This window comes from Medicago truncatula, chromosome 3, assembly GCF_003473485.1.
Source record: "Medicago truncatula cultivar Jemalong A17 chromosome 3, MtrunA17r5.0-ANR, whole genome shotgun sequence".
NCBI lineage: Eukaryota > Viridiplantae > Streptophyta > Magnoliopsida > Fabales > Fabaceae > Medicago > Medicago truncatula.
This window is the reverse complement of record NC_053044.1, coordinates 50,208,149-50,278,515: the sequence shown is the minus strand read 5'-3', so window position 1 is coordinate 50,278,515 and position 70,367 is coordinate 50,208,149. Positions and strand designations below refer to the sequence as shown.

Below are 70,367 nucleotides of genomic sequence, written 5' to 3'. Positions count from 1 at the left end.
CAAAAGACTTGATTACGTTAACAGCGATAATCTCTAGCTATTCTGAAAAAGGTGATATAGAGTCTGCAGTTGAGTGTTTTATCCAAACTATTCAGTTAGATATAAAACCAGATGCAGTTGCTTTGATTGGTGTACTTCATGGAATTACTAATCCTTCACATTTTGCTATTGGATGCACTTTCCACGGTTATGGTGTGAAGAGTGGGTTGTCTAATGATTGCTTGGTTGCAAATGGGCTAATAAGTTTGTATTCTAGATTTGACGAGATAGAAGCCGCTTTATCTCTGTTTTATGATATGAGAGAAAAACCACTGATCACATGGAATTCTATGATATCTGGCTGTGTGCAGGCTGGAAAGTCAAGTGATGCCATGGAGTTGTTCTCTGAAATGAGCATGTGTGGGAAAAAACCAGATGCCATTACTATCGCTAGTCTACTTTCTGGGTGTTGCCAGCTTGGTAACCTGCGGATTGGAGAGACGCTGCATAGTTACATTCTGAGGAACAATGTGAGAGTAGAAGATTTTATAGGAACTGCTCTGATAGACATGTATAGCAAGTGTGGAAGACTAGATTATGCTGAAAAGGTATTTTATAACATCAAGGATCCATGTTTGGCAACATGGAATGCCATCATATCAGGTTATAGTTTATATGGTCTTGAGCATACAGCTTTCGGTTGTTATTCTAAACTGCAAGAACAAGGGTTAAAACCGGATAAAATCACCTTCTTGGGAGTTTTGGCAGCATGCACGCATGGGGGACTTGTCTATTTAGGACTGGAATACTTCAATATCATGACTAAAGAGTATGGTTTGATGCCCAGTCTGCAACATTATGCATGCATAGTTGCTCTATTAGGTAAAGAAGGCTTGTTCAAGGAAGCAATTGAATTTATAAACAAAATGGAGATTCAGCCCGATTCTGCTGTCTGGGGAGCTTTGTTAAATGCTTGTTGCATCCAACGAGAGGTGAAGCTTGGGGAATGCTTGGCAAAAAAATTGTTTCTATTAAATCACAAAAATGGTGGATTTTATGTATTAATGTCAAATCTTTATGCCATTGTTGGGAGATGGGATGATGTAGCAAGGGTGAGGGAAATGATGAAAGATAGTGGAGGAGATGGATGTTCAGGTGTTAGTGTTATTGATGTGATTTCTGCTGATGACTCTAATAACAACAACAACTTAGGCCCAAGTGAAGTCTATTTGAATACAAGCATTTGGCAGCATTTGTGTCTATATTGACTTCATAATGCATAACCACCGGGATATATTTGATGTGTCTATTCATCATCAGAATAGAAGATTTGGATGCAAATAATCCTTGCCTAGAACGAATTTTAAGAGTTAGGGTAAAGCCCTCTTTGAAATATTTGATTTATTTAATTGTTTTAATAAGTTTAGAATATATTTATATGATTATGTGATTTATTAAGTGACTTATTTTATTATTTAATGGAATAGGTTTTGAAAATAAAATAAGATTAAAGTTGTGGGGGGCTGTTTTGGAAATTAGATGAGTAATATTTTGTTATGTTATATGCAGCGGCGAAGCTCGCAAAAAATTTATGCAGGGGCCAACTATAAAAAAGATTTTTTTTTTTAAACAAACATATTAAATTTAAGAATAAAATATATTTTTAGTCCTATAAATTATAATTTAGGGTTAAAAAAATTATTCAATTTTTGTCTTTGTTTTTTAATTTTTTTTTTTTAAAAAAAAGTGTTTTTAGTCTTGAATTTAATCTCTAACAAAAAATTAAGGATTAAAATTAACAAATTTTAGTCTTTTCAAATGTAAATAAATAGGTTATTTGCAAGAAACTCATTGTACATTTAATTTGTCTATGACTATTGTCTTGATCATTTTTATTGTTGAAAAAGGTTTCTTTATTGTTGTTATTGAGACGGAAAGTATCAAACCAATACAAACATAGCTATAAAGTGTGTGGTGCTGGTGGGCTGAGAGTGTGTGGGCCTACAATTGTATTACTTTATTTGTTAAATAAATAAAATATTGTTATTATTTATTATTTATCTCTTTTGGGTGTTAATCTTTCGATTCTTATACAACATTATCAAATAATTTGAAGTTCGACCGGAAGTTAAATAAAGATAGAAAAAATTATTTCATCTAAAATTAAACTTGGGGTAGCTAATTATATATTATTAGGGGTAGCTAAATATAAAAATATACCTACTCGCTCAGAATTTTTTTTTTTTTTGGGTAGCAAGGGCTACCCCTGCCTTGTACTACCATCCGCCCCTGGTTATATGTTGGTATTTATTAGTATAATATATATGTTATTTGGTTTAGAAATATATATGTTATTTGTTATAGAAATATATTTGTTATAGAGATATATTTGTTATTTGTTATAGAAATATTTTATATTATATATATATATATTAGAATAGAATATTGAGACTTGTATGGCATATTTGGAATTAAGAGAAAATAAGTAGGTTAATGATTTATATAAAAGGAGAGAGTTAGAATTAGAAAATAAGGATTACGTGCAAACTGCTTTTGGGAGAAAAAGGGAGAAAGTGAGAAACTAAGAGATGTGAGAAGTTAGAGAAAAACAAGAGAAGAGAAGAACCAAGAGGAAAGGCTGCCGATCGTTAATCTTAAGGTAAGGGTGGGACTAACATTCAATAATCTTGAGTCTATGATTCTGAAAATCGTATTTAACATGTTGTAGGTTTAGTTTTTGAGAATTTGAGAATTAGGGTTAAGAGTGATGATTGTGATGATTTTGAATGAAAGTGAAGTTGAATAATATAGGTTGCTTTTTCTGATTTTTCTTTTCATCTGTGCCCCGAATTTGAAATGAAAACTGGTATTGATTGCTACATAATTGGTCTTAGGTGTAAACACGGAAGTTGTAGGTATGGATGTTAGCTTTCTAATGTCGTTGGTCTGACGTCAAAACGATTTATAAAACTTGAGTTATCGTCAAATTACTGCACGTAGGTCACAATGAATTTTTATGAATTTCAGCACAACTTTGTCCGATTTTGAAATGAAAAGTGGTATTGATTGGTAAACAATTGGTCTTAGGTGTAAACACGAAAGTTGTAGGTATGGATGTTAGCTTTCTAATGCCGTTGGTTTGACTTCAAAAGGATTTATAGAACTTGAGTTATGGTCAAATTACTGCACGTAGGTCACAGTGAATAATTGAATATGATTGATGAATTAGTATATGTATGTATATGTTTGTGAATACGATATTGTCCATGATTGATGAAGTGTTATATGTATGTATGATGTTTTAAGATGTTGATGATTGAATAAGATGTGATACATTGTTTATGTGCATTACTTGAGATATTATTGAATATTTAAGATGTTGTTGAATTGCAATTGATATTTTTATGTCTTGTTGTTGATGTAATCTGCCTATGCTGCTATTGTTATTTAACTAAGTTGCATGAGTCAGTCTAAGTTGATTAAGATGTTGATAATGATGTTCCAAATTATTGGACTATTTAAGAGGTCGTTGAATTAAGATGTTTAAGAGGTCGAGTCCATGCATTAGCATTCAGCGATTGGGGCTTGATGCTCTGGAAGTATAATAATACTCAAATAGCGATTGGGGCTTGATGCTCCGGAAGTATAATAATACTCAAATAGCGATTGGGGCTTGATGCTCCGGAAGTATAATAATACTCAAATAGCGATTGAGACTTGATGCCCCGTATTGGTACCACATGCATATAAGAGGTCTAAGTTGCATAGTCGAGTTGAAGTTGTATTGTCGAGTCAAAGTCGTTGTTGATGAATTATCATCCATGAGTTGTTAAGTTGTTATTGAGTTATCTTCTATCCATGTGTAGTTAATGAAGTACTTATGAATAATTATGATTATGACATTGTTATGTTGTTTGTGATATTGATTATGATGATGTTTACGATGTGATGATTATGTTGTTATGATGCTTATGAAAATTGATTATGATATTGTTTATGATATTGATATGATGTTGATTATGATGATGTTATGATATTGTTATATGTGATGAATATGATGTTTATGTTGTTATAAGATGATGTTTATGATGTGATGATTATGTTGTTATATATGATGAATATGATGTTAATGATGATTAAAAGTTGATTGATGATTTAATGAAGTATTACATGAAGTATTATTATTGCTAAGTGATGAAGTTTAAGTTGTTAAATGTAATTGATGAATTATATGCTTAATATTATTATTTGTGAAATCTCACCCCTTCTAAATGTTGTCCACCATGGGTAACTTGCAGGTAACCAAAAATAATTGATGTCGTGTGAGCTTTCTTTCTCGTGTGTCTTAGGTGCTCTGATATGTAACGGGATGAGAACTTTGTCATTGCTTTTCTATTCCTTACGTATTGTTTTTGAAGATTTATGACTATGTTTTAGAGTGAATTTTTATGAGACAATTATGAAGAGGCCTTCGTGCCAAAGACTGTTTAGAAGTTGAAATAAATTCCGCTGCGAAGTTTTGAATATTTATGTTGATTGAACTTTGAAGAAAAATTAGTTAATTATTCCATGTATGATCTTTTAGAAGTGTAGCATCCGTTTATATGTGAATTACTCTGATTATCTTTATGAAATTTTTATCTTGGGAAAACGGTTGGCTAATGGTGTCTGGGTTGAACTGTACAAATAAAAATAAGATGGCAAGAAACAATGAAGAGAAAGTAGGCAAGCGTGGTCTTTGAAGTAAAGTGTTAATCCTACTCAAAAGTTACAGAGAGAAAGCTACTACTGTGGTAACACTTTCTTTATACGAGTACCATGATCTTAGGAAACACGCTGACGAGGAAGAAGAGCAAGCCAATATGTGGTTTGCGTGCAGCTGCTAATTCTGAAGTTGAGATAGATGAGGAGGATGTCAAAAAAAAAACAACAAGGCACCGTGGTAACGCTGAGCAATGAGAAGGAGGAAAAGTTGATAATAACACCACGAAAGCTAATTATCCATACCACTAGGACATCATGGCACTGGTTATTGTGAAACCACCGTGCAAACTACAATTGTTATTTTGCAACCTTCTTGTGGTTGTTTTGAGTTGATTCTTCAAACTATCCATTCATGGGTTTGAGATCAAGTCTGGTTTTAAACTCCACTTGATCTAAATAGACTTTTCTATAGGATGAAAAATAATTCTCTCAATTTATTTTCTCTCAAATTTTCTTTAGTTTTAAATCTCAATTTTTCATCAAGATCTTTTTTTCCTTTTTTTCAAATTCTCAAATCCTGCCCTCTTTATATTTTCAGGGTATATATCTTCCACATTATGTACATCAATTTCTTTTTGACAAACTTAACTCGACCTTTTAATATGAGAGGTTCCTAATCTTAAAGTTAGGTCCTAGATGTCCGCAGAGTAAAATAGAGTTTAAAGTTCCCAGAGCCAAAGGTCTTTAGATATTTTATCTACATAAGTAAAATCCATGAACTTATGTGAATCAATTTAACTAGATCAACTTTTGACATACTACATTCGTCCTAATTTATAAGTAAAAACCACTAATTCACATTTATTAAGAAAACTAACACTTAGTGATTTGAGGTATGATTTTTTGTGTTCTTCTCGGAATAAATTTCATGGAAAGATGTATAAATAATTCTATGGAGAAAATAAAAAGGAGAACAAATTAAATGCAACTTGCATTTAATTTTACATTGGAAAAGATGATTTGTTTAAAAAAACATAAAAATAGCATAAAAGTTGATCTTTTTTATTTATATTTTGAGACAAAGAAAATGAGATTTTTTTGCTTATATTTTAGGACGGAGGGAGTGCATATTTTATTTTGGTGATAAAAATCAGAGGAAGGAAAGTTTCTCATTCATAGATGGACTTAATTGACTAATACAATCAGTTAAGAAATAAAATCTTATAAAATAAAATTATGTGGATCAAGTAGAATAATACACGTTTTTTCACTTGGACCAATAACATTGTGTGGTCATTAACGGAACTTGAAGAAATGTGATAGGGCCATGTATTCTCCTGCACCACGGGCCATGGCTTCAGTTTGAAAAGAAGAACACAAATTTGTTTCATTAAAAGGCCCTCCAAACATAATACTACTAATAGAAATTAGGAAGTAGGGATGACAATTGGATCCAGATTTAATGGATGTCCGCAAAAAATATCCACAATGGGTAGGGTAAAACTCCGCTTTCTTGGATATGAACATGGGTCCGGGTAATACCCATAAATTGTTATGGATATGGGTACGGGTAAGGGTACTATACTACACAGCCCCGCAACCCCGCACATACATATTTATATAATATTTTAAATAATTATTTATTTTTGGTGTATAATTAATTTATTTATTTAGCTCTTTAAGCCTAAATTCAAATCTAAATAAAAAAAACTACTTATTAGAATAACAACTTCATCTTGCCGATGTACAATTGTTTAGGGATATTTTAGATGTTTTTTTATTGGACCATAGTTTTATTTCAATTGTGATGTTTTTATTCTTTTTTCATAGCTAAAGTGTGGGTAATAGGTGAGGGTATGAGCACTTAGGTACCCACAGGGTATGGAGAAGGGCACTAAAGTTGTTACCCACGAGAGTATGGACACGGGTATGTGTATTTCTTACAAATGTGGATATGGGGATGGGCATTATAGTACCCTATCCATTGGGTACCCATTGCCATCCCTATTAGGAAGGATTCCCTTCATTTAACCGGTTTATTGGTTAGTAATACAAACAGTGCTCTCATTGGCTTGATAATTTCCATTAAATATGGCATTGAAGCAACCACAGAAAGGTGGCTGGTTTTAAAGTTCTATATATGAAACCTCTACTAATAATCTTTTTGATATACTTCGATTAATGATAATTAAATGATTTGAAATGTATGAAAGGAAGAAGAAAAAGATTAAACATATTTGTGAATAGGGGAGAACATATTTGTAGAAGAACAGGGAACACAAGAAACAAAAAGGTTATTTGTGTGCATACGTTGTTTATCTAAGTCCCACATCGGCTGGTGCAATGGTTAAAGTAAGTTGGTAATGTTTTTTTTTTTTGAAGGAGTAAGTTGGTAATGTTTTAAAAAACAAAGACTTTGATCAATTATAAATTACGTAGCAATACGTAAGGTATAGTATAGTATGGTAAACGAATACTGATATTATTACATACTTCGGTAGTAGTGTGGTGGTATGATGCGATAACATGGAAACGGTGGCTATGTGAAAAAAAGTTTATCTTCATTCTTGGTCGCCTTTTCAGCTATTGTATCATCTAAAATGCTACTCCCTCCGTGTCTCGCAATAGATGATCCATTTAAAAATGTACAATTTTGATCTAATTTACTTTGACTCTCTTTTACTACTAATATACAAAGATAAATAATATCATATATAATGTCGTTAGATTTGTCTCGATTAGTATTTTCAAAATACCAAATTTTCATAATTTTTTCTAAAATCTTAGGGCACAAGTTAAGGAATTCACTTTCATTTAGTCTGACGAGACACAAACCTTATTAACTCTCAAAGCAATGCCATTGATGTGCACATAAGAGTAGTAGAACAAAGGGGCCAAAGGATGTCCAATGCTATACCAAAAGGAGAACTCACCAGAGCCTCCACGCCAATTGAACCCATTTTTGGGAGTATTTTTGGCTTTCATAACGGAATTCTAGGTAGGGGAACCAGGAATGACAATATCTTTGGCTTTTAGTTGACATTTGTTTGGGTCAAACAAATGCAAGTTTTTTTTTTTGTTTCCTTATAATTAACATACTGTAAAACTATACACTCCTTCCGACTCTTATTATAAAACACTAACAATTATATACACAGTGTTTTTTTTTTTTCACAAACTTAAATCGACTTTTAAACATAAAAGGCTCCTAATCTTAGAGTTAGTTCGTAGATATTCGCAAAATAAAATAGAGTTTAAAGTTCACAAAGTTAGAGGTCTTTACAAATTTTATCTATGAGATTCTCACGTTGGTAAGATAAATATAATTCATGAACTTATAAAATATGAGTCAACTTCTTACTAACTAGATGAACCTTTGACACATGTACTTCATTTTGATGATAAAAATCAAAGGACAAAATTTCTCAAACGTAGATAGACTTAATGTACTAATAAAATCTTATAAAATAACATTATGTGGATCAAGTAGAATAATACATGCTTTTTCAAAACTGGGTGAATTAACGGAACTTGAAGAAATGGATAGGCCATGTATTCTACTGCACCATGGGCCATGACTTCATTAAAAAGGTTTCTAAACATAATACTAATAGAAATTAGGTGGATTCTGTCCCCGTAAGCATAGCTCAATTGACAGAGACATTGCATAATTTATGTAGAGGTTGGGGTTTGAACCCCGAACACCCCACTTCTCCACATTTAAATGTGTGAGCTTCGACCACTAAACTACTAGACAAAAAAAAAAAAAATTAGGTGGATTCACTTCATTTAACCGGTTTACTGGTTAGTAATAATTACAAATAGTGCTCTCATTTGCTTGATAATTTCCACTAAATATGGTATTGAAGCAACCACAAAATGAGAAGGCAAGGCTAGTGGTTGGTTTTAAAGTTCTGTATATGATCCATGAAATCTATACTAAAATAATCCTTTTGATATGCTTTAGGTAATGATAATTTCAATGATTTGAAATGTATGAAAGGAAGAAGAAAAAGGTTAAACATATTTGTGAACTTGAAGAATTGTGACGACAATAAATTATTTGTAGAAGAACATGCGAACACAAGAAACAAAAAGGTTATTTGTGTGCATATGTTTGTCTAAGTCCCACATCAGCTGGTGCAATGGTTAAAGTAAGCTGGTAATGTTTTAAAAAGCTGCTCATGACTTCTTCGAATGGAAATTACGTAGCAACAGGTCTACTGATATTGGATATCAGTAATAGTTGCACGATAGGATGGTTGCAAGGTTTGTTAAATATGAAAGAGAATTTTATTTTTATTTTCAACTAATCTTCAACCAATTATCCGTTACCAGGATAAGAGATTTATGATGGTGAGAAATCAAGAGGAGAAATTAGTAAAACGTAGTCTCCGAATGAGTAGTTAATCAATCCTACTCAAAAATAAGGTTATATTTTCTTCACTTCATGGAATCTTCATCTCATCTTAGTAATGAAAAACATTATGTGACTTAAATGACTAATTTAAAATTAAAAAAATTTAAAAGACTATCTGATAAATACGTTAAAATTAAAGATCTTTAGATGCATCTGTCTAATAAATAAATCTTATGTTTATGGGTTAAATGATTTTTCCATCCATAAAAATATAGTGAATTTCGTGTTTTTGTCGTTCCAATTTTTGTTTGTTTTATTCTTTATCCTTAATGGTTTTATTTATGTTCATGTTAATATCAAATTTATGACATATTTTTATGTCTGAGATGTGTCTAAATTATGTTCAGCTTATGTTTAGTCCATATTATATTCATGAAGTGTCAAAAACATGTTAAAATTATGTTTATTTGGGACAAAAAATGAAACAGAATTCAAACAAGAAGAAAAAAATGTCTCTTTTTTAATTTACAGAGATTAAAATCAAAATTACACACAGATATGAAAAATTTATTGAACCTTATATTTAGTCTTATCCAAATGAAATCACAATATGTGAGTTTTATTAATAAGTTGTATGTATACAAAGTGGAATCAAGTTCCATTTCTCAACATGATCATTGAATTTCATTGGAGCATGCTCATGGTCAAAGATCATTGATCATCAAATTAATTATAATATGCTGAATGACCATTATTTTATTTTTGAGAAATGATATTTGTACAACCACATTTTACAATTTTTTTGACAATTTTCTCTCTCATATTCACATTATATTTTTTTATTTTATCTCTCTATTGCTTTGGTTTTCGTGTCAATATCCATTTTCTTTATAAATTTATAGTTGTCTCAAAAATTGTCACCAAAATGGTTGTTCAAATAATACATCTCTTTATTTTTACCTCTTTCTCTAATGTCTCATATGCTAACATGTGTTTTTAGGATATTGTTTAAACGACCAAAATAGATAATTGTAAATATAAATTGTGTATAGATCCCTTTATTAAATGTTTCAGACAATTTTTTTTTTTAAATTCTTTAAACGATTTCCCGAAAAACACTTGTTAATATGATCTCAATCTTTATGTTTGCTTCAATTGTAACCGTTAAATCGGCCCGACCATTGAAGCTAATGTTAATTGTTGGTGCTTAAAGTACTAAATTCAATTAGTACTTTTAAAAAAACAAATCATTGCACTACGCATAAAAAAAGGAAAAAATAAACCACAAAAAATTAAATTAGTTTAATATTTTTCCTCAATTATAACAAAGGAATATTCGCAAAGAATATTCACATTTTTAAGTTTAAAACATAACCCATTCATTTATCAAAAAGAGGTTTCTAAAAATTATATTTAATATCATTATCTCTTTATAAATTGTTTTTTTTATTTTCAATATTTTTCTCCTATGTAACCAAAATAAAATAAAATATTATCCTCCTACAAAAAATACTATCAATGTATTTTTAACACAAACTTATTTTAATAACGTGGTTGGATTCAAATAGTTAAAGAATTTTATTTAAAGATGTAACATTCAAGAGAATTTGAATTTAAATATAAATTAAATAATCTTTAATCAATTTACCCACTTCTCTATCGAATTATGGATCACTAAAATTGATTTCTTATAAATAACATCGTTTAAAACAAGAAAAAACAACTATTTTATAATTTGAATGTATACTAAATTACTAACTGTTTTAAAGAGATGGATTAAAATTAACTAAATTAAGATCAATTAACATTTTAATTAATAAATGTCAAGAGTGGAGTAAGCATTTCACTAATTTATAATCCATTATAATCCATGTGGCATTTAACTAAGTTCACCGTCCAATAAACCAACATCATCCACGTGCCTCACGCTGACAATGGGGTCCACACACAAACGGCTACATCTCAATCAATCCTATTCATAAACCCTAACCAAATCCAAATCGAAAAACACTCCAATTTCAAATTTCGAACTTGGCGCTCTCATTTTCTTCTTCTTAAGTCTCCGATCAAATCCTCACCGGAAAACCAAAAATGGGTGGCGCTCACAGCCGCGACGGTTTACTCGAAAGTTCCGATGAAGAATACGAAGAAAATGAAAACGAAGAAGCGAACTACGAAGATGCAAACGAAGGAGAAGATTCAGAGAAACGAGTGAAAACTCCGTCATCGGTAGATGAAGTTGAAGCCAAACTCAAAGCTCTTAAGCTCAAATACGCTGTTAAAAATCAAAACCCTAACGCCGTTAAGCTTTATCTTCACATCGGTGGTAATTCCCCCAACGCAAAATGGGTAATTTCTGAGAAATTTACTACTTACTCTTTTGTTAAAACTCGTTGTGTTGGTGGAAACAGCGATGATGATGAAGATGAAGAAGAAGATGGCGATGATGATGCTGATGAGGGTTTTTGGGTTTTGAAAATTGGTTCAAAAATTAGGTCAAAAGTTGGTGGTGAAATGCAATTGAAAACCCTAGCGGATCAGCGACGTGTGGATTTTATTGCGAAAGGTGTTTGGGCGATGAAATTCTTTACTGAACAGGATTTTGACGCGTTTTTGGTGAAGTTTCAGAATTGTACTTTTGAGAATACGCATGGGTATGAAGCTACTGATGAGAATAAGCTTAAGGTTTATGGTAAGGATTTTCTTGGGTGGGCGAAACCGGAAGTCGCTGATGAGTCTATGTGGGAAGATGCTGATGATAGCTTCTCGAAGAGTCCTGGTTCGGCCACGCCAGTGAGAGCGAGTCAGGATTTGAGGGAGGAATTTGAGGAAGCTGCAAATGGTGGGATTCAGAGCTTGGCGCTTGGTGCTCTGGATAACAGTTTCTTGGTTGGTGAAAATGGGATTCAGGTTGTGAAGAATTTTGCAACTGGGATTCATGGAAAAGGGGTTTTTGTTAACTTTGGTGGTGGTTCGTCCTCAACATCGAAGTTGGTGGATTGCACTCCCAAGAAAACGCTTCTCATGAAAGCCGAGACCAGCATGCTTCTGATGAGTCCATTGGGTGAAAACAAATTTCATTCAACAGGGCTTCACCAGTTTGATATTGAGACTGGTAAGGTTGTGACAGAATGGAGATTTGGTAAGGATGGTACTGAGATTACAATGAAAGATATCACCAATGATAGTAAAGGGGCTCAATTGGATCCATCGGGTTCAACTTTTCTTGGATTGGATGATAATAGGCTTTGTAGGTGGGATATGCGCGACCGTCATGGAATAGTTCAGGATCTTGCTGACTCTAACTCCAACATGAGTACACCTGTGTTGAATTGGGCACAGGGTCATCAGTTCTCCAGAGGGACAAACTTTCAGTGCTTTGCTACAACTGGTGATGGTTCTGTTGTTGTTGGTTCTTTGGATGGAAAGATTCGGCTGTATTCTATCAACTCTATGAGGCAGGCGAAAACCGCTTTTCCTGGACTTGGTTCACCTGTTACTAATGTGGATGTAACTTTTGATGGAAAGTGGATTGTGGGAACCACGGATACTTACTTGGTTGTTATCTGTACGGTGTTTACTGATAAAGATGGGAAAACTAAAAATGGTTTTGCTGGTAGAATGGGAAATAATATTGCTGCACCAAGGTTGCTCAAGCTCAACCCTCTTGATTCGCATCTTGCTGGAGTCAATAACAAATTCCAAAAAGCTCAGTTTTCGTGGGTGAGTATATCATTTCTGCATGCTTGTTTACTATTGTTTCTACCGTTGTCTTGTAAATTAAGAATGATGGTATCATCTATTGCTGTGAATTATCAACTGTTATCTTCTTTTTGTGTGTTAAGTGCTTGCCCGTTATCTAAAGAAAGTATCTTATGCTATAACATGTGTTTTCGGGCTACTGACTTTATGTGCTTCATTAACTGTGTTGCGATGCATAATACAAGGACAGATTACTGTAATATTACACAGTTGTCAGAACAATTAGTTTGTAATATGTTATTTGCAAATTGCTTTATGAGATGTTACCACATCAATAGCATTGCATTATATGAATACATTTACTATTGATAATATTGGGCAATGTTTTCTTGTATCGATTCAGTAAATGGATTCAAGCCTATGTTTTCACCTAATAACTTTACCTCTTATTTTCCATAACTTGCTGTATTGTTCTTAATTTCATTTTGCAAATTGAGGCATTGCTCTTGAATCTGTTAGCCAAAAATGCTATCATGCATTGATAGAACCGTACCAGAAATTGCATGATGTTTGAAATTATGTTCTGTATTGGTAACGGTATTAAGTTTGTGCAGAAAATAGTAGAAGCTGTCTGCTTGGCAACAGAATAGGAAGAAAATAGAAATATCCTAGAGTCTTGGAGAGGCATGGACTCCCCCATCAATTTCTTCACTCACTAATTTCCTGCTTCTCTTTTGTTTTTCCTCCTTCCCTTGCTTCCCACACCCCCTTTCTACCACCTTTAGGCTGTTACTCGAAGTCACCCTTCCAACCTTATTTTACACCCCTACCCTACCACACCCTCTTCTTTTCCTAAAATACAGTTTAGTCATCTTAAGGCGCACCCTAAACCTAACACATGCATTGAACTTTCTCTACTGACATCTTATTTGAATGGTCTTTCGACTTTCTTCTATATGTTTTTTTTTTTGTTGAAAAATTACACTTACACAAACTCTTCACTTCTGTTTAAATATATCCCTTACCAAGAGTCCAATCCGTAATCTTATCGGTTTTATAGTGAATGTAGTGTTTGCTGTTGCTGAAAACAGAGATGTTATAGTTTGGCATAGTGTTTTTTTTCCTGCAATTTGATTGGTCTGTTCTGTTTCCACATCTGCTGAAAAATGTGTTTTTTGTTTGCATCTTCTGTATTCTTGTGGAAATACATTTTATAATGATTTCAACTTCTTGGTAACTTAGGTGACAGAGAACGGGAAACAGGAGCGACATATAGTGGCTACTGTGGGAAAGTTCAGCGTGATATGGAACTTTCAACAGGTCAAAGATGGATCTCATGATTGTTACCGCAGCCAACAGGGTCTAAAGAGCTGCTACTGCTACAAGATAGTTCTCAGGGATGACTCCATCGTTGAAAGCCGGTTTATGCATGACAAGTTTGCAGTCACTGATTCTCCTGAGGCTCCATTGGTTATAGCTACCCCAATGAAAGTTAGCTCATTCAGCATGTCCAACAGGCGATGATAATTCGTGGCACAACTATCAATTAATTGTTAGCTATTGTAGCTTAATTAGTGACATTTTCAGATGTTTCATTTTAAAACTTCTCATTGTATGTACTATGTAGGATGTTTAAGGTGTAGTTGTTGATGGGGAACTCAAATCAGCTACCTACGGTTGTCAAATTGTACTAGTATATTTGGTTTTGTTGTAAGCTAACGCTTGTTGGTCCCAGAATTCTACCTTTTATAAAAATTACGTTTTACTTTTCTGAATTACTATGACCTTTTATAAAAATTACGTTTTACTTTTCTGAATTACTATGACCTTGTTTAACGCTATGATGGTTGGTACTGCCTTGCTTTCTATGTGCTTGCTTTCAAGTTACAATATGAATATGAATTTTAAAAGGTCCGCAAAAACTAAAAGGGATGTGGAGGCTTTAGAAGCGGACGTTTTTTATCCAACCATCTGATCTCATTGGATAAGTGGACCCATGATTACTCATGGTTTTTTTACTTGAACAAAAACAACATAATAATACGTATGTGGCTGTGAAAGAGTAGCAATTTTAAACAATTGATTTGTAGTCCTGGGATAGGAGCGGATAATTAGAGAACAATGGTTGCACTTGCAGCAATAGCAAGAAGCTTCCATTTCCAGCAACATTCTTTAATCAACAGCAATGTCATTGGTAAACCTTCAACAGCAGGACACCACTGGCTCAGGCCTGCTGCTGCAGGAACAGGAGTCACTCCACGTTGTAAACAAATTTGTGCAGCAGCACAACAGCGACCCACATGGCTCCCGGGACTTGATCCCCCAACTTATCTTGATGGAACGTAAGCCCTTACGCCTCTCTGTATTTTGACTCCTAAGTTCATCTTAAAATGCCAGTGTTAGTTTCTCTTTTCAAGTTATTGTAACGTTAAGGTTAACCTTTTCAGCCTGCCTGGAGATTTTGGGTTCGACCCACTTGGACTAGGAGAGGATCCTGAAAGCTTAAAGTGGTATGTGCAAGCAGAGTTGGTTCATTCTCGCTTTGCAATGCTTGGGGTCTTGGGAATTTTAGTCACAGATGTGAGTCACACAACTCTTAACATAATTTTTCACATTTCATAATTCCAGTAACGTTTTTTATATTGAAAGAAGCTTTACTATTAAAACACATGCGCCACATATATATTATCAAAGTTTTGAATAAAGGCCTGCAAAGCTACTACGATCTAAACTGCAACATAATGGTTTTTGATGTTGTCGAAACCACAATGTGACTGCGACTGAGGTTGGATCGGCCAAGTTTGGCCACGATTCTCTATCAAGGATAGCGAGACAGCTGTGACTGTATCACAACCGCTATTTATAATCATATATACGACGGGCATTTCATCCTAAACTTGTTATCAATCTATGCAGCTACTTCGTGTCGCAGGAGTTAATAGCATACCAATTTGGTTTGAAGCTGGTGCAGTAAAATACGAGTTTGCCAACACAGGGACGCTCGTTGTTGTTCAACTACTCTTGATGGGGTACGATTTTAGTCACAGGCTTCCAACTTCTGCTTGATGAGTTGAGCTTTCTATATTTTCGTTATCCTTACAGGACATGTGATTTATTTACTTTCACTTGCACAGGTATGCTGAAACAAGAAGGTATATGGATTTTGTCAGTCCTGGATCTCAAGCTAAAGAGGGTTCCTTCTTTGGATTGGAAGCTTCACTTGGAGGCTTAGAGCCAGGGTATTTCCATTTCCGATAACCGTACACACACTTGTGCACTTTTGAGCTGTGTTTTTCTTTTTTCTTCGTTATTCACAATTGTAAGCTAGTTAAGGTATATAATCTTGTTTCAACAAATAGGTACCCTGGGGGTCCTCTGCTAAATCCTCTTGGCTTAGCTAAAGACATTAAAAGTGCTCGCGAATGGAAGCTTAAAGAGATCAAGAATGGTATTTTTTTTCTCAGTTTTTCATTCTTTGTCTGTTAGTTCATAATACTCCAAAGCTTGTTTTCATAATTGCAAATATTCTTGTTACAGGGCGACTTGCAATGGTAGCAATACTTGGTATCTTTGTACAAGCTTCAGTGACTCATGTTGGACCAATTGATAACCTTGTTGAGCATCTCTCCAATCCATGGCATAAAACTATTATTCAGATCCTTGCAAGTTCTAGTTCTTAATTCTGACACAAGTACGTGTATTAGTCTTATGGAACTTGGACTGATCCATAAAACCAAATTCTTTCTTTAAGCTTTGGAAGGTGACTCAAATTCCGATCCCTAGAATGTTTTCCCCTTTTAAGTTTTCATTTACAGTTGATATATTAACTAAATAACAAACTTGTGTAACTAATAATTTTCCAACATCGTGATACTTACTTTTCACTGTGGATAAATCATAAATCAATGATACAAGGTTTGATGCCATATTAGTATAAGAATCAAAACGAAATACTTATATGCGAGTCAACAAAATGGCCATTTTCATATACGCTTTAATATCCCCATTCAACCGGTCTTTCTACTTTATTGAATACATGAATGAATATCTAGACTTATGCAATGCTTCAGGGTTAAAAAACTAGTCTTCAACTTCAGCGACATTGCTTGTTCCCCACCTGTGTGAAATCAACCATTTCTACCGAACTATTTTTCCTTATCGCTAGGATAAACATTCCTATAAGACTATTACTTTTCCCACTCTATGCCTTTCTTCGCGCGCCCTATTTTTTTTACCCCAAAATACCCCTAGTCCAGATTATATAATCCGGAACCATTCCGGAATATATAATTCGAATTGTTTTGTGGTTTTTGGCACTTCATCATGCTGATGGATCCGAATTATACAATCCGAACAATTTAGAGAATTTCAGGATTATAAAATCCAAAAGGTGTAAATCACCCGTTGAAAGTCAACAAAAGGGGTGGTGAATGGTGGTTCCGGATTATATAATACGGAATCTCATAAATCTGTCCGGAATTTGTAATCCGGAATGCATCAGTACAGAGGCCAGAAGCCATCTATTTTGGCGCAATTTGCTTGCTTCCAAACAGACATATCATGCCGCTTACATGTTCTAATAGTAAATCGAATTTATAATCATCAACAAAATATAATTTTGCAAACATAACATTAATCAAACATAATTAAAAATTATCCAACATTACATAACATTAAAAATTATCCAAATGTTACATCACCAAAAATTATCCAAGATGTTCAAACAATCCCTAATAACTGCACCCCCAGCACCTTTGCCACCACCTCTGCCACCCTCAGTAGCTCCCCGGTGACGGTAAACTTTCTCATCACAGCATAGATGTGGTCTCTGATGCGGCTCATCCTTCCGCTAAGCTGTAGGTACACAACATTCTATATAAAAATGGGGGGGTGAAGTTCCTTTTATACTTCGCAGTTGGCCGGATTTTACATTCCGAAACACGCATTCATGTTCCGAATTTTATAATCCAAAAGACATTTTCGTAATTTACATAGGGCGTGCGAGAAGGCCATAGGGTGGGAAAAGTAATTGTCTTCTTATAATGAAGTGTAAATTAATTAAGTTCATGAAAGTAGATGATCCGATTATTATATCGATTTTCCAAAAATTAGTGTTATTGCTAAATAAGGACAAGGAAATTCAAACAGAATAACGGATAAATCTGTCATTGAAAACTCATCAAAGCAGTATCATCAAATTATCCAAAACAGGAACCTTCCAGAAAACAGCTTTAAAAATTATCAAAAGAGATCCATGACTTCAGCCTTTATGTATATTCCATACATCAGAAGGTCCACAACTAGTGAATTGTGAATGGGGCACATACCATGCCATTCAAAGTGCTTCAAATCACAAACTTGGAATTTTTTTTCTTTCATTCAATCGCATCTCAAAACAAATCTTTACAGAAGCCGAGGTTCAATATATCTGAAGACTATACACAATATAAAATCATCTTATTTTCTCATTTCCCAACATAGACGAACTTATTTTTTAAGTTCTCACAAAACACTGAGCAGGAAACCGTATACCATCCATCAAGTGAGAGTATAATCCAATCAGTCAAACCATACACAAATCGATCACCGTGTACTGGCTCAGTACAGCTTTTGGTAATCCAGCATTGAGTCACTCAGATCTCCAAAAGGAAGAGAGGCAAGATAACTGCAGCATAACAACGCACATAATTTCAATTTGGGATTACCCTGACTTGTTTGAATGTGTTTTTCTTCTAGCAAAGAACATCATAACCCGTGGGAACAGCGATTTCTTCTTCTTTTTGCCATGTTTTGATTCCGGTGATGATCCACCTTCATCCTTTTCTGCATGCATATAAGTCTTCGGACTTGACAAATATTGTGCAGGATTAGTTGCATACTGGGACCGGTCAAAATTATTTGCTTCCTTACTCCCCTCAAAACTAGCCCTAGGGCTTTTATTCTGGTTAAGCACACCTTGGCCAGACTCACCAGCCTTTCTCCGTTGCTCATTTTCAGCTCTCCACCTTCTAAGTTCTTGTTCTACACCTAATTTACCTTCCTTTGCCTTCTCAGCTTTTTCCATTGCCATCTTCAAGGATTCCCTTCTAGCAGCTATCTCTCTATTCACTTCATCCAACTTCTCGAAGGATTTCAATTCAGACTCCTTAGCTACCTCAACTTCAGAATTAGCAGCTTCAATCCTTGTATTGGCTCGCTCTTCTGCCTCGTGAGCTCGTTTGCTCAGCTCATAGTACTCATCCAAAGAAAGTGTAACCCCGCTGGAAGGGTCCACTTCATTTTTGCTTCTATTTGCTTCACTCTCTTGCAATGCTTTAATTGCTGCTATTGCCAACTTCTCAGAAGCCTTTGCAGCCTCTATCTCCTTTTGAGCTGCAAGTAACCTGCTTTCCAAGGTACTTACTCCAGCCTTGGCTTGTTCTGCTTCTGCCTTTACTTTCTGCAGTTCTTCACGAGCTGCTTGAGCAAGCAAGTTGGCCTGATTAGCCTCTTCAGCTGTTAGTTGCAGCTTCTTTGGAAGTTCGGTCATTTGTTCTTTGGCTTCTTTCTCCTTCATTTGAACCAAAGCTATTTCTGATCTAGTCTTGTCCAATTCAGCTTCTAGAGATGCAACTGCAATGGAGGCCATTCCCTCTCTTTGCCTAATCGAGGCAAGAGATGATTTTTCTTGTTCCAGTTCTGATTTTAAAGATGTAGCAGCTAGCTTCAAGCAACTAACCTCAGCATTTGCTTTCTCTATGTTAAGTTTTACCTCCTCAAGTTCCTTTCTGGCTGATTCCACGGCTGCTTGTATATCTGTGTGTGTCTTCTTTTCTGGTTCTTCTTGGCCTCCTTGTGAGAGTTCATCATCACCTTCTTGCTTTAACTTTGATTCCATATAAACAGTTAATTTAGCTTTCAAATCAAGCAGCAAACCAGAGGCTGCTTCCAGTTTAGATTTGAGATCCTTTGCAGACAACATTTGCTCATTGATTCTCTGGAGCTCTTCTTCTGCCTGTTTAAGTTCCTTCTCCCAATTGAGTGAATCTTGATCTCTTGCCATGACTGTTCCTATTCTTTGTTCCTCTGCTTCCAAGTGTGCAGCATGAGCAGTCTCTAATGACTCTTTTGTGGCTATTAGTTCAATAGTTAAATCTTCCACTGACTTCTCTACTTCCTTGGATGCTGTAACTGCCTCCTCGGCTTTCTTAATAGCTTCATCTCTATCAGTCACTAAGGAAGCATATTCCTTACGCAATGCATCCAGCTCTTCTTTCACAGCTGCTAAATCTGTAATAGCTGCCGTATACCTAGCTTTAGCAACTTCCAGTTGTGCCTTGGCTGCAACGCTAGATTCGTCTGCAATACCTTGCTCCATCTCTTCCACTCTGAGCTTTGCAAGTTCCGAGTCCTGTCTTGCCTGTTGCTCTTCAGTTTGTGCTCTCTCTAGGTTAAGCTTTAACTCTTCTATAAGTCTCTTTGTGCTGTCCAGCTCCTTTAGTACTTGATTTTTCGTCTGTTCAGCCGTCTCTGCTTGTTTTCTGTATTCTGGTATCTCCTCATTTGCTTTATCAAGTTCCTGTTCTACTAGATTGCGCCTCTGTATATCCAGAAAGAAAAAAAAGAAGAAAAAAATATGAAGTTCACTACAGTTCCAACAGAAAATCAAGCAAGGTAAATGAAGAAACAATTGATCCTCAGTACAGCAGGAAGCAAAAAGAACATTTTATTACATCAGTAGGATCCATATTAGATGCAAAGTATCTGTAACCAATTCCCTAATTTGTTTCGGTCCACAAATGCATTGTAAGGCAAGGAAAAACCATAAATAGTTTCTTTGGGAAAAACCATACAATCATAGTTTCCTTGTATTTTACAATTAGTATCAGCAAAATAATTTTAGCATGTTCAACACTTAAAACCAAGGTAATCAAAACTGGACCGGACATTGAACCAGTGTAGGCACGGGTTCAAGATTCAAAGGTTGGACAGGGTTCGACCGGGGTCAGACCGTTTTCTCACATGTCTTCTCTTTCTTAATTTTAACAAATATATTGATATAATTATAAAATTTTGGCATAATCTAATTATTTTTTAATACTTATTCGTATATAAGAAGTATTGGTTTCTCGGCCAAAATCATAGTCCAACTTCCCAGGATATATAATAGTGGTAATTAGTAGTAACTTATTTTTGGGTATAGTGGATAGTACTGTGTATAATAATAAGTGTTTTTTTTTTTGAATGGCTGTATAATATTAAGTGTCCTTCTAGGGTCTAATGACTAATTACTACTAGTCGAACTTCCTAGGATATATGACTAATAACAGTAGAAATTTTGCTTTTAAATTTCTAACTCTACGTCTGTCATAGACTCATATGCATAGTCTTAGTCCTGTGCACGTCTTATTCTCCATTAAGTGTCTTTTTGTTAATACCCCCCACGTCTACCCTCCTCTTCTTCTCCCTTCTCCAGTGTATGCTTTGACTCATCCTACCAGCTCTTTCTCTTGATAAAGAAAACACTGAACTTTTCCTTTAAGAAGAAAACGCAGAACAAGCTGCGGAAGCTTCAAAATCCCTGTTTTAGTACATTTTTAGATAAAAAAAAACTGAGTGGTCCAACCTATGGATCTGTCCCAACCGCCAATTTTGCCCGGTTTTAGCGGCTTACTGCCCGGTTTAACAACAGAGAGGTTTTCAGTACCAAACAGACCAGACATAGGTCCAGTTCCCGGTTCAACCGGCTGGTCCGGTTTTCATTACCTTACTTAAAACGGATCATAGCATTAATAATTCCAACTTAATATGATGTAACACACATATTGACACTGATCTAATATCAGAAAATTACAGGTATTGTACTCTGATTTCATAGATTTGAAATATAGTATACAATTTGCTGCTTCTCCGGAAAATTGATAGAAAAATACTAGTAAAAGAAAAAGACAATTTGTATCTTGAGATTTAAAAGAAAATGCCAGGATAATTAATTTGACACGTCCAGCTTAAGCAAAGCCAATTTTGATTATATGCTACATAAATTGCGTTGAAGAACAGCAAATGCAGTGTTACTTCTCTGCTATATGTGTGCATGCAAGTAATGTGTGATTAGGCCTATAATATGACTTTGGTTGGCACATGATTTCACATAGTTATTATCATCGTCAGCATGCAAACAGCCACCAAAGCACGACTGCAACTTCCACAGATAATCAAATTGATACTGAAGACTACTGTTGTTCTTTTTTCCACCCCATAACAACATTTGCCTCTTGCCTATCCTTTAATAGATATTGTATAAGCTTTAAGAAGCAACCCCAATATTCAACCTAATTCTCTCCTTGAAAAGAAATAAGAGTAATAGGATTTGAAATTTTATGCAAGAAGTGTGAAGAAGGTAAATTCAAAATAATAGTCGCACATAAAAGATGAAGACAAATGCAAGATATATATACCTCCACAGTCTGGATTCGATGAGCCTTCCAATCCACAATTCCTCCAAACTTAGAAACAGCTTCCTTGACAGATTCAAATGGAGGTGTGGTATCAATAAGGCCTCTTTTTACATCAACCTGCTTGATTTGGGGGGGTGAGTCAACTGCTCCAGAAGACATCTTTACTTCATTAAGATCATTTAACAAATCTTTTGTTTCAGAAGAGGAAGCTGAAAGTCTAATCTCATTATCTGCAGCGACATTAGTAACATCAACCTGCAATTCATGCTGGTCAGAGATATCTTCTGTAGCACCTGGTTTAGAATCTTCAACCAAATTTAGCAGGTCACTTGTTTCTGCTGCATCCACTGTATCATTTGGAACTGAAGCTGAATTATCTACAGAAACATCCTCATCTTGTATTATAGTTTGACCATTAGAAACATTTGGCAACAATGATAATTCAGGGAGCTCATTTACTGTCAAGTGAGAGCCAGACTCCAATTCTCCATTACTAAGTGGAATTGGAAGTTCTGAGGAAGATTGATTATGTAGTGGGTTTACCACTTCGGTATTTTCTTCAGAGGGTTCCATCAATTGTGTCTCAGTAACTTTTGTAGAGCACTCAGAGTGTAGATTGTCTTCAACATGTTCTGCCAGTGGCGTCTCTTCAGAAATTTTTGAAGAGGATTCAGAGGGTAGCTTGTCTTCAACGTGTTCGGCCATATGTGTCTCTTCAGTAACTTTTGAAGAGGATTCAGAGGGTAGCTTGTCTTCAACGTGTTCGGCCATATGTGTCTCTTGTGTAACTTTTGAAGAGGATTCAGAGGGTAGCTTGTCTTCAACGTGTTCGGCCATATGTGTCTCTTGAGTAACTTTTGAAGAGGATTCAGAGGGTAACATGTCTTCAACATGTTCTGCTAGTGGGGTCTCTTCAGCAATTTTTGTAGAGGAGTCAGAGGGCAACTTGTCTTGAACATCCTCCATTATAAGGAGGGGTCGGGAGTGCTAACAGCAGCTAGACTCTAAAGAACAAATTAATAATGAAAATCAGTTGAATGTAAGATCAAAATCAAAACCAAAAGAAGTTTTATATCAATACTGAACAATTAATAATAAAAATCAATTGAATATATAATCAGAATTAAATTAAAATAACAATGTGCGAGATTTAAATTTAAGTGGGATGGCTTCTCCCAAGAACAAGAGAGAAATTGAGAATTAAATTGTATATACCAGTTAGGTATTTTTCTTTTCACAAACATTACCTGTCTTTGGCAGTTAGATTAAATTATTTCGAGGTGTAAGCCGATGGCCTGAAATAATGATGTTTCCAAAGTTTTCAGTGTCTGAATTTTCAGCATTTGCAGGACAGACCGAGACTTTTTTTTGCAGGGATAACTCTAATTTCACAAAGAGATAAACTCAAAACTGAATGTGAACGGTTAATGGTATGAAGCAGCGTTCTAAAGTTCATAGATAATCTGGGTTTTAAGGATCTCAGTGAGAACGCATCGCAACCACAATTGTGATCACAAGTAATTTTTCTCTGTAATTTTCTGCTATATCAATGATCACAACAAAACCACATCCGTGACGACAATTTAAAACCTTTGATAAATACAGAGATCTCGTTACAAAAGCTCTTTCCGCCTAAGTTCCAACTACAAGTAACTGCACTTCTCAGATTATTTAAGATCTTACAGTTCCTGATGATTGTATTCAACATCTATTCTCTCATAATCTATGAAGCACTATCACAGACCCAAACACAACACTGACACGTTGACACTGATAATAATTTGAGTAAATGACAAAATTGAATATAATCACAATTCACGTGTGTGAGTATCGTGCCGGTGTCGGATAAGTATTGTGCTACACAGCTCTTAATACACCTTTTCATATTTCAAGTAACAAAGACAATAACATACATAAGAAATCGATTGATAAATAAAAGGTGATAATTTAAATTTTATACAATAACAATAAGAAACAGAAAATAAACGGTGCATGTATCTATTTTGAAATCCAGATTAAACCTATAGCACTAACCTTTTTGTAAACAAAAACACCTTCAACCGTTGATGTTCGGAAAATACATGAGTGGAAGGAAACGGTATATAGAAGAACAAAAAACAAGCGATTTTAACAAATTCTGTTTCAATCAAAATCAAACTTCGCAAAGTACCTGATTAGGAAGTAATTAGGGATGAGATTAAGCGGAAAAATTGAAAGAGAGAATTTGAGTGATACTAATTATTAGAGGATGAAATTAAAGTGAGATTGTGGAAAAGTAAAAGGAGGTTGAAAAGAAAAGAAAAGAAGGAGCTAAAATTAGAACACAGAAAAACACGGAAGTGGACCCTACCTCAGATTAGATCCATCATCTCCTCCTTCTTTTTCTCAATCGAATCAAATCTCTATTCTATTCTATTTCCTTCAATCATGCACATTATTTTCATTTTATCTTTTTAGTTAATAATATTAACAATAATACAAATGTATTCTCAAAAATAGAAACAACATAAATATGAATATTTTTTATTTAAAAAGTATTAATACTAGTATGAATCTTTTTCCTGTGTGAACATTTTTGCTAAAAAAAGCATAATCCATGAGTATTTTTACTTAAACTCCTTTTCTACTTCTTCTTCCATTTTACTTTTGTGGTGCTAAGTTGTTTTCTTTTACCTTTTTTTAAAAGGAGTAGTTTCCTTTTGTCGTCTATATAGATTGAAATAATTCATTAAAATGATTGCTCATAATAATGTAAAATAAATATTGGTTCATTAAAAATATTTCCTCTAGCTTTAATTACAAAGATCTTTACAAAAAAAAATTATTCGTTCATAGATACAAAACTTTTTAAACAATTTTTTAAATGTGTTTATTAATTTTTTTCAAATGTTTCTCTGATTAATATTATCAATTTGTCTTGTAATATGAAAAATAACGTTAATTACATTTAAATACGAAAGGTAATTTAATCATACATATATACGACAAATTTATTATTTTAATAATTTTTCTTAATATTTGTAATTTTTGTTATATGTCCTTATAAAAAAACATTCTTTCTAAGAGATATAAAAAAACATGATATGTGCATAAAGTAGCTTGAGATATGTCTAGAAATTATAGCGAATTCCAAAAACCAGCTAGAGGTTCCCCACTCTTCTTTGATCCGTCTTAGGGCTGAGTAGCGGCCTCGACTCAATTAATAAAAATGTTGAAATTATTAGATAATTGAGGTTTAAACTCGGACTTGTCAACTTATACATGTGAACTTTAATGATTATTTATCATTTCTACTATTTAAAAAATAAAAAATAGCTTGAGAAGTTTCCCGTGTAAATGAGTACGTCCAGCCCATATGAGATCCATGATACTAACATTAGAACACTGTTGTTGATCAAGAAGACCTAACTCAATTGGCAAAATGCCGAAATTGTTAGATCGGATGTCATGACTGGGGTTTGAACCCGGTACCTCCACTTGTGTGTGTGAATTTATAATGGCTTTGCCATTTTCTCTGTCTATATAAAAAAAAAAAAAAAACATTGTTGTTGATTGATGGTGATTAATAGGACTATATAGGAGTACTAGTAAAGAATAATTAATTAGAGTTATTTAATCTTCAGATATCGAGTCATAATAACGGCATTAGTCAACAAAAAAGTCATAATAACGGCTTGGTTTATTTCCATTGTTGCATGTAAAGCTTTCCACGAGGGGTCAAGGCAAGGATCTGTCAATCTTTTATTTATTTATTTATTTATTTTTTTTATAGTTTAATGCTTATAGAAATCCTTCTACTAAAAGTGAATAATTTTTTTTTTGAAGAGAAGGTTAATAAATTGAATGTTTAGGCTATGAATTTGATCTATATCCCTGGACCCTTGTCCCGGAGACTTCTCTAATTTTTCTATTACTTTAGTTTTTTTTGGGTTATATTACTAAAGTTTTAAAAACATAAAAAAAGGTTAATTAAGTTTTTAGTTCCTATAAATATTCACAGTTTTGTTTTTAATCAGTACAAAATAAAATCACATTTTTTAGCCCCTGTGACATTTTCCTTAAGCATTTTATGGACTAAAAATGCTGATGGAAAATTTTATAGGGACTAAAAATGTTGATGGAAAATTTTATATGGACTAAAAAGTGTGATTTTATTTTGTATGGACTAAAAACAAAACTCTGAATATTTATAGGAAACATTTACTTAATTAACCCTAAAAAAATTGCTACCATGTGCTCTAAACACACATGTTAAAGTATCAAAGATAGAAATTATATATTAAAAATTATAAATTACTTTTTTTTTTCAAAATATATTTACTAATTATTGAACCTTAACATGTATGTCCTAAAAACACATGTTAGTATGACCCATACAAAAATGTTACATTAAATGTGTATAAATATTTTAAGGGAAATGTTAACCAGTACCCCGGAGCATTAGTTAAGGAAGCAAATATAGTAATTTTTGCATTAAAAGATGTGTAATCAATGCATTAAAAGCTTAAAAAGTGTCTTTTTTTATTAACAATTTCTTCTTTTGGCTTCCTTAACCAGTGCCCAGGGACACTGGTTAACATGACCCATATTTTAATACACCTTAAAACATTAAACATAATAAATAGAGAAAGAAAATGGAAAGGTTTGTGTCTTTGGTTCTCCCGTGGACAAAATTGATCATGACAAAATTGATTATGATAGAATTTATTTTGTCAGAATTGAGTTAAAATTTATGTTTAGATACAATAATGCATAATACATTAAATAGAATAGATGTTTTTTTTTTTTTTTTTATATCAAAATTGCTTCTGAATGTAAAATTTCTAAAATGGACATAGTTTTTTATTTTTTGGTCAAGTAGCCTAGTGGTTAGAGAAATCTACCTTAAAGATGAATAAGTGGGGTGTCCAGGGTTCGAATCCCGGCCCCTGCACATATTGTGCATTATCCCTCACCAAATGAGTTAAGCTCATGGGGACTAAAATGGACATACTTAAATTCAAATAAACGGACGTAGTTGAGTGTATACGTTCAATAATAAATGTAGATATATTATTTAACTTAAATAAATAAATTTTCTATGTATTAGTTTAAAAAATAATAAATACAATTTATATATTAATTTTCTATATATTTATTCATATAATTTATATTTTTTGACAATATATATTTAAGTTAAATAATATTAGAATTAATTTTTAAAAATAATAAAATATAACGTAAAAGAAAAATAAAAGGAAAAATACAATAAATCTCAACGAAAACACCGTGAAGAAAAACTCAAAGTTTGATAAATCATGATCGTAAATATTTTTTTGGGTTAATTTGGTTCATCAAATTAAATAAAAGCAACACTTTGGAAGGAAAGCGGTCGTGTTTATGTAAAAATAAAATAATGGAACGCTTGGATATGCCGCAAAAGGAAAGGACTAAGGAGAATTGATGAAGGGTGGCAAAGTAAAATAATAGATTGCAGCAACCAAAATATAAAATTTAATATAGAATTAATTTTTGTTTGTTTTCGCATCAGTCTCAGACCCATCAAAGGTGGACAACTAGTCTGACTCATGCGTAGATATGTACACACTGACCAAACGTTGTTCCTCCTGAGAATCAAACTCAATATTCCCCGGATACGTTTTTGAATAGAGCTCCTTGCCACTGCAGTCCAAGTAATTTGGTTAATATAGAATTAATTCTAGTTAACTCAAAAATTAGAAATTGTAACTTTCAACCATAATTGCTTTTTAAGATGATGATTGATTTTGAGAAGGTAAACCAAAATATTATAATCGATAGTTTTCTGTTTTAAGGCTACTAGAATTGCTTTTGATGGTGTAGGAGCTCAATCACAGGATTTCTCATCAGTTATTAAGTTGATGTGGGCCCCGTTGTCATGACTTGTAAATTGTGATTTTGAAGTGAATTTTAGAGAGGTGAGTTTTTGCATAGTCCAATTGTAAAATTTCTCTATATTAGACTTATATATCTTTACCAGCTGGAACCTGTAATTTCCTGGTTCAGTGGTATCTAACCGGTTATGTACATCAGTGTTTTTTTTTTTACACAAATGTCAACAAATAAAAAATGAACAAAATTCCTCTTTTAGAAGGAAAATATAACGTCAGTTTTCAAACTAAATAATTCTTTGTCAATAATATATATTTATATAAACTGTGAAAAAAATATTACTTTTTTTTGAAGGTGAGAAAAACACAAGAAGGGGGGTTGAACTGTGTTGATTTTTTCTTCTTTTTCTCCTAACTGAAAATACAAATCAGAAGCAGATAGAGTTCTACTTCTGAAGAGATGTTCAGACTAATTGCAGCGGATAAAACAGAGATAGAGAGAGAAGAAAGACACAAACAATTTATACAGGTTCCTTCCACAAACCGGAAGTCAGTCTTGTCCCCCTTGCACTTTCAAGGAGAGTTCACTATGTAATATCTGATTACAATTGATCACTACTAAACTTAGTAAGAGACTTCAAATGCTCAAGCACAACTGCAAGAGACTTTCTATGCTCCTGAACACAATCAAGAGACTTCTATTGCTCAAGCACAACTGCAAGAGACTTCTTAATTCAAACAGAATTACAAGAAAAATGTTTGAGGTTGAACACTTGATATACAATCAGTGGTGTTCACAATACAAATCAGATACAGACTCTAAAGACTCTAGAATTCTTAAGATATGAGCTTTGATAAGAAATTTTAAGTGAACTTTGAAGTGTAGAACAATTTCAGCAGAGTTTTGGCTTAGTTAATTCTTTGTATTGTTCTTCTGAAACTTTGAGTTTTCACTCATTTATATAGAGGTGTGAAAGAGACGTTGAATTGTCAGCACATTAAAAATAGAGCCGTTTGAAGCTTTTGATCAATCACCAATGATCCTTTGCCTGATATGGTTATTGTCATATGAAAGATCAATTTCAAATGTATTCCCTTTGAGAAGAAACATTGTTGCAGGCATAGCTGTTTTTCTTGTCTTGTAGCAGAGACAAAAACAAAGTAGTGGAGATAGTGGTTGTACACTTCGTACAAACGTACTATGTCAACGCTCTTTGAAGAATAAGTATCTAATGCCTTTCAAATTAGCCGTTGTAATACTTTTCCAGTCTTCTGCAATCTTAGACGAGTTTGAATCCTTTAAACAACTTTTGAAGCTTTAAGTTGCATCTCCTGATGAACTGCAGCTTCTTGTGATTCACAGCTTCTGATGAACTTGCTTCTGATGACGTCATCACTTCAGGAGCACTCTGTCTTCAGGAGCACTTTAACTTCAGGAGCAGTTTTCTTCAGACACTTTAAGCTTCCCTTTTTGTTGATGTATTTGCTCTTTATTTGTTCTTCTAAGATGTCAAATTTTTGTCTATAGTCCTGTACACTTGAACAAATATTAGCATATTCAATTGACAATTTTTAATACTTTGTTATCATCAAAACTCTTAAGGGTTATTATTGCTAAACACATTTTGTTCCAACATTTTTTTTCGCTGAAACATAAAATCCACATAAATTAATCCCCGTGAGCTTAGCTCAGTTGGTAGGGATATTGCATTTTATATGCAGGGGCCGGGGTTCGAACCCTGAACACTCCATTTCTCCACAATTAAATTGTGTGAGCTCTAGCCATTAGGCTACTTGACAAAAAAAAAATCCACATAAATTAGTTATACAATAGGTTTTTCGTCCCTAAAAATATAGTGAATTTTAATTTTAATTTCTAAAAGACAACAAAATATTTTTATCCTAACAAAAAGTTTTTTTTTTTGTTTTTAGGTCAATTTATGCTCATATTAATGTCAATATTATCACTCTTTTATGTTCAAGATGTATCCACGTATGTCTATTTATTATGTTCAACATTTGTATGTCCGTATTATGCTAAAGAAATGTCAAACACGTGTCAAGATTATATTTATGAAGGACAAATAAACAAAACGATTTTTTTTTTAGAATGAAAATATTTTGTTTTATTTTTTTTAGAATATTGCTTATATTTTTAGAGACAAAAAACTTATTTAACCCTTAATAATATTTATGAAAGACACCTAGAAAAATATTTATGAAAGATACAACAAACAATATTTTTTGTGTTAGCCCTTCAGTTCTTGGGGAAAGATGACTCTAATAATCCGAAGTTTAGACAAATGTAATTAAAGTCTGATATAAAATTGTTGATATACCCAGAAATCAAATTTAAATTCTTTTATTATTAACCACTTGAGTTCAATTACTTGATTTTTTCTTTCAACTCAAAATAATAAATAAAAGCTAACCGTGTTAGTATTGGAAAAGTCAAAACACATTTCAATAACCACAAATTCAATTATAAATGTGCGATATTTCAATTTTATATTTTTAAATCCATATAAATTGTGCGTTAAAACAAATGCATATAAATTTAGGTCACTTAATATTTAAACCTTACAAGTTACCTCTTTCAAAAACAAAAATAAAAAAACCTTACAAGTTACCGGTCAACAAGACAAAGCAATCCTAGCCATCCTTATTAATTTATATTAAATCAGTGGTTGAGTTTAGATGAGCCTAAGATGGGAAAATTTTACAATTTCCCCATGCTAAACGTCACCGTTTAGAGAAGGGATCATGAACAAGAAACAATTGGAATGGAACAGTTTGAAACGAGAAAAGGAGAATAACACGATTCAGTCGATTTTCCATCAACCTTTTTTTTTTTTGGGTAAATTTCGCCATCAACTTTAGTAGATTGTTCATACGAAACAGAGAAAAAAAATGTAGACATTTCATATCAACTAGTAGATCCAAAATAATTAAACCTTCCTGTCAAAAAAGATACTCCTAGTAGTAGTTATTAAACGGTAAATGTCTTTATCCTTCTTATATATTACCAGTCAAAATTAATGTGTTTTATTTGTTAAGATAAAATTAATTAAAACCTTTTTTTATTTATATTTTTAATGTTTTATATATTTACGGTAGTAAGTAAAATAATTTAGCCAATAATTAATTTTTAGACATTGAGTGTGTAGTAATAAAGTATAATGTGTTTATCCTCGTGAACTTACATGCAAGATCGGGGGTTGAAACTCTAGCCACCACAAAAAAAAGTATAATGTGTTTGGGTTGACTAACAAATGTTCGGTATATTAGACCTCTACAACATGACAAATCAAAGTTTAAATTTTGACCAACATAGATTATCCATATACATATTATCTCTTAGAAATCGTGATTAGGTCTAACATAATCCCACAAAACCGACTTGTAGGGTGAGGATTGCCCCCACTTATAGACAAATCATCTCTTATCCGATGTGAGACTCTTTAACACACTCTCTCACGCCCATGACTAGAGATAATAGCAGGTGGTCTAACATATCATGAACGACTCTGATATCATCTTAGAAATCGTGGTTATATCTAACACAACTCCATAAAACTGACCTATGGGGTGATGATTGCTCCACTTATAAACACATTGTCAGACCATCTCTTATCCGATGTAGGACTATTTAACTATATCCACATCGAATATGGTTACCTCTCATATGAAAGGGATATTGTGGAAAAAAAACATGGTTGCGTTGTTGATGTGGCTTAATGAAAACCACTTAGTAGCGGTTATGGAATCTAATTTGGGTTCCTTAATCACTTATTTTGATTAAACAACTAGTATTACGTAAATGGCCTCACACGTATACTTTTAATTATTTCTTGCAGTGCTTTTAGGGTCTATACGCTATTTTCATGCTAAGCTCATAATTACTTGATGAACCACTCTTAAATTTCCTTGCTATACTTATATCATCAGCCTAGCGAGTAAATGTCTACCTAAGTTGACAATGGTGTTTTATCTTTTTCGAAGGAAAATGTTGTTTTATCTTAATAAGTGTGACAGTGAGGCTGCACCAAAATTTGAAGATGGAAGCACGAAATTAAATCCACTTCTACTAATTAAGCCTCTTCACTTCAAATATAAAACCCCTTCAACACAAATGCTTTCAAGCCCAAGAAAATTATTCGCAATAGCATTGAAGAGCAATGTTGAACACATTTTCTTTCATGAAAATGTCGTTTTACAAAGAATTGTTCCTCCAAATTCTGTTGATTTTCTCTTTGATTGCTCTTAGTTCCCAAACTCGTTATCAAACAAAGAGTCATTATAATTTTGTTGTGAGTCCTATCAATTCGTGAGAATTACTTAATACCCTATAGCATTACTAGTAAAACATTATGTAGCATAGTAGCTTCCCTCAAATAAAAATGTAGCATAGCATGCAATAACCCTAATTTTCATTTTTTAAAATATTTCCGCAAACCTTGCCCTTTGAGTGGAGAGCTAGTTCTATGCGGCATTTTTTTCACCTTGAATTGTTGCATGAAAATAACTAGTATGTAATTGAAATACATTAGTATACTTTTTGTCACATATATACAATAGTATCTTAATTAATTAGATCGTATATTAACTTATTAATTTTGTTGCACAATTGGCAGGTGAAAGAAGCCCGTTACACAAGACTGTGTTGCACAAAAAACATATTAACTGTGAATGGACAATTTCCAGGGCCAACTATAAGAGTCCACAAGGGTGATACAATCTATGTTAATGTGTATAACAAGGGAAAATACAACATAACTATACATTGGTATTGTTATTTCAATTTTTTATGATACATGCAAAACACAACATCGTGTTTGAAAAACTAATGTATTAAACTCTTACCTATAATTGATTAATGAGCAGGCATGGAGTGAAGCAGCCTAGGAATCCATGGACAGATGGTCCTGAGTACATAACTCAGTGTCCAATTAAACCTGGAGGAAAATTCAGACAGAAAGTGATTTTTTCAGAAGAGGAAGGGACTTTATGGTGGCATGCTCATAGTGATTGGGCTAGAGCAACTGTCCATGGAGCTATCAATATATATCCTGGAATAAATAGTACTTATCCTTTTCCTAAACCTTATGGAGAGATACCCATCATATTTGGTATGAAAATCTTTTGATGTTGTCATTGATCATATGCATAAAATTACATATAAACTAGTGTACAATTTAAGAGAAAGGAGGAATAATAGTAAGATTTTATTTAATTTATACATATAGGTGAATGGTGGAAGAATGATGTCAACAAGGTATTGACAGAATCTCTTGAAAGTGGAGGAGCCCCAAACTCATCTGATGCTATCACTATAAATGGTCAACCAGGAGATTTGTATCTTTGCTCTAAATCAGGTAAATGCATCAAGATTTTCCTTTGGATAAATAACTAAATTATGATCAACTTGATAGTATATAACTCAATATAATTTCAAATTATAACATAATAGTATAAAATCATTTTACTTTTTTTTTTTTATTGATTATGTGACCATTAATTACTTTTAATCTTGATCATTTTATATTTATATTTTTATATTTATAAAAAAAAAACAATTATTATTCATCGACATTGTAAATAATTTATAAACATGTTCAATTTTGGGATGTCAATTTGTACTCATAAGTGATGGGGACTACATGTTTGGGCCCACGACGATGGGAGAGATAGTCCCTCCAATCAGGCCCCGCCTTGAGGGTGTGCAAGGTGCTTAACTAAGTCGGGCCTCCAAATGCTACGGACCTCTAACGAAAAATTAAATCTAATACCCACCCCCCACTTAAATAAAAAATATATATGTTATAACATTTTCTTTCTTTAGTACACGTTTGAGTTTTTTTCTAGACTCTAGTTCTCCTTTTTGTACATAAATCGGATCCTATCAAACCACCTCTAATTTGTATAATCACTTAATCAGTCAATTTGGAAAACTATTTCATTGCAAGAATCACAACAATCATTTTTTTCTTCGCATAAACCATTCACTTGACCCTTTTCCACAACAGAGGAGTGACAAATCCAAACGACACCGTTAGATAAATTTCACCTCTTTCACTTAATTTTTTTTAATTCCTTTCATGTTTAGAAGTTCTTCAGATTCTGGTTTTTTTTTTTTAATGAATTTAGATACATAAAAAAATTACGTTTTATTTTACTAGGGGCCTATTTTAAAGAGAGCCGAGCCTCCTATTTCACAGGGACGGACGGCCCTGCCTCCTATCATAGACATGTTCAATTTAGAGATGTCAATTTATACCCGTAAGTGAAGATCCGATGGGGGACTGCCTATTTAGGGCCGTTTCTATGGAGGAGAAAGTCCCTCCAACGGTAGTTTGTGGTAGTGAATGGGGATCATATCACCTGCGCCCCCGCTGAGACCCTCTGAGTAGTTTATTTAAGTGGGTGAATGATTAACTCATTAGTTAGGTGTATAAATATTGAAAGAAAAAAAAAACAAGAAAAGTGTTTTTACTCTCTCTTCCTCTATTATTTATGGAGCATTGCTCTACGCACAAAAATATACGAAATTTAGCGGATCATGTATTTACGCTTCATTTTATTTATTTATTAAACAATTTTATGTACGTACTAATACCTGATAGTGAGGCAGATAGAGTATATTACTATATAGATACTTAAGAAAATATTTATTAAACAATTATTTGTGTACATTATCGGTATATAGATCTTATTAAACTCCAAAAATACTATCAATAATAAATACATTGCTTCAAGTAAAATTGCACTCAAATTCCTTAAATAATGTCTCCGACTTTAAACCTTGTGAATGAGAAAAATGTGATCGGGATAGAAGATCCTATAAAAGATGGTCATCACCGAAGATTAATCATAAAAAAAACTAACAGTTAACATAATTACCCGACAAAAGAAATATAAAAATAACCGTTAACAATTAACTCCTGAAGAAATATATCTCATGTTTCAAACAATATTTTTGTATAATATTGATTTGATGTTTAGCTCTAACCTCTAAAGTTGGATTTTCTTTTCTTTTTCAGAAACATTCAAGCTAAGAGTAGAACAGGGAAGGACATATCTTCTACGTGTTGTTAATGCTGCAATGAATCTCATTCTCTTTTTCTCAATTTCTAAACATAAACTCACTGTTGTTGGTGCTGATGCTATGTACACAAAACCAATGACGAGAGATTACATTTGCATATCACCAGGACAAACAATGGATGTATTGTTACATGCCAACCAAGAACCTAGTCACTACTATATGGCTGCAAGAGCATATTCAAGTGCAGCAGGATTAGAGTTTGATAATACCACAGCCACTGGTATAGTACAATACAGTTGGAGTCATACACCACTTTCAACTCCTTCATTACCTCATCTTCCAAACTATAATGACACACAAGCAGCTTTTGACTTCATCAGAAGCATTAGAGGCTTACCTAAGAAATACCCCCATGAAGTCCCAACAAAAATCACCACTCATGTGATAACCACAGTTTCTATCAACACCTTTCCATGTCCGAATGGCCGCCAAACCTGTGAAGGCCCAAATGGAACCATTTTATCATCTAGCATGAACAACATAAGTTTTCAAACCCCTAATAAATTTGACATATTAGAAGCCTATTACTATCATATCAACGGGGTATTCAGCAAGGGATTTCCAAGTTTTCCACCTTTAATATTTAACTTCACTGCAGATAGTTTCCCTTTGACCTTGAATACACCAAAAAGAGGAACTAAAGTGAAAGTACTAAAATATGGCTCAACAGTGGAACTTGTTTTCCAGGGGACAAATTTGGTAGGAGGAGGGTTAGACCATCCCATGCATCTCCATGGATTTAGTTTCTATGTCGTCGGATACGGGTTTGGTAATTTCAATAAAAGTAAGCATCCCATGAATTACAATCTCATTGATCCTCCACTTTTGAATACCCTTATGGTGCCTAAAAGTGGATGGGCTGCCGTTAGGTTTCTGGCCTCCAACCCAGGTATGTGCTCTGATGAACTTATACACAGTAAACATCTTTGTTTTTTCTTTAAGGTAACGTGATCTTTAAGTCACCCTAAGTTTCTTGTAAAAAGAATCATAACAAATCATATTCTATTGTAAATAGCATTGCATATATACCCCTTATATTTAACTTTTTTTTTTTTCTTTCCATTTTTCTTAGTTCAAAACTCATTGTTGCACAAACTATATAACTTTTTTATGTATAAATCTGTTCATTCAATTACAGGAGTATGGTTCCTGCACTGTCATCTAGAACGCCACCTCACTTGGGGCATGGAGACAGTGTTTATTGTGAAGAATGGCAAATCCTTGAATGAAACATTACCTCCTCCGCCACCGGACATGCCCCTATGTTGATTAATCTTTTAGACTTTTCTTATGTATGCTGTGACATCATTTCACTTAATTAGTAGCTAAATAAATTACAATTTTATATATGTAATTCAATAGTTTTTAATTTCAGTCATTTAATTTTACTTCTAGATTGTTGAGTGTGTGCTTCTAGAATGCTGAGTTGGCAAGGTTGTTATTGGATTCCCTTGGTAGTTGTAATGATTGGAGAATTGTTGTAACCAACTTTGCTACAAATAGTCTTGATGATCAATGAAAGAAATTAAACGGTATCCTATCTAATTTCAATCAAAATTATTTCTCACTTTACAACTCTGATTTTCAAGTACACTTGAACCTTTTCCTTCAAGTAGTATTCAAAAGCTACAACTCCTAGCAAGGTTTTGGTTATCACTAGAATCTTTCTTAAGAATCCAAAAATTCATCTCATATATACGAAAGTAAATTTGAATTATGAACAAATGTCTAATTGATAGCATCAACTTTATCTCTTTATTTTGATTTTATATTTTAATAAAAAATAATTAAGTTTACTAACTCATGAAATTTCAAAATTATTAAGTGAGTTTTAAATAGTGCCTAAACTGAAAACTTTGTAATTGGACCCATAACTGAATTACATACCTTAATTATATCCATCCATTGTAAATCCTTAAAGCAGTATCTGCATGAGAAGGAATTTCAATTGAATTGAGAAGAAAAGAAAAGAATCTAATGCAAGGGAGAGGTCATGACATCTCAACAATAACATCCAATTTGCTCAAGAAAACCACATAAAACTATTACTATGGTTAGATTGAGTTTGCTCCCAGAGAATTAAGCATTAATTTCTTGTATATGTTGAAAGTGGCTTTTTCCAGGGGGTATAAAAATCAAATCGTTCCATCATGAACTCGTTGGAGAAAAAGAGAGAATCATCAGGATCCAAATTATTTCATAGACTAGTATTAGTATAACCAATACGCAAACTTTACTATTACTACCTCCATGTTTTTTTCCAGTACATTTTTTTTTTTTTTAAAATATCAACTAAGAATTTGGAATTTCTTTCTAATTCTATGTAAGTTGAATCTCAAATTGATCATTTTGATTATTTCAAATTATGCAGATTGGTTCTTATATGTTTTAAAATTTACACATTGACTCATATTTTTTATTAAAACTTTACAATTTATTCCCTATATTTTTTGAAATTTAAAAGTGGTCCCTACAAAGTTTCAATAAATTACAAATTTGCCCATATAAATTTTCAAAAATAAAAAACTGTAGAATTTATTTATTTATTTTTAAATTGGTCCGTCAACTTTTTGAAAATTTAAATTTAAGTCTTTTAAAATTATCATTTTGAATCGCTTTTGATTATACGTTTATATTTATAATCCAAAACTTAAATTTTATAAAATATCCCAATAAAGTTTTAAGAGTGAAAAACTTTAACCTTCCCATGAAGCTATATATCAGAAAGCTTAGGAACAATGTTGAAAGTAGAAGTTGACATTCATTCACACGTAAGGGCGATTTGTATACATTTGTGTTCAGATAGATTTTGGTAAAAAAATTCATCCCAAAGATTAGAGTCAATGTTCTAGGACTTGTGGAAAATATGAGCATAAGAAGATGGATGCTTGGAGCGAGTGGCTTTCCTGCATTTTTTTTTTCATTTGTTGTCTATTTGAGCATGTATAAATTAATCATTCTCTCATCAAAATTAATTTATTTTAATCATGCATAAAACATTCCCTTTCATCAAAATACACCAATTTCACCAATATTACAAAAACTCAATGTCACCCAAATATTTTTCATGCTCGAGTATCCTCTTTCACATCTTTTTTGTTGATGTTTTTCCTTTCTCCTAGATAAATGTTGTCGGTGACATTTGAACCTCGTACAAGATTCCAAAAATTTGACCATTTTACATATATTAAAAAAAAATTTGACCATTGATGTATTTTTAATTACAAAACCTTTTTTTTCATATAAAAATTACCCTTAAAAAAGGGCGGGATTAGGGTTGATTGGAGCCCGTATAACATTTAATAAAGATAAAAATAAAGATTTAATATTTATTCCCAATTATTGTATTTATTCATTCATTTGAATTTTGATTCCAATATGAAGGAAGTGTTTATATTTCTACAATTTCCACTCATTTGAATTACAGTCCATATATTTCTACTTGGTCAGGGCCGTATCTGAGACAAGGCGAAGAGGGCGACCGCCCTAGACCCCAAAATAATAAGTACGAAATTTGGACCCCTAATTTTTTTTAGGGGTCTATTACGCTCTAAAAAAAGTTTATTTGTTTTTTGTATCAAGTTTAATGTTTGATAATTGCTCTTCTCCCATTTGTTTTTGCTCATACATGTGCTACTTGAGTTAACTCACGTTGAAAAATGCCTAACTAACGTTGAAAATACACTTACGTGAATTAACTCACATTCGACTTTTTGATGGGAATAGACAATTCTAAATGGAAGAAGAACAATTCTCTTGATGTTTATATATATATATATATATATATATATATATATATATATATATATATATATATATATATATATATATATATATATATTAGTTAAGTTAAGATCCAAATTGTAGGTTCGCCCTAGGCCACCAAAATCTCAGAAACGGCCATGTATTTAATGTGTATAAATTAAATCCCAAATATTATATTTTACATTTTTATTTTTTAAGAAACGTATTTTGTTTAAAAGAAGAAACGTATTTGACTTGGTATGGGAATTTCTATTTTTGACGTTGATATGGAATTTTATTGTTAGATTTGGGTGAGCTACGATTATGAAAGGCACACTTTCATTATCAGCGGCATTCAATGTTTTTTTAGAAGATAAATGGCAAAACAATCATTAATTAGTATAAGTGGAGGCGTCGGGTTTCGAATCACGATCATGATATTCAGCTTAATAATTTTAACATTTTTTAAGGTTGAGTTAAGACTTATGAGACAACATTCGATGTTTACTTATTATTGTATTTATTCATTCCCAATTATTGTATTTTTATTCATTCATTTGGATTTTGATTTCAATGAAGGAAGTGTTTATATTTCTACAATTTCCATTCATTTGAATTACATACTATATGTTTCTACTTGTAAGTTGTACTCCATCCGTCCCATAATAATTGAGTCATTTGAAGAAGAAAAAAAGTGTTTCAAAATAACTGAGCTATTTCACTTTTTAATATAATATTAATTACTTTTTTCGCTTTATAACTTTAGTTAATACTACTTTCATCGCTCCCAATTCAATATATTTCACTTTGCATTTATGATAGTGGAGAATATACCAATACACTTAACAAGATCATTTAAAACTATTTTTTTCTCTCCTTTACTAATACATTTTTCTTAATATATGTGAAATGAGTAAATGACTCAGTTAATCCAGGACGAAGGGAGTAATACATATCATATATTTTCCATTAAATGGTTTTGGCTGATGAGGACCGATCAAATTCAAAAGTATTAAAAATTCAGACGTAATATTGATTAAAACAAAAAAGATCAGAGGTATCAATTTCGTAGGTGTAAAGTAACCCGGTTTCTCCAATATGCCTAAACACCACTATCTCCATAGTGCATGTTGTTGACTATTGAAAAGTGTTCAGATTTGACGATTCAAATTTATTAGTGGTACTTATTTGTAAGTTTTGCGTTTAATTTCAGCAATAATAAAAGCAAGTTAAAAACTGTTTAGGGATGTTTTTTACACCTATTTTAGTTTCTTCCAAATTAATACATTATTCTTTGCATTACGTATAGATATTCAATGATTTCACACAAAATTTATAGACATATATAATGAAAAGTCAATTTTTTTTAATAATCAAATTTAGATATTGTCTTGATTAAACAATCTTAATTAAATATTATGTGAGTTGGTTCACCTAATAACCTTACTAAATAAGGTTATATGCCAAAACTCAAACCTTACTAAGTAAGACCATCAATTGGATCTATACGCTGTCTACATAATCAGCTCAGAATTACTCTTGATGAATCACCCTCATTTTTCTTTCCAATACTTATTTCATAAGTGTGATGGTGAGGTTCACCAAAATTTGGTAGTTGAAGCACGTAAAATCCACTTCTATAAAAACCCCTTCTACACAAATGCTTTGGTAGTAACCCAAGAAAATTATTCACAATAGCATTATACAACGAGCTCAACATAGTTTCTTTCATGAAAATGTCGTTTTACAAAGAATTGTTCCAAACTTTGTTGATTTATTCTTTCATTACTCTTAGTTCCCAAACTCGGAGTCATTATAATTTTGTTGTAAGTTCCGTCATTTCGTGACAATAACTTAAAAATACATTGTATAGAATTAATAGATTATTAGTACAACGTTATGTAGTAGTAGCCAAAATTTGAATATTTTTTTGCATGTTTTCCCAAACTAAAATGGTTGCATGAATTAAACAGCATATGCAGTAATTGAAATAAATTTGCATGCAAATATTTTTCACATATACATACAACACAACTGTGTCGTAGTTTATATATAGCTGATTATATATAGTATGTGATTGATTAATGTTGCAGGTTCAAGAAGCTCGTTACACAAGACTGTGTAGCACAAAAAGCATACTGACTGTGAATGGAAAATTTCCAGGGCCAACTATAAGAGTTCACAAGGGTGATACAATCTATGTTAATGTGTATAACAAGGGAAAATACAACATAACTATACATTGGTATTGTTATTTCAATTATTAATGACACATGCAAAACACATCACAATGTATGGAAAACTAATTATATTCTTAAATAACTCAGGCATGGAGTGATGCAGCCAAGGAATCCATGGACAGATGGTCCTGAGTACATAACTCAGTGTCCAATCCAACCTGGAGGGAAATTCAGACAGAAAGTGGTTTTTTCAGATGAGGAAGGGACCTTATGGTGGCATGCTCATAGTGATTGGGCTAGAGCAACTGTGCATGGGGCTATCAATATCTACCCTATAATAAATAGTACTTACCCTTTTCCTAAGCCTTATGGAGAGATACCCATCATATTTGGTATGAAAATCTTTTGATGTTATAGTTGATTATATATTGTTACTATACTATTTAATAATAGAGAAAAGAGAAGAAAAAATATTAATAATTTTTTTTTCACACCTAGGTGAATGGTGGAAGAATGATGTCAACAAGGTATTTACAGAATTTCTTGAAAGTGGAGGAGCCCCAAACTCATCTGATGCTATCACTATTAATGGTCAGCCTGGAGATCTGTATCCTTGCTCTAAATCAGGTACATGCATCAAGATTTTTAAATTTATCCGATGCTAACACTATATTTCAAAATTCTAGTATAGAAATGTAAGATTATTTTAATTTTTTGAATAATCATTTGATCATTATTAACTTTGAATCTTTAACATTTTATGTTTAAATTAAATGGTAGAAATAATTTTCAGTTCATCTTGATTATTTTAATTTAAATGGTAGAAATCTACTCATCCTATTTTCTTAAATATATAAATATTTTTACAAATAAAAAATACTCGAATATGAAATAAGAAATACTTATTTACATGTCATATTGAAATATGACACATCAACGTACCGAAAAAAGTGACTACCTTATGTTGCAAACCCTCAATTCTACACCCACATGTGACCTGTTCTGGGGGAAGAGAGAGAAAGGGAATGATAAAAGGGAGGAGAAATAAAGAATAAAAAAAATATCACATGGGATGGTATATGAGTGGTATGGGGAAAAAATGGTGTCAATGAAAAAATGGTGAGTTTGTTTTTCAAAATCGACAAAATTAAGGTACTATAATTGCTGAATTAGAAATAAGGAGGCGAAAACCCTGATTTGTTAAAACATGGGGATAAAAATTGCTGATTTTAAAAATAGAGACTAAAATAAAAAAATTGTTAAAATATGGAGACCAAAACAACAATTAAGCCTAAAATATAGTTGGACGTTAGTGTAATTCTTTTGACATTGTACCCATACATATTCATTAAAACTCCAAAAAAAAATAGCCATTAATACATTAAGCCTTAAAGACATATATCCCTTTGTTTCAATTTTTCTTGTAAATTGGAAGTTTGGCTCTAAAGTTGGATTTTCTTTTCTTTTTCAGAAACATTCAAGCTAAGAGTAGAACAGGGAAGGACATATCTTCTACGTGTTGTTAATGCTGCAATGAATCTCATTCTCTTTTTCTCAATTTCTAAACATAAACTCACTGTTGTTGGTGCTGATGCTATGTACACAAAACCAATGACGAGAGATTACATTTGCATATCACCAGGACAAACAATGGATGTATTGTTACATGCCAACCAAGAACCTAGTCACTACTATATGGCTGCAAGAGCATATTCAACTGATAACGCAAGAGTAGAGTTTGATAACACCACAACCACTGCTATAGTGCAATACAGAGAGAGTTATACTCCAATTTCAACTTCTTCATTACCTTTTCTTCCCAACTATAATGACACACAAGCAGCTTTTAACTTCATCAGAAGCATTAGCGGCTTACATAAATACTCCAATGATGTACCAAAAAAAATCAAGACTCGTATAATAACCACAGTTTCTATCAACACATTTCCATGTCCCAATGGCCGATCCTGTGAAGGCCCAAATGGAACCATTTTATCTGCTAGCATGAACAACATAAGTTTTCAAACCCCTAATAAATTTGACATACTAGAAGCTTATTACTATCATATCAATGGGGTATTCAGAAAGGGATTTCCCAGGTTTCCACCATTTATATTTAACTTCAATGGAAATTCTTTGCCTATGACCTTGAATACACCAAGGAGAGGAACTAAAGTTAAAGTTCTAAAATATGGCTCAGCAGTGGAGGTTGTTTTCCAAGGGACAAATTTGGTAGCACCGTTAGACCACCCTATGCATCTCCATGGATTTAGTTTCTATGTTGTTGGATATGGGTTTGGTAATTTCAATAAAAGTAAAGACACCAAGAATTACAACCTAATTGATCCTCCACTTTTGAATACAGTTCTTGTGCCCGTAAATGGATGGGCTGCTATTAGGTTCGTGGCTACAAACCCAGGTATGTGTCCTCTAGTAAGCATCTTGTTTAAAGGCAAGGTGATATCCTCCTAAGTCACCATACATTAGTTTATAGAAAATTGAGGGACATAGACCAACATCCATGCAAAATAACCAAGAAACATTTAGAACTAATCATTTTTTTTACTAACCTTTGTATGTGGTATTGCATTTATGCTATAATTTATTTTTAGTTACTTATTCCATTTTTCTGAATTCAAAACTCATTGTTGCATGAACTGTGGATTCAATTACAGGAGTATGGTTCCTGCACTGTCATCTAGAACGCCACCTCTCTTGGGGCATGGAGACGGTGTTTATTGTGAAGAATGGCAAATCCTTGAATGCAACATTACCGCCTCCGCCACCGGACATGCCCCCATGTTGATTAATCTTTTAGACTTTTCTTATTCATGAACTATAATGAAGTTTATAATTTACATACATCTGTTTTATCAACAAAAAAAAATACATACATTTGTATTGCCCTATAAATCATGAAGGCTGGTGTTTTTAAATTTGAGACAAGAATATTACTTATTAAGTTTCATAACTCGTGAACTTTCAAATCCGTTAGATCTCTAAACTTGTCAATTACTTGTAATTAGATATCTAAACTCGTCGATTGTTTGTAATTAGCTCTCTTGACTTTTTAACTGATAAGGTTCAGAAGTTCAATTATAGTTTGTTTAATTCATTGACATTTAAAAACCTCCAAATAGTTCAAACGCCTGCAAAGTAATTAAACTTATTCTTTCCAAATCCATATCCATAGACCTCCCTTAACTCGTGCAAAAGTAGAATTTAAGCAATTAGATAACAAGTGTTGCCAAAATGAAAAAACTGTACATGAATTAGTAAGAACAATCTCATATGTGTAGTATTTAACATACTCAACAATCACAGTTCCATGGGACTTAACTGAAATAAACATTGCCCGTTATGCCCTCTCCCATATATCCATTGTAAATCCTTAAAGCAGTATCTGCATGAGAAGAAATTTCACTTGAATTGAGAAGAAAAGAAGAGAAACTATTGCAAGGGAGTGGTCCTGACATCTCACCAGCTGACAAGAATGTGTCAACAATAACATCCAATTTGCTCAAGAAAACCACATAAAACTATTACTATGGTTAGCTTAAGTTTGCTCCCGCGGAATTAAACCTTAATTTCTTGTATATGTTGAGAACGGCTTTTTCCAGGGGGAATAAAAATCAAATCATCCCATCCGGAATTCTTTTCACTCATCTGCAATGTGGAACATAAAGAGAGAATTATCAAAATCCAAATTGCATGCTATCTTATTAACTATACCAATAAGCAAACTTTACTATTACTACCTCCATTTTTTTCAGTACATCTTCGAAGCTACCAACCTGTTTAATTATCATAAGTGAACAAATAAATAAGAAATTAACCTTCAAATGAATGATAAAGTATAAAACAACAAACTCTAGCATGCAACTTTTCTTATCATTTGAAAACTCTCACAAACCGGGTATCAAGCAGACTAACAGAATTGAAATTAGAACATAAGGATCATGTGATTACTCAAATCCACAAACATAAATATTTCCCTGTTTATTCAAGAAAACATGTTTCTCCCTTTTCTCCTAACATTTTCCATGAAAGAAAGATCACAAAAGTTTACACTACGAACTATAATCTCATACATAGGGTTTCAAATTGTTATTTTCGCATGAAAACTGCCAGTCCAAAAATGTGTTTTTATCCATAAAATTAAAGAAACATAAATAAATCATACCATTTATAGAACTAAAACAAATTATTGCTTCACCATAATTGTTTTCAAGGTCATATAGTTTCATACAGAGTAACAAGTTTCTGACAGACTAACAAAAACAAGAGCAAGAGATGAGAGATTCTATACCATTATTTGCTTGGAAACTCCAGGACCTTTAGATACCCTGGAAACCTTAGATAGTTCTTGTTCAATATCTTCCTGTCCATTTAAACAACAAACGAAAACTATCATATGATTATATTCCATCAAGCTACATGCCTAACTATGATTTGGGGTTAATTGCACTTATGGTCCCTCTCTTATTGCCAATCTGCAATTAAGGTTCATCCTATTTTTCATTTCTCAATTTGAGCCCATTAATCAAGTTGTCCCTAAATGTTTAACAATGAAGATGATGCAACAGTCAAATGCTGACATGACATTGAACGTGTGAAGCTAACACGGCCACCAAGTGTTGTTTGTATTACACACACATTCATACTTGCTATATTACGGTAGCCCGTTGAGTTGGTGTAGTGGTTAAGAATGTTAGTTTAAAAGCCTAGGTGTGAATTCGGGTCCTAAGCATTCTACTTTGCTAAAAAAAAATAAAAATAAATTGTTTATATAGCCATATAAGCATCATATGTGTACAGCAGACATGTAACACCATATAAGCACTCTATAGCCATGTCAATTTCACATATTCAATGTCACGTATTTGACCGCCACATCATCATCATAGTTAAAAATTGGATGACAACTTGACTGAGGAACCAAAATTGTGTAATTAAAAATATCGAGGGACAAAATTTCTAAATTAAAAATAGAGGGACAAAATTGCATATTGACCATAAGAGAGGGACCAGAATTGCAATTAAAGAGACCAATGGGTTAGACAAACCTTAGAGAAATATACAGGGCAATAACGTTTATTCTTCTTCTTCACAACCAAAAGTTCTGACTGTAAGCAAATGTGATTATTAGTCAATAGGTTAAAAATTAACATGATCAATTACTACCAATATTTTTCAAATATTTAAATTAGACTCCAGATGGGCAGATACTAAAATAGTTCGATGGTTTTTAAGCTGTTTGCCAGTCTTGGAATTTATATGTTCCGTACCATGCATTGGCTGCAGTTAATTACTTGGCAGTAAGTTCAGTGAAAATAAAATATTATGAATTCCACACTTATAGCTACTGATATATACATTAACGAAACGACAAACACATGTCAATCTGTATCTCCTGCCCACACCCTCACCATTGCCCAATCAGTCCTCTGAAGGACTGGAGACTGCCAAAGTAAGAAAACATACCTGAAAAACAGGAACTCCATCAAAACCTTCCTTGTTGGCGGCTCTGAGCTGATAAACACAACGAAAATGAAATTAAACACAATCCAACAGTTCAGCACTTGAACATATATGCTACCTGTTCAGTCACAGAATTCCCACACCGCAGCTATCATGCATATTACTGAAGCTTATTTTCCTCCATGATTTACATTTAAAACTGATAAGACTTAACTCATTCCATAGTGACACTGGTATAGGACTCAGATGATGAAAATACTAGTTTGGCTTTTAAGTAATATGTTGTGTGCAACAATTATAACTGGAACTAACCTCTAGTGCATTCCTTATTTGAAGTGGATCGGGTAAAAATCGGAATGCAATACCTTCAACCTTCAACAAGTATACCTATAACGCAGGCAGAAAAGTTGTTACAGATACAGGATAAAAACCATACTTATTATGCTTCAAAAAGTATCTGATAGCAGGTTCCCCCTTACCCTTTATTAAAAGGAAAGGTGTGACATTCATGGTTGTAGGTGCTATGTCAGTAGCACATGGTTCTAAATGCTGATAGTAACATAGCCCGTATTGATACGAATTCAAAGGGGGAAAATCACGTAGAATCATTTCATTTACAACTGATTCTTAAAAGTCTTGAAGGTTTTTAACAATGAATTGTTTCCAACATAATTAATTAATTACTTTGACTCTCAATATGATAGAAGCCAAACCATAATTTCATTGAGTGCCATTGATACATGAATTAGGCCCTTTTGGATAAAAAAAAAACTTATTTGCACCTTATAGTACAAACACTTATCATGATAAGCGCTTATGTATCAGCTTATATAAGCTATTTCTATAGCAAGAGATAAAATAAAGTTAAATTGTTTTATTTTATTTTATTTGGATTACTAAGTTAAATTGTTTTTGTTTATGCTATAAACTGTTTTCATAAACTATCTTGGACAACTTATGAAATAAGCTGAACAAAACTTATGAAAAATGTCATAAGTTGTTTTCATAAGTTCTCCCAAACGGTTTCACAAAATTTATGCCACTAAATAAGCTCAAATAAGCCCTTAGTGAATTAAAAGCATTCGAGTACGAAACACAGGATGGTTTCATTTTCACATCAACAAAATGTGATAAAACCAGGATTAGCAGGAGATAATTATGAAATGGAAAAATAACTACCTGTTCAAGAGTTATTGGAACAACCTTAGCATTGCCTCGAAATTCATTTTTCCTTGATCGAACCTAAAACAACGAACAAAAAAATCATTAACAGCATGAAATCAAGAAAATAAAAAATGAACAAATTACTGAGAGAGGAACTTACCTGAGCAAGGAAAGCTTCAGCGTCTTCTTGGCGAAAGCAAAGCAATCCGATGGACTTAGCACCTTCAGCATCAGACATAAGTACGAATTCATTGTTGGAACTACTGACGGTGTAAACGGAGGTTCCGGCGAGAGATTTGGCGACGTGGTTGGAAGTTAAAGTAGCGGCGAAAGCCGGTTTGGTGCGAGTGTGAGATTGAATTAGGGTTCCAGCGAATTTTCTTGTGTCTTCGAAACGAGTTGCAAGGTGGTTACAGTTTTGATGGATGAACCGCGAAAATGATAGAAGCGGATTCCACTGTCCTTGTGACTCCATTTTTGTTTCTTCTACTAACTTCTAAGTTCTAATCGTGGATAAACTACAAACTCGGATTTTGTCAAAATTGTGGGTTAAGCGTCTAGTTTGTTTTGGCCCAATAGTGAATTAGAGTCGAGTGGTTAATCTTCCTTGAGAAACAATTGATGTATAAGATGAGTTCATAGGTTTGATTTAACATTCGTCAAATCCTTTGTCGAAATTGTCAATTATCTCTTCTGAAATTGAACTTTGAGTGAATTGTCAATCATTTCTTCTCCGAAATTGTAACTTTTGTGGAAAATCTTTCTCGATTTTGCGAAACTTCAAAAACCTCCTTGATTTTGTCAGACGTATGTTGCACTCTTCTCTGATTTTGCCATTACTCTCTATGACATGCAAAATCGATAGACACATTTGACAAAATACTGGAGGTTTTGAAGTTTCGCAAAATTGAGGGAGTATTTTGACGAAAGTTGCAATTTCGAGTTGGTGGTAATTGAACTTTTGATCATATGTGTAAAAGACTCAAATCGCTTAGTATTTGGACTAGTTCATTGGTTATTTTATAGTAGTTCATTTTTTGCCGGTGCATGAACCAGATAAAAAAATATAAACGAAATGAATTTGATTTAAACATTTGAATTTTCAATTAATATTTGCAAATTGTTCCCTAATTATTTTTTATAAATTGCAATTTGGCCTCTATAAATTTTAAAAAAGATTAAATTAGTCATGAAAATTCATCTGTATAGTTTTTCAAAATTTGTAAATTAATCCCTCTAGTTTTACAAATCGTTACTCTAGCACCATGAGTATAAAGTGGGATATTGAGAAAATTGTTGAAGACAACGATTTCAAGTTGTTGAAGGTGAGGATACAAGTAGTCTTGACTCAACAATAGTGTACATAGGCATTGAAGGGTGATGGTGCATTTGTTGACCACCATATCACAAGCAGACCAAATCGAGATTGGGACAAGGCCAAGAGTGTGAATGTCTTGTGTCTTGAAGACAACGAAAATGAGGGATATTGTTGTACCAAAGTAGTATGACTGTGGAATTCTTGTGTGTTATGCTTTAATTGTGGCTGAGGAGATGCAAGACTCGAAACCAAGTAGCTTTATAGAAACAATTAAGAGCAAGGAAATCTTCAAGAAGACGTAAATAATCACTCCAAAGGTTGAAAGGCTATGATAAAACTTGTGGAACTACCTAAAATGCCTAGTGTAGTAGGATCCAAGGGCCATAAAGAGACTGGAAGTAATTCTGAGGGTTCAAGAGGTAAATATGAAATCTTATGAGAATACATGTGTAGTTGGAAGCAAGGGCAAACAACAAGGTGGTTGATGGTTAAAGTGGCATCACCATCAATTTAAGAGCAATGTGGATAATTGTTCAATATGCCTTGAAATTGTGTTTCACGAAGACTATGTGCTACTACCTCATGCATGGGGCACATAGAAAAAGGATACGTTGGGCACATGGATGTGCTTTGCAATAGTCTTCTTGCTACTGCTCGGGGCACAATGCTCCATCTGTGGAGCACATGTACACGTTTTTTTTTTTTTTTTTTTTTTTTTTGTATTTGGCAAGTTTTAAGGGTTGAACACATCTTATAAATATGACCTCTTGTTTAGGGTTTAAGAGTGTGAAAAAAGACAAGCTTAGAGAGTACAAAAGAGGGAACCTTTAGAGAATCAATTGACTAAACATTAGTGTCTATTGGGGAGAAATTCTAAGGTCGGGGAGCCCATGTATCTCTTTGTAAGAAACTCTTTGATGGTGGATTGGAGAACAATTATCTCCTCCAAACATATATCGATTTGGACCGAATTGGATAAACAAATATTGTTGTCTTCTTCTCCTCTTCTTCCTCCTCCTTTTATCTTATTTTATTGTATGTGGTTGTTTGGTTACTTTAATAACTTATTGTTGCTAATTTTGTTCCACACATCGAAATATTGATGTAAAAGAGATGCGGATGTTTTTCACATTCGATCAAAATGACATCTCATATATTTGGTTCAACTTGTAGGCTTGATTTTTCTTATTTGTTGGAAAACTCTTAAGATTGATGTTTATTTTAAGGTAAATCAATAAAGTTGCTTATGCCTTAACTTAATGGCTATATCTTTTTTGGTTACAAAGAAAAAAGGAAGAAAAAAAAAACTAAGGTCTCACAAACCGAGTACCATTAGCATCAGCAATTAAAAAGGGGCCTAAATCTGTAGGGGGGTTTCTACAAACTGTGAGGTCGACATTGTTTCTAGCACCCGTCTTCACAAACCAGTCCGCACAAGAATTACCTTCGCGGTAGATGTGAGATATATGCACCTGCCAATTACGTTGCAGCAGCTTACGCAACAAAGCAACCTCATTACCATAAAGATGATATAATGTGTTTGCCTCATTAATGAGTCTAATAGTTTTCAAGGAATCAGTAAAACATTGAACTTTCCGGTACCCTTCTTCCCAACACAACAACATACCTTTAAGCAAACCCATCAACTCGGCATACAAGATATTAGACCAACCAACAGATCCACTAAGCCCAAGCATCAATCGACCTTCATGATTTCGAATGATGCCTCCAAAGCCCGCTGCACCTGGGTTAGTGAGAGCGCTCCCATCAACATTCAAAGCAATCCATCCAGTATCCGGTCTCTTCCAACAAACCTCACGTGCAACCTCACTTCCACGAGCACATGTGCCCCCAATTCCAAATGCCTTGACAGTGTGCATGTAAAGAGCATTACACTCTGCTACAATTATAAAGAATGGTGTCTTTATGCCATCAAAAATGAACTTATTTCTGGCACACCAACACTTCCACATGATTAAAAGTGGGAAAATTCCATGATTTTTAAAACAATTCTCCACCCAAGAACCTAAGGAGCTGTCATCCGCAGGTGGAATAAGAGAAGTATTGAAGCACTTCTTCCAAACCTCTTTAGCTATTGTACAAGTCAAAAGACAATGGATCATAGCCTCTTCTGATGCATTACAAATAGGACAAGTCGCTGATGGAGCTATATGACGAGATACAAGAATTGACTTTGTTGGTAGAGAACTAAGGCAAATTTGCCACATAAAAAATTGAATATTGGAAGATACCTTGAGTTTCCAAATCCAATTAAAGTTGTGGTTGTTTTCAACATCATGGAAGCGATTCAAAAGAGTGTGATAAGCTGATTTTGTTGAATATATTCCTGTAACACAATGGTTTATTACATGATGGCTATATCTTTATTAATGGCCAAATCCAATTAATGGCTATATCTATAACTACTAGTTTGTATCTCTTTATTAATATTCATTATATTAAATGGTTTATTACAATGAAATGATTTAGTTATACTTTCTCATACTTATTAAATAATCTAACAACCATGTACCAAAAAAAAAATGTAACAACCCACCTTTAAATTTAATAACACTTCTCATCTTTTTCCAACACATGTCTATTGGAAATAGATCATACTATTTTTTGCTGTTGATAAATTCCAGATTCTTGATCTATACTAGATGAAGGATAAGCGCGGATATTTTTATTATTAGTTGCTATTGGTGTATGCAGACCTACCAAGGAGAATAAATAAAGACGGTGGTTTTTATGTTTAAATATCAGACTAATACAAAAAGAAAAAGGCTCACCGCACAACATCGTGCATGCAGTTTAATCTCTATTTTTTTAAGAAGAAAAATCTTCCACCAGTAACAGTGTAACATTTAGTAAAATTTACACTTCCCTATTTTTCAATCAGATATGTTAATGGACATAGAAAATTGATAAAAATACGGTGTCTTTGTGTGTTTGTATATTTTGGTAATTCATGTAAACCGCATATAAAATAAAATAAAAAGTGAGAAAGATGAAGTCAGTAAATAAGCTTGATTCAAAAAGAGTGGCCGACTATTTTAGTAAAAGTAGGGGAGATATTATGGCATGTTATTTTTTGAAAATTCTCATATTAAATTTATTCAGAACATGCAAATGTGGCCGCTTACGCGTTAGCAATATAGCCTCGTTTTCAACTAACTCCTAAATTTATGTCGATTTAACCAAAATATACTTTATATAGTGTTCATGTCAAAATTGTGTTCAAATAACATCACTATTACCGCAAAAGGAGATTCCATAAAAAAACATTACCACAAAAGGAGATAATTTTATAAGTTTGTGTATAGTCCATTTTAGTCAACATGCATTTCTAATTTTTCCACAGAGGATCGAATATATTCTAACGTGTTTTTCTAACGAAGTAAAAAGAATGTGTTTGTAACCTAATGAACAGCACTAGTGCTTAAACAAAGCAAGAAACTAAGCAAATGTGGCAATATAAATACAACATCCAAGCTTGAAAACTAATCACGAACAAAACATATAACACTAGTTAGTGACTGATAGGGAATATTTCAAATTTCTCAAATTTCAGGTATGGCGTTCATGGAGCACAAAGGGTTCAATGGTCATCATGGAAAGCGTGTGATGACGGTGGAGCAATTCAAACTATGGTTGAAGACAGCGTTTGACACAAACGGTGATGGAAGAATGAGCAAAGAGGAACTGCGACATGCTGTGCGCCTTGCTAGAGGACTCTTTGCATCTTGGAGTTGTGATACAGACTTCAAGTTTGCAGACGCCAACCACAACGGTTTCATTGATGAAAATGAAGTCAGAAACCTTGTCCACTTTGCAGACAAGCATTTCAATGTCAAAATCACACACTAGGTTTCGTTTTCTTGTACGTCTTGTTGGATTAATAATAGTGTTTTTTCCTTTTTAATGTTAACCATCCAATTTCCCATAGAAAAAGGTTATAACCTGAAGTTCAGTCGGAGTTAGTTAAGTAAAATCCGAGAAATAATTGTTCCATTCATAATCGAATTTGAATTCTAGTCAATTATTGATCGTTTGGTGGAGTTGATTAACCACTGTTTTTAAAGTTGTACTTGTTTTAGATCTCTGCCCCCAATAATAAAGATCTCATGCAAGTTGTTTGAATTATATGAAGAAAGAAAGAAAGAAAAAAGATCTCGTGCATGTATGCAACGTATATATACAACAATTGAAAAATTAACAAAACATATGTGTAGTTTGGTCACAAAGTGGAAGACTTTTCATTTTGTGCATTTTTGTCTGGTCTTAATCAACCATACGATTAGGATAAAAAAAAATATATCAACCATCTGATTGTTAGGAGGCATGACCATAATAATTTAAAGTTCGATTCAAAGATAAATAAAATTTGTCTCATGTCTATTTTTGTTTGTCTCATGTCTATTTTTGTTTTTTCTAGTGACTGATATCTTTTCTAACCGAGGGTAAGTGTTAAATTCTCTCTCTTTAATCAAAAAGAAAAAACTACTCATATAATTCTCTATCGAGTTAAATTGAAATTTATTAACGATTCAAGTTTAATTATTTATTTTTGTAGTGTGTATTTGGTAAATCATTTATTAACATTTAATAATTTTTGCTTTAAATTGTGAAAAAAAATGCTTTATATTTTCCTTAAGACACAATATTTTCATATCTATTTTTATCCGAAAACATGTCTATTTTTAAAATTATTGTGATTTATTTTTCATTCTTCTTAATTTAGATGCTCAAAATATTAAAATGATAATAACTCTTTTATAATTAATATTACTATCAAGAAATCAAGTGAATATATACCTACTTATGTTCCTTAAAAAAAATGTCCATATTTATGTATAATCAATATAATGATATTACTTAAAAGAAAACTATAAACAAAATAAAGCATGTATTATGTTTATTTGAATTCATAAATTTAATTAACTAAATTTAGAAAGTTTAACCAATCATTTTGTCATCTAATATTATGACAAAATAGTTCTATAAATAATAATTGCATTTTAGTTAATTTTTTCATTATATTAGATATTTTCGGATAAAAGATAGATATGAAAATATTAATCTTTGAGGCAAACCATTTCTACAATATATATTGTATTAGTATAGGGCAAACCAGTTCTACAATATAGTTTTAAAATTTATTCTTTTATTGAATATTTGGTAATTATATGTATTTTACATTATTTGGTTTGAGTTTGACCATGTAAAATTTACATTGAATGGTATATAAATCCAAATTGACATAGACACTACTAGTAATCTATAATAATCTAGAAATCATGGAAACTGCTTGGGATTCCATGGCTTTAGCTTAGTGGTCATGGGTTCACATTGAACTAACAAAAATGGACCTGCTCATCGTTCCAGCTGATTTTTTCATAAGAATTCCATCCACCAAATTATGATTTTCAATAAATCAATCCACAATTAGCAAAGATCATCATTATGAAGTTGCATGCACAATTGCACATACTAAAGAACAGGGATGCAACAAACGAGCACGCAATTATATGCTTTATTTGGTAAAAGAAAAAAATTACAAAGACATTTCCGCGAGAAAATAACATTGAATCGAAGGAATTACTCTAAATAAAAGCAAGATAAAATTAAACCAAGTATCTAAGTACTAAAATTATGATTATGTATAGAGCATATAATGAACTTACCTATATTCTTTTAAGAGCTTCACAGCCTGCACGAATCCCATATCCAGTACCAAGGTGATTGAGCTCAAAAGCCATAGCTCTTTCAAATATTAAATGCAGAAGAGAAGGGGGTAGCTTCCAGAAATAATTCCATGAATTAAAATCCTCTTGCAATCATTGTTCAGCAAGATTAAGGGCAAAAGTTAATGTGTTACAACATTACATACTTACATTAGAAACAAATCCTTAGAGTATCAAACCTCACTGATACATCAATTAAACGGCCAATGAATCCTATAAGAAAGCATCTCAAGATAGAAGAAAGGGAACAGTAAAAAGAAACAGAAAACAAAGGTAAGCAGACTTATTACCTTCGCGGTATAGAGAGGGGAAACAGGACCCTCTTGTAAAACTTTTCCGTCCTGCAATTAATACCAATGAAAGTCTCTTTTAGCAATCCACACCTCAAGTTGTGATTATCAACTTTTTAGTTATAACTTGCTAAAAGACACCTTCATAAAGGGTGTCTTCTAGCAAAACTCACATATATATAAAATAAATATGAAAACAAATTACTAATTTTATGGTACATTGTTGATATTGAAAACAAATTACTAATTTTATAGATCACCTTTTTAAGATTAAGTAGGAATCGTCGTGTAAGATAAGCCTAAGAAATTGAACGAGCACTGACATTTAGCTAGTCATATTGAAGCTACGTGTTGTGGCTACTCCTAGTGATAAGTGGACTAATCCTATGGTTGCGGCTAAAATGCAACGTTGATGCCTCTTTCTTCCCGAGGAATAATTGTGTTGGTACTGAGGATGTCTGCGAGATGAACAATGATGTTTCGTTTTTGCTAAAATTGAATGGTTAGAGCCTTTAAATCTAATTGTTATCGGCTAGCAAGAGTTGTGATATTGATTTTGAGCCGGATAGCAAAGAAAGGTGGATGATTTTCACAATCCTCAAGATGATGTGTCATATTTTGATTCAATTCTTATTAATTGTAGGCATATTTTTTCTTGTTTTTTTTAAAAGAATGTTTTTTCTTCTTCAAAAGCTCCAAGATTGAGTTTATTAGAAGACAAATTAATAGAGTTTTAAGTTGTTCATGCCTTAGCTTAAGTGACTACTACATCTCCAACTAGATTCATTCTGCTTATTAATTAATGTTGATTCTTTATTAAATCGTTTATTACTGATGGAATGATTTAGTTGTACTTAGGCCATGCTTTTATATATTTTAGTCTTTTTTTTAGAGGATATTATAATATATCATACTTATTAAGTAATTTAACAACACGCCTTTAAATTGAACAACACTTCTCATCTTTTTCCAACACCTGCCGATTGGAGATAGATCGATCATATAGCTTATAGTCCAGATTCTTGATTATTGTTGTTGATAAATTTCAGATTAATTCTTGATCCTAAAGTAGATGAAAGATAAGCACGTATATTTTTTTTTTTATAATTAATTAGTTGCTATAGGTGTTATGCATGTCCAACTTGCAAAGAGAATAAATAAAGACAGCATCGTTTATGCTTAAACAACATACTACTAATATACAAAAATAAAATACTCAACGCACAACAAGATTGAACTAAAAAAAGACTCAACGCACAACAGCGCGCATGTGGTTTAATCTATTTATTCATTTGTTTTTTAAGAAAAAAATTCTTCCACTAGTGTAACATTTAGTAAGGGATCTCTTTTGTAAACCCAAAACATTTGGTAAAGATCTCTTTCAGATTAACCGGAGGATTCAAGTTCGCATCTAACCTAGGCATGTAACAATGTTAGATCTCTTGAGGAAGAACTTTGTTATCAATTGTGGTGTTATCGGTCAATTTAAAAGTTAGGTATAGAACAAAGGGTAAAAAATAGTTTAAATGTTAAAAATAAGGGAGATAAAGTATTTGAGGGTGTAAATTTTGGATTAAGGTTCAATTATTGAACACGATAAGATTATATTGGTTGCTCAATCAAGACCAAACACGACCCAAATTTTAAATCGTATTTTAAATTTAAAAAGAAATTAAAATCTAGATTGAGTTTCAGATGGCCAATCAAACGGACATAATATGGTTGGGTGAGTGAAGTCGTGGAACTGTGACTCGCACATGGTAGTAAATTATTTGGCTTCAGTAAACTGAGTCATTTCCAAAAAAGGGAAGGTAATTTTACAACTTTTATATTTAAACACTCTTAAATTTCCTACATTTATTTAACACCTTATTTTATATATATATATATATATATCTTCCTATTACACCAACAACATATCACATCTTTTAGATCACTCACTCTATCTCTCTCTCAAGAGATGGGCTTTTGGTGTCTATCAATCTATATCTCTTCATATCAGATCATATCAATATCATTTTCCATAATTTTATGAAATGTGTACAATCCTTTGGTCAACACTTTACTAATTTTTCCACAAAGGATGGAAATAAATATATATAGAATATATTCAGTGTATTATTTATACGAAGTAAAAAGAATGTGGTTGTAACAAAATGAACAGCCCTAGCACTGATGCTTAAACAAAACAAGAAATAAAGCAAATGTGGCAATATAAATACAGCATCCAATCATGAAAGCAAATCATGAACAAAACATAACATAAACTATAGTAAGTGACTGACTGAGAGGAAATTTCAAATTTCTCAAATTTCAGGTATGCCGTTCATGGATCACAAAGGGTTCAGTGATCATCATCAAGGGAAACGTGTGATGACGGTGGAGCAATTCAAGTTATGGTTGAAGACAACATTTGACACAAAAAATGATGGCAAAATCAGCAAAGAGGAACTGCGACATGCTGTGCGCCTTACAAGAGGACTCCTTGTCTCTTGGAGTATATGTCCAGACTTTTACGCTGCAGACACCAATCATAACGGTTTCATTGATGACAATGAATTCAAAAACCTTGTCCACTTTGCAGACAAGCATTTCAATGTCAAAATCAAACAGTCCTAGGTTTCGTTTCCTCGTACGTACGTACGTACTCTTGTTGGACTAATAGTATGTTAGAGTTTTACTTGTTTTAGATCACTAATAACTGGTAATAAAGATCTCATGCAAGTTTAACTCAAAAAATATATCTCATGCAGCTTGCAACTATGCAACGAATATGTGGAAAAATAAATTAACAAAAATATGTGTTGTGTGTAGTTTTTTTGCATGTGGAATACTTTTTGTTTGTGCAATTTTGTTTTGTATTAACCATCCAATTTTTAGTAGAAATTAGCGTAACTTTTTTTTTTATTAACATAGCATGGTGCCCAACACATACTCAAATATATATATATATATATAGGGAGGGAAAAAGTGATCCGGATTCGAACCCAATATCCTACATAAAAGACCCTCACAGCAAAACCGCTAGGTTGTACCAATGGGAACATGAAATAACCATAATGATTTAAGTTCACTTAAATAAAATGTTATCAATGATTACTCTAAGTAAGGGTCAAAACATGTTTTCAATCGATTTGAATCCAACTGAATTTCATTAATTATTTTAATTCAATTATTAATTTGATAATTTTTTTTTTGTCAGGTAGCCTAGTGGCTGGAGCTCACACATTTTAAATGTGGAGAAGTGGGATGTCCGGGGTTTGAACCTCAGCCCCTGCATATAAAATGCATTTGTCCCTACCAACTGAGCAAAGCTCACGGGAACCTTTGATAACTTATTTATTAGGTGAAATCAATATAAGTCTCACAATCTAGAATGTTAAAAAAAAGAGTGTTGCTAATATTCGATAACATTATTCTATAAAGCAATAATAACGTTTGCTTTGTACCATCCCTAAAAAAACATTTACCCTGTACCAAAAAAAAAACATTTACCTTTGCTTTTCATAAAATGATTTATTACTTTATGCCATAATATATTCATATCTATTTTTTTTTGTTCCGAAAGTATGTCCATTTTTAAATTATTTAGTTTAATTTTACATTAATCCTAAATTATTATGCAACATATACATGTTCAAATAATTAAAATGATAATAAATAGGCTAAATTGTATTTTTGGTCCCTTAACTATTTTGCTAGTATCGCTTTGGTCCCTTAATTAAAATTTGATTTATTTTTGTATCTTAACTTTCTCTCCGTTACACATTTTGGTCATTTACGTTAGTTTTAATTAAAAAAATGTAAGGGTTTTTTCATCTTCTTCCCCTCTTCTTCATCTTCATATCATTTCCATCAACCTTCAACAACAAAAATTTCAGAAGAAAATGAAGAAAACCTAACGTTTTTTAATTAAAACTAACGGAAATGACCAAAATGTGTAACGGATAGAAAGTTAAGATACCAAAATAAATCAAATTTTAATTAAGGGACCAAAACGATATTAGCAAAATAGTAAAAGGACCAAAAATGCAATTTAACCTAATAAATATTTTGTAATTAATATTGCAATCAAGAAATCAAGTAAATATACACGTATTAGTTATGTATGATCAATATAATGAATATTATATTGAAATAATACACTAACCAAAATAATCTATATAATTTGCTTATTTGAATGCAATTCGTTTGATTAACTGAATTTAGAATATTTTCCCAATTATCTGGTCGACTAATATTATTCTAATATTTGTTCATATATAAAATGATTGGTTTTGACAAACAGAATTTATATTGATGACCTAAACTAACCAAACAGAACTATTTTAAATTCAATGTTAAAATAATTAGTTAAAATGAAACAGAAATATTGATGAAAACTAAGTTATTTAAAATAATTATCCATAAAATGATTGGATTGACCTAAACTAATATAATATACAGTTTTGTAATTTACTCTTATATTGAATTTGTTAATTATTTATATTTTATATAATTTTGTTCAAGACATGTAAAAATTGTATTACATTGAATGAAATACTTTAGAATTTGAAACAGCAGTTGTCCCGATTTATAACATGGTGAAGTTATCACGAACTATTTCCCACGTTAGATTATCATTTGACGGAAAAAACGGATGGTGGGATTGAAAAGTGAGTTTCTGCTGCAGTAACTCGTACAACTACTCGAGATAACTTCGCGTGAAATGTTTTCTCGATTAGAAAAGATGAGAAATGCTGATGAGCATAATATTTCTTTATGCTGTAAAAATGGAACCAAGCGGACTCATTCATTCAAGTACACAAATATACATATACAATCGAATGGAAATGAGTGGGACTCAACTATGCACTAATCTACAATACAATAATCAAGAAGATATGTAAACTTCTTGGGATTCCATTTGGCTTTAGTGGTCATGGGTTCATATTAAACTAACAAAAATGGACCTGCTCATCTCTTAGCATCAAATAATTCCATCCACCAAATTATGATATGATTTTCGATAAATCGTTCCACAACAGAAAAGGTCGTTCCCTGAATTAGCAAAATATCATCGTTGTGAAGTTCCATGCACACTTGTGAATATAGAACAGCGTCAAAATATGCACTACCATGACACGATCAAAGGAACTACACTTGTTAAAAATAGATTAGAATATATCAAGTGTCTAAGAACTAAAAATATGTGTATAGAGCTTATAATGAATTTACCTATATTCTTTTAAGAGCTGCACTGCCTGCACCTATCCATATCCAGGACCAAGGTTATTGAGTCCAAAAGCCACAAGGCTCTTTCAAAAATCAAATGCAGAAGGGGGTAGCTTCCAGAAATTCCATGAATTATAATCCTCCTGCAATCATTGTTCAGCAAGATTATGGACAACAATGTGTTGGATTAGAAACATATCCTCATTGTATCAAACTTGCACTCAAAGTATGATAATGTAACTGGAAATCCAGAATTTATATCACACAGGACAGATATAAAAAAAATATAAAAAAATCTACCCCGGTACTCTCCCACAACCAACATGCTATTTATTTTGAATATTAAATAATGGAAGGATCCCAATTATGGATGAAAAAATAAAGTTTGTTAAATAAACCTGCTCAGAAGTGCTTGTTGAGGGGAACATTCCGTTCACGAGTGCATGCATAGAAGTGTATGATTTTGTGTCAAGACTTCGGTTCACGACGATCTCTCCCTGCAAGATTAAAAATAAGAAAGGCCTGACAAACTTATATTTAAGGAAATTCTAGCTTTTTAAAAAATAAAAATAAAATGGATTTATTTACCCTGGGATTTATAATGAAGATTTTTCCCAACGGGATTCCAACCTTAAGGTAACTGATTTCATCAGTATCCCTATTTCCAAAACCAGCATAGAACGGATTGCAATCGGAAGGGAAAAGACACTTGATACTCTGGACACATGAAAATTCAAGATAAATTTAATACCATGATGATCATGCTGAAAATTGTTCAAACTTGTGGTTTAGAAGAGTAGAATTATTCAAATTCAACTAGAAAATGTTAGATCATGCTGTTTGTTTAGCTAAACTAACTCGTTTTGAAGTTTGAAGTGTTTAACTGTTGTCGACTTCCAAAATTATGTAGGTCCCTGTTTCACTTATTTTAATTTGTTTGGACAAGATTTTAAAACAGAATATACTGAAGAAAAAAAAATCTCTATTCAAATTTCTTTTGAAGCTGTTATGAGTAGTTTCTCAAAATAATCACATGCACTGGATGATAGAGAAAGTAAAAATCACTTCCTTTAAGCTTAAACAAATATTGAAGTTAACTTAGAGGATTGACTTGTGAATGGCTCATGTATGTAGCATTACTTGGAAAGGTGTAATTTTATTTATACATATATCCGGAGAATTATAACTTATCCTTATATTATATACAGTGGCGTTGCCAGGACCCCGAGTCAGCGGGTTCAAACTTTTGAACTTTAATTATCAATTGAAATAATCATAAAAATCATCTATTGAAAATTATATTGTAATGATTGTAAAAGAAAGAAAATATAGCAGACTCAAATTGTATAATGAAAAAATTATATCAATGCATATTTTTTATCTTTAATATCTTAAATTATCTATTAATAAAATTATGAAAATTTTAGATTTTGAAAATATTCATCTAGACGAATACAACAACAACTTATATGATATTATTTATCTTTGTATATTAAAATGATCAAAGTATGTAAGGTCAATAGTGCAGAATGTCAAACATGTCATCTAATACGGGACAAAAGGGAGTATGACTTTTAGTTTCGACCAATTTTTTAAAAGATCGCTTTTGTTTTTTATGATCAAGTATCACCAATTTAGTTGGACAAAATTCATTTGGATAAAATTTTGCAAATATAATCGATAAAGAGAGTTGAACCTACACAATTATGTTGTATGAATAAATTTTTTATCGATTGAATCAACACATACTGACTTGTCAATTTTAATATTTACCGTTAAAAGTTTAGAAGAGTAATATATAAAAAGAAAAGAAAAAACTTTATCAAAACAAAAGGAAAAAAAAAAAAGAAGAGATTGAATAAAATATAAATGAAGAGAAAACAAAGATTTTTTGACACAGTAATCAAAGATTACTCTAAGAAAAAAGTTATGAATTACACTTTTCTTTTAGAAGGGTAACTAATGAATGAATTACTAGAAAGTAATATGTATATAGCATTTGCAGTTAACTAATTAATTAATAATAAACAAAGTCAAAATATGTTACTGCACCGCTTGGTCCTTTATGGTTTTATCTTTGAGTCAGGTGGTGCAGATCTCAAATATGAGGGGATTCATAATCATATGAGATAGAAAATTTGGTACAAATCTCACAATTTCAGGGGATGCAGCTGCATCCTCTCAGCTGTACGTGGCTCCGCCACTGATTATATATCTACCAGTTACATAAGTTCGATTTTGAAGAGTTATTTTAAATTTTAACTGAGTGACCATCAGTCACACATAAACACAAAGGCATTCACCTGGAATCCGACCCCAGATGCTCAATTTGACTCTACCTCATTTACACCCGTAATTAAGGTTATGGCGATATATCAACAAGTGGAAGCGGGAAACTGACCTCTAAGCATGCAATTTTGAATTCATGAGGAGCCCTTCTAATAACTGAAAATATAAAGAAGAAAAAAGGTGTCATGGTCCAAGATTAATATTATAAAGTTAAGATCATAGCATTACATACTCAGCCATGATGAATATCATATCACTGATACATCAATTAAATGGCCAATGAATCATATAAGAAAAAAGTTCAAGATGTAGTATTAGGTAGCTAGTATGCTATGCCGGTGCTCTACATATATTTATCACACCTCAAAATAATAGTGTCTAATATAGAAGAAAGAGAACAGTAAATAGAAGCAGAAAACGAAGATAATAAGATTTATTGCCTTCACGGTATAGAGAGGGAAAAAGTCCATCGGGGGAAATAACAACTGGACCCTCTGGTAAAACTTTGCCATCCTGCAATATGAAAAGATATATTAAATTGTACTTGTTTTCACACTTTCACTCTCTCGCTCTGTAGCACATTGTTGATATTGAAAACAGATTGCGCATTTTATGCATCACCTGTTTAAGATTCAGTAGGAATTGTCGTGTAATATAGGCTTGAGAAATTGAACGAGCACTGAGAAAAAGCAGTTTGTAACCATTCTCCTGCAAATGAGAAATTGACAAGGAAAAATTTCAACTGAGGTGAAAAAAGATCGTAAAAACACTATAGACGGGGTACAGTACAGGTACAGTTTCCATGCTAAAACATCAAATAAAATTAATCATATTAAAATGATAAGAATTTAAAAGACTAGTAAAAAAATTGTGGTTTTAACAGACACGGAAACCATCAATAGTGCAATAATGGGCTACACCAGATTAACCACATTACCCAAAAACTATCAATAGTGCAATAATGTATGATCAGTGCATTCAGGAATTAACCACATTATCACATTGGAGTAATCTCATGACATGTAAAATACATGGACAACATAAGCAAACCTTGACTGCGGAGAATAAATGGGCAACACCAGTCTGTGACCAGTCAACACCAACCAAAGGCATGAACTGGCCAAGAACATCTGACCTGTAGGACATGAAACAAAAGAAATAAACTACAAATTCCACACCATAGAGTTGGAAACTTTTTAAAAATAACAACAGATGTATTGACAAAGGTATTACCATAAATGCTACTAGAGCTCATAATCTTTCTCATAAAAATATCACCATAATATTCGACCAAATTTGACTTAAAAGGTATATTGGTTATGGGGAAACTAATTATATTTGCCAACTTCACAATAATCATGATTAGAACAGACTAAACAACCTACACTGTCACACGCCATTAATTACACAAATAATCTGAATGCTGACCCAAGTGAATGAAAAAAAGAAAGAAAAAAAAAAAGGGGAAAATCATAACGTAGAAGTTTACTGTTACATAGCACAGCAGTATATTGAAGCTATATTTTATTTCAGAGGCATGAGAATGACATATTTTGAACTGGAAAAAAAATATCCATTCCACAATGAAATTGCTTAGGACAATATTTTTAGTTAGACACCAAATATCTTATGGTATCGTTGGTACAAAATTAACAATGAGAAAGAAAACAATAATAAAAGAATGAATATTAACCAGCATATCGTCAGATCAAGTTATCTAATTTATTTAATTTTCCAAAAGATATATTCTCACTTTGTAATTGTTCCATCCACATCTGAGATCACTATACGATCATTCCATTTCCACAGATATATTTGAGCATCAACCTGATAATCAAATCAAACTTAAAATATAAGAAATAATATTGGTTGAGAGAATAAAATTAAGAAACATACATAAAAGGGAAAGTAAACTTCAAGTTCTAAATTATAGAAATTCATGATTACTGACCTGCTGTTTCCCCAGCATAGCTGTAGAAAAGGTGAAGGTTACAATATTCCTCCCTTCCTTCAGATTCAACGATGCTATCTGTTCAGAAGTTGGAGTTAATTCCCTAACCTTCTTTTTCGTTAGATTGGGTTTAGTATCATTTTTGTTCGCATCTGTGCAAATCTTATTCTCTGGAGAATTACCAAAAATATCACTTTTGGCATCATTTGGAATAGGTGGCGAAGAGTCTCTAGACCCTGTTCTGCTCAAGGAGAAAGGCCAAATTCTCCAATTACCACCAGGTGGAGAGCTGCTTGTTGATGTGCCACCTGCATGATTTTTTTTTCCAACTTGGTCAACAGCTATTATGCTGTTCAGTTAAGCATTCTTTTAATTTCAAAAGACGCCACCATGTCTTAATCTAATATTTGTTGAATTCTAAAAGACACCATGCCTAGTTCCCAAATCCCACAAAAAATTTCAATAACAAGTACATTATTCCCCCAGGCCTAAATAAATGAATTTGGTATCAACCAGATTTTCAGCAATGAATGTCTTAAAGTAGAGTCAGCATGCATCCCTTCATACAGCAAGTGTTATGTAAATTGTTTGCGTAAACCATAAATCAACAAAGCAACTACATAAGGCTGTATTTCCAGGAAGCATATTTCAAAGGTACAACAATGACAAATTCCTTCCATTTTGCTCTACCAAAATACTTGACACATGTCTCCGCAAACTAAAGTATGTAGTAGAATGTAAGTTGTATCCAAATCTTTAGTGAAAATTACAATTTTCTACTATACAATTAACAATCATCTTTCCAGAGAATACAGTATATACAGTGTACATCTTTCCATAGATTGTTACCAATTCGGTTGTAAGAAAACAAAGGAGACATTACAATGGTAATTTATACCAGCTCTCTTACCGGGGGGCAGATTCAGCGTAGTATCTTTGACTTCTTCAGAATCTTGATAAGCTTTGCCACCTTCCTGCTCATGCGGTAACTGCTTTTCTTTGTACTCGTCTAAGTTTAAGCATTTCAGGTCATCTTTGCCAGGATATGTCGAGTCCAGTGATTGACTTAAAGGAAAACGAACTTGTTGGCGCATACTATTATTACCAGAAGAAATATTTGGCAAGGATCCTGTATTCTGCCCAACTTCCCCCGCAGCATCCTCATTTCTAGGGATGACTATGGGACAGGATGTCACTCTTGAGGTTTCAGTGCCGTCCTCGTAAGAAATACTATCGTCTTTGTCTATATACTCAGGGGTTAATGATCCCTCATATCGATCATTCATTCTGTTTTCGTCAAGGTCACTAAAAAGGAAATTCTCTTCATCTGAACTTGAGGGCGGCAATCTCCTTGATGTTTCACCAGGTAAACAATCTCCAAGAGAGTATTGTGTAGTTGATAACGTGCTAGAGACATCTTTATCTTTCGTGTTATTCTCACATAATCCTTGGTCATCCTCGCTGTTGTAACTGGAAGCATTGGTAACACTATATGACTCAGCTTTCTCACTTGAACAGTGTCCTATATCCAAACTGTTAGTTTGAGGTTTAGGAGATGTTGTTAGGTTCTCAACATCTACCACATTGTACATACTAGGCTCAGAATCAGAAGAATCTATTTTCTGAGTCTGAGAATGAATCTCAAAGATCTCCACTACATCAGCACTCTTAGTGACTCCCTCAGTTTCGGTACCCTGAAGGATAATTTTAACATGTCGGTGTCAACCAAAACAGATTAAAAATTTGCTCAATTAAAAGAATTCAATATCATCTACTTACTCTAAAGCAAAAACAATAACCAAATTCTATGACCAAGGTTTTCAAAAAACTGCCAGTGACATGAAGGTTTTTTTATGTCTCTCTAGTTTACGACTGCATTTAAGCCCACATCAAGCCCATTTGACAGGCATTTTTCACAATGTCAAGGATAGTTGTTTGACCGCGATGTAAAACTTGACTGGACCTTGTTTGGGTAAAACAACTTATTTAAGCGCTAACAGCATAAACACTTATCATTTAAGTGCTTATGTATAAGGTGTTTCAATAACAATAGATAAAATAAAGCCAATCCTGTCTTAATGAACTTATGAAAATAAGCTGAAAACGGAGTTGCTTCCATAAGCTCTCCTAAACAGTCTCACAAGTGCTTATAACTATGAATAAGTCAATCCAAACAGACCCTATAACTATGAATTTACCTGAGATATGAGTGAATGCAAGACTTGATCATGGACATGAACCTCACCACTTTCCCCATGAGCAAGATACATAACCTCATGAGTTTGTTCACTTGAGCAACAAACTATCTTCACTTTAGAACCCTCTTCAACACCCTCTACCACAGAAACCTCTTCACTCAATACCTTTTCATCCTTTACAACACCAATAGAACCATCCTCATTCTCCACTACCACAGCATGATCGCCATCTTGATTCGTAGACCACTTAATATCCAACAAATTTGCGGCAATCTCAGCACGTTCTTTATTCCCAACACCATCTTCAAATTCACCACTCACAGACCTTCTCCCAAACATAAGACCAAGTATTCGTGAACGCTTAGAACTAGTCCTCCCTATAATCTTCCTATCCTCAGAATCAAAATTACAACTCTTAGTCCTCAAAGATTGATGATCAATATCATCAACAGATTCTAACGGATCAATCAAAACGGCTTCATCAGCATCAACTTCTCTAAGAAAAAATGCTTCTCCTTTGTTATCAAGATACATTTGAAAATCAGCTTCAACATCATTAACATTGATTTGAACGATTTTTTCTTTGGATTTTAAAACACCTTGGAATTTACCGAACCGAACATACCATGGTGATGATTTGAATGAACCGTCTTGTTGTTGAACAACGACGATGTCGACGGCGCCACCGAATGGATGAAAGGGACCGGAAACGGTGTATACGCCTTGACTAATGTAGCTCCCTAATCTCCCCACCGCTTGCATCCTCTCTAATTAATTACTCTGTTTATTCTTCTTCTAATCCTTTTATTTTCTTGGTAATAAATCAATCATAATATCTTAATTGGATCATGAAATGATGAATATTCCAATAATGTTGAGGCTATGTAATGTATAAAGTAAAGTAATTAGATTAGATTAGATCGTTGTTGTAAAATTTGAGATTAATTGAGGTGGTGGGAGGGAGACAGGGAGAGAAGTTCTTTGAGGTTGTGTTGTTCTTTCTGGGACGATGGAGAAGAACAAGAGTTACGTGGGTTTTTTTTTTCTGTGGGATTTTGTCTCTTTTTGCACCGTTTGATCAATCTATCTTCCCTTCTCCTTGCTTCACGCTTCTTCCTTCTTCCATTTTTCTAACAACAAGACATTCTCCTCCAAATTATTCTATTTTATTTTAATTTTTTGTCAAAAGCAAAAGTCTTTTTTTTATTTTAATAGTGGCACAAAAGAAAAAAACTAAGAACCTAAATGAGCTTCCGAGACATATAAGGTACCGTTTGGTCAAGATTTTTTTCGGTTTAAAAGCTACTTTAAAACAAAGTTAAAATAAAGCTTTTTAAGAAAAAGACTAAAGCTGTTTAGTTTTTTTATTTTTTTTTTCAGTTCTAAAGTTATTTTTGAGTTAAAAGCTGTTTGGCAAAATATTGTATAAACTTTGAATTTATTATTTTTTGGTGGTGTCTGGGTTCGAATCCGGGACCTTGCATATATTTATGCATTGTCTATAAATAAATAAACTTTGAATTCATTATGAATAAACATAATAAATAAAAAAATATCTAAAATATTTTTTGAAGAGAAAAAATATTTAAAATATAAAAGATATATTTTTACCAATACTATATTTACTCAATGACGTTTATTTTGTGTAACATGAATACAAATTTGTACAATATCTTTTTCAATTATACTCTATAACAAATTTTGTTATAAGAATACCGTATTTTTAGTGTTGGTCAAAAAGATAAGAATTTATATTATATAATATTATATTTGTTACATTGCTGGTGTCATTGAAAAAGATATGTTTAATTTTTTTAATAAGAAAAAAATATGCATAGTTTGTTACAATACAAATGTGTAAATTATATATAAGTATAATTTTTTTAGGCAACTACACTTGTACTTTTAATTAAAATCAAAATTTTATAAAAATAATTATACGCATTACACAACACTAACAAAAATTATACGCATTAGCATAACAAAAAAAACAGAAAGAGGAACATAAAATATTACTCTAAACGCTAACGTGTGTGTGTATTTCCGTGGTTGAAGAAAGGGAATAAAAATATTCGGTGTCATTCATTGACAGCGTGAATACAAATATTTGTGAGGTTGTGATGATCAAAAGATATTGAAATTAATATATAAGTGATAAAAAGATAATAAAATTCCTTAAAAAAATAGATAATAAACTTAAATGGAACCTCATTAAAAAAATTAAATGGACCGGTTAAAAAAAAATATATGGAAGAAAAAAGCATATTGAAAAAATAAAACAAAAGGTTGCCGACGGGAGTTGAAGAGAGGTGCTTGTGAAATAAATTAGGGAGAAATAGTTTTTTGAAGTAGCATTCAACAACTTTTAGTTAAAGCTCATTCCATTCAATTTTATGCATTCTAAAAAAAGTACTTTTTTTCGAAGGTACTTTATTGATATTGTGTTTGGCCTAACTTCTCCTTAAAAACGTAGAAAAGCTGAAAAAAAGTCAGGCCAAACGATACCTAAATCTGGGTTCTCGTGAATTTAATTAAGGTGGTAGAGACATTGCATGATATATATAAGGTCTGAAATTCAAACCTCGGCCACCGCAAAAAAAAAAAAAAAAAAGACATAAATCCGGTAAATATCATCAAAATGAGTCTGTAAAGATTGTAAAAGGAGATTATAGAATATCAGAGAGGGCGATGTACATATTGACTCTGCAGTTGTTAGTGACCATGTCGACTAGAATGTTTGAGTCACTCTCCATGTTAGATGAGATACACCTTATGTTCAAGTCATGTCAAGCCCTAAATACAAGCCTCCTACACAACTCGTGAGCTCATTGTTCTCTTTACATGCCCCGTCACAATTGAGTTTCATCCAACCTATGATTAGAAGAAATATGTCTTACAAACTTTAAATTCAGTTTTGTGAATGCAACAATAACTAAATTAACGCGACGATGATTAGTCCCTTTTCTGAATTGTTTGGATAACTACAAACTATGAACCTAGTGTGAATTGAATACTTGATTTTAAGACATTTGATCAAAATAACTATATTAATGTCTTTGTCACCAACTCTCTTCAAATGTTACTACTCCATAATGTCTTAAGTGAACCCATAACTTTTGAAGGTTTAAGAACGATAAATTTTGTACACAATATCCTTAAAATATGTCTATAATAAGAAACAATTGAACAATTATACTAGTTCAACTATCAAAGCTAGGGTTAGTATTTATTCAAATTGGATCAATTCATGGACATTCGTAAACCCACAAAAAGTATTAAACACATGTATAATTGAATAAAATAGCAAAAATAATCAACTGAAATTCATATAATTATTTACAATTACATGATCAAACAATTACAAGAGAAGTTCATCTTTCATTATCTAACCTAGAAAGAATTAGCTACCCATTGTTCCTAAACATGTATTAATGAATATGAATAAGAAAGCATGTGTAAAGAATCATTGGTTGATGATTCCTTGGTTCCCAAATAGCTTTAATCGCACAAATCATTCATAAATCATGTGTCTGCCTTCGTCTTCTTTAACCTAGGGGTTATATATATACTTGTGCGTTTTCCAAGATTTTGGAGAAAAGTTGAGCCTGCGACACGAGCATTAATCTCGTGAGGGGAGTCATGATGAGGCTATTCT

At 32.7% G+C, this 70,367-nt stretch overlaps 8 protein-coding genes across 16 annotated transcripts in view; 5 read left to right on the top strand and 3 right to left on the bottom strand.

Annotated features, from left to right (window-relative positions):
* Positions 1 to 4,895, top strand: part of LOC11431817 (pentatricopeptide repeat-containing protein At2g04860) — a 6,432-nt gene extending 1,537 nt beyond the window's left edge. Inside the window, exons 1-2 of the mRNA XM_003602993.4 lie at positions 1 to 1,348; positions 4,633 to 4,895. The exon at positions 1 to 1,348 is cut by the window's left edge and continues 1,537 nt beyond it. Coding sequence (XP_003603041.1) covers positions 1 to 1,247 — 1,247 coding nt within the window. The 3' untranslated portion in view covers positions 1,248 to 1,348; positions 4,633 to 4,895. The remainder of the gene's footprint in view (positions 1,349 to 4,632) is intronic.
* Positions 4,896 to 11,020: 6,125 nt separating this feature from the next.
* Positions 11,021 to 14,520, top strand: LOC11431815 (protein CYPRO4). The gene is made up of 2 exons (XM_003602991.4): positions 11,021 to 12,766; positions 13,988 to 14,520. Exons 1-2 carry the CDS (start codon positions 11,135 to 11,137, stop codon positions 14,267 to 14,269), a joined length of 1,914 nt encoding a protein of 637 aa, XP_003603039.1. The 5' UTR covers positions 11,021 to 11,134; the 3' UTR covers positions 14,270 to 14,520.
* Positions 14,521 to 14,776: 256 nt separating this feature from the next.
* On the top strand, positions 14,777 to 16,629 carry LOC11431390 (photosystem I chlorophyll a/b-binding protein 5, chloroplastic). The gene is made up of 6 exons (XM_003602990.3): positions 14,777 to 15,087; positions 15,193 to 15,325; positions 15,662 to 15,774; positions 15,880 to 15,984; positions 16,105 to 16,193; positions 16,283 to 16,629. Exons 1-6 carry the CDS (start codon positions 14,867 to 14,869, stop codon positions 16,423 to 16,425), a joined length of 804 nt encoding a protein of 267 aa, XP_003603038.1. The 5' UTR covers positions 14,777 to 14,866; the 3' UTR covers positions 16,426 to 16,629.
* A 1,255-nt stretch (positions 16,630 to 17,884) lies between these two features.
* Positions 17,885 to 24,626, bottom strand: LOC11432316 (protein WEAK CHLOROPLAST MOVEMENT UNDER BLUE LIGHT 1). Of its 4 annotated transcripts, none has more exons than XM_003602989.4 (3): positions 24,533 to 24,626; positions 22,183 to 23,186; positions 17,885 to 20,324 (listed from the first exon to the last, which is right to left on the bottom strand). In XM_003602989.4, the coding sequence occupies exons 2-3, from the start codon at positions 23,146 to 23,148 to the stop codon at positions 18,447 to 18,449; spliced, it is 2,844 nt and encodes a 947-aa protein (XP_003603037.2). In that variant the 5' UTR covers positions 23,149 to 23,186; positions 24,533 to 24,626; the 3' UTR covers positions 17,885 to 18,446. The 4 variants fall into 4 exon arrangements, with proteins under 4 accessions (XP_003603037.2, XP_024635798.1, XP_024635800.1 ...); XM_024780030.2 differs by lacking the exon at positions 24,533 to 24,626 and adding an exon at positions 24,217 to 24,511; XM_024780032.2 differs by lacking the exon at positions 24,533 to 24,626 and adding an exon at positions 24,353 to 24,511.
* Positions 24,627 to 32,143: 7,517 nt separating this feature from the next.
* LOC11432315 (laccase-15) lies at positions 32,144 to 36,673 on the top strand. The gene is made up of 6 exons (XM_003602987.4): positions 32,144 to 32,341; positions 32,666 to 32,817; positions 32,916 to 33,160; positions 33,278 to 33,406; positions 35,072 to 36,025; positions 36,275 to 36,673. Exons 1-6 carry the CDS (start codon positions 32,210 to 32,212, stop codon positions 36,403 to 36,405), a joined length of 1,743 nt encoding a protein of 580 aa, XP_003603035.4. The 5' UTR covers positions 32,144 to 32,209; the 3' UTR covers positions 36,406 to 36,673.
* A 3,866-nt stretch (positions 36,674 to 40,539) lies between these two features.
* Positions 40,540 to 44,156, top strand: LOC25489909 (laccase-15). The gene is made up of 6 exons (XM_039831781.1): positions 40,540 to 40,706; positions 40,974 to 41,125; positions 41,208 to 41,452; positions 41,559 to 41,687; positions 42,532 to 43,479; positions 43,736 to 44,156. The coding sequence occupies exons 1-6, from the start codon at positions 40,611 to 40,613 to the stop codon at positions 43,864 to 43,866; spliced, it is 1,701 nt and encodes a 566-aa protein (XP_039687715.1). The 5' UTR covers positions 40,540 to 40,610; the 3' UTR covers positions 43,867 to 44,156.
* Positions 44,157 to 44,268: 112 nt separating this feature from the next.
* On the bottom strand, positions 44,269 to 48,299 carry LOC11423232 (protein TIC 22, chloroplastic). 3 transcript variants are annotated; one of them, XR_003009835.2, is made up of 9 exons: positions 47,866 to 48,295; positions 47,721 to 47,783; positions 46,854 to 46,928; positions 46,545 to 46,592; positions 46,127 to 46,186; positions 45,370 to 45,441; positions 44,819 to 44,854; positions 44,542 to 44,726; positions 44,269 to 44,463 (listed from the first exon to the last, which is right to left on the bottom strand). XR_003009835.2 is itself a non-coding variant. In XM_024777639.2 (8 exons), exons 1-8 carry the CDS (start codon positions 48,178 to 48,180, stop codon positions 44,637 to 44,639), a joined length of 759 nt encoding a protein of 252 aa, XP_024633407.1. In that variant the 5' UTR covers positions 48,181 to 48,296; the 3' UTR covers positions 44,269 to 44,636. The 3 variants fall into 3 exon arrangements, 1 of the variants encoding a protein (XP_024633407.1); XR_005645324.1 differs by lacking the exon at positions 46,854 to 46,928 and having other exon boundaries at positions 47,866 to 48,299; XM_024777639.2 differs by having other exon boundaries at positions 44,269 to 44,726; positions 47,866 to 48,296.
* Positions 48,300 to 59,790: 11,491 nt separating this feature from the next.
* Positions 59,791 to 67,850, bottom strand: LOC11429849 (phosphatidate phosphatase PAH2). 4 transcript variants are annotated; one of them, XM_039831780.1, is made up of 12 exons: positions 66,713 to 67,849; positions 65,425 to 66,208; positions 64,515 to 64,822; positions 64,317 to 64,390; positions 63,614 to 63,698; positions 63,185 to 63,271; positions 63,004 to 63,076; positions 62,676 to 62,719; positions 60,863 to 60,991; positions 60,673 to 60,771; positions 60,278 to 60,417; positions 59,791 to 60,173 (listed from the first exon to the last, which is right to left on the bottom strand). In XM_039831780.1, the coding sequence occupies exons 1-11, from the start codon at positions 67,472 to 67,474 to the stop codon at positions 60,361 to 60,363; spliced, it is 2,502 nt and encodes an 833-aa protein (XP_039687714.1). In that variant the 5' UTR covers positions 67,475 to 67,849; the 3' UTR covers positions 59,791 to 60,173; positions 60,278 to 60,360. The 4 variants fall into 4 exon arrangements, with proteins under 4 accessions (XP_039687714.1, XP_003603031.1, XP_024635231.1 ...); XM_003602983.4 differs by having other exon boundaries at positions 59,791 to 60,196; positions 66,713 to 67,848; XM_024779463.2 differs by having other exon boundaries at positions 59,791 to 60,100; positions 66,713 to 67,848.
* Positions 67,851 to 70,367: the final 2,517 nt, after the last annotated feature.

What these genes read in the sequence shown, in the direction of transcription:
- LOC11431815 (XM_003602991.4), top strand. Translation starts at nt 11,135, where the DNA reads ATGGGTGGCGCTCACAGCCGCGACGGTTTACTCGAAAGTTCCGATGAA. An exon ending in AAAAAGCTCAGTTTTCGTGG is followed by an intron (nt 12,767 to 13,987) that starts GTGAGTATATCA and finishes TTGGTAACTTAG; the next exon opens with GTGACAGAGAACGGGAAACA.
- LOC11431390 (XM_003602990.3), top strand. Translation starts at nt 14,867, where the DNA reads ATGGTTGCACTTGCAGCAATAGCAAGAAGCTTCCATTTCCAGCAACAT. An exon ending in CTTGGAGGCTTAGAGCCAGG is followed by an intron (nt 15,985 to 16,104) that starts GTATTTCCATTT and finishes TTCAACAAATAG; the next exon opens with GTACCCTGGGGGTCCTCTGC. An exon ending in GCTTAAAGAGATCAAGAATG is followed by an intron (nt 16,194 to 16,282) that starts GTATTTTTTTTC and finishes TTCTTGTTACAG; the next exon opens with GGCGACTTGCAATGGTAGCA.
- LOC11432316 (XM_003602989.4), bottom strand. Translation starts at nt 23,148, where the DNA reads ATGGAGGATGTTCAAGACAAGTTGCCCTCTGACTCCTCTACAAAAATT. An exon ending in ATCGAATCCAGACTGTGGAG is followed by an intron (nt 20,325 to 22,182) that starts GTATATATATCT and finishes CTGGATATACAG; the next exon opens with AGGCGCAATCTAGTAGAACA.
- LOC11432315 (XM_003602987.4), top strand. Translation starts at nt 32,210, where the DNA reads ATGTTGAACACATTTTCTTTCATGAAAATGTCGTTTTACAAAGAATTG. An exon ending in AGAGTCATTATAATTTTGTT is followed by an intron (nt 32,342 to 32,665) that starts GTGAGTCCTATC and finishes CACAATTGGCAG; the next exon opens with GTGAAAGAAGCCCGTTACAC. An exon ending in TACAACATAACTATACATTG is followed by an intron (nt 32,818 to 32,915) that starts GTATTGTTATTT and finishes ATTAATGAGCAG; the next exon opens with GCATGGAGTGAAGCAGCCTA.
- LOC25489909 (XM_039831781.1), top strand. Translation starts at nt 40,611, where the DNA reads ATGAAAATGTCGTTTTACAAAGAATTGTTCCAAACTTTGTTGATTTAT. An exon ending in GTATCCTTGCTCTAAATCAG is followed by an intron (nt 41,688 to 42,531) that starts GTACATGCATCA and finishes TTTCTTTTTCAG; the next exon opens with AAACATTCAAGCTAAGAGTA. An exon ending in GTTCGTGGCTACAAACCCAG is followed by an intron (nt 43,480 to 43,735) that starts GTATGTGTCCTC and finishes ATTCAATTACAG; the next exon opens with GAGTATGGTTCCTGCACTGT.
- LOC11423232 (XM_024777639.2), bottom strand. Translation starts at nt 48,180, where the DNA reads ATGGAGTCACAAGGACAGTGGAATCCGCTTCTATCATTTTCGCGGTTC. An exon ending in GAGTTTCCAAGCAAATAATG is followed by an intron (nt 44,855 to 45,369) that starts GTATAGAATCTC and finishes ATAATTAAACAG; the next exon opens with GTTGGTAGCTTCGAAGATGT. An exon ending in ATGTACTGAAAAAAATGGAG is followed by an intron (nt 44,727 to 44,818) that starts GTAGTAATAGTA and finishes TCCACATTGCAG; the next exon opens with ATGAGTGAAAAGAATTCCGG.
- LOC11429849 (XM_039831780.1), bottom strand. Translation starts at nt 67,474, where the DNA reads ATGCAAGCGGTGGGGAGATTAGGGAGCTACATTAGTCAAGGCGTATAC. An exon ending in TGCATTCACTCATATCTCAG is followed by an intron (nt 66,209 to 66,712) that starts GTAAATTCATAG and finishes ATTATCCTTCAG; the next exon opens with GGTACCGAAACTGAGGGAGT. An exon ending in TCCCTCTCTATACCGTGAAG is followed by an intron (nt 62,720 to 63,003) that starts GCAATAAATCTT and finishes TTATATTTTCAG; the next exon opens with TTATTAGAAGGGCTCCTCAT.